The sequence below is a fragment of the Quercus robur genome, chromosome 6 (genome assembly GCF_932294415.1).
Source record: "Quercus robur chromosome 6, dhQueRobu3.1, whole genome shotgun sequence".
NCBI lineage: Eukaryota > Viridiplantae > Streptophyta > Magnoliopsida > Fagales > Fagaceae > Quercus > Quercus robur.
Genome location: NC_065539.1, coordinates 19938735 through 19996623, shown reverse-complemented (window position 1 = coordinate 19996623; position 57889 = coordinate 19938735). Strand labels below are relative to the sequence as shown.

General features: G+C 35.3%; 4 protein-coding genes across 8 annotated transcripts; all 4 read left to right on the top strand.

The window, feature by feature from the left end:
* The first annotated feature begins 11170 nt into the window (after positions 1-11170).
* On the top strand, positions 11171-21265 carry LOC126733163 (zinc finger CCCH domain-containing protein 44). Its single transcript, XM_050436356.1, has 10 exons — positions 11171-11870; positions 12164-12243; positions 13388-13572; positions 13823-14741; positions 14833-14960; positions 16785-16844; positions 16929-16979; positions 17203-17273; positions 18020-18174; positions 18285-21265. The coding sequence occupies exons 1-10, from the start codon at positions 11371-11373 to the stop codon at positions 20738-20740; spliced, it is 4605 nt and encodes a 1534-aa protein (XP_050292313.1). The 5' UTR covers positions 11171-11370; the 3' UTR covers positions 20741-21265.
* Positions 21266-23358: 2093 nt separating this feature from the next.
* LOC126733162 (uncharacterized) lies at positions 23359-31333 on the top strand. Of its 2 annotated transcripts, XM_050436353.1 has the most exons (15): positions 23359-23728; positions 24348-24429; positions 24682-25173; positions 25513-25684; positions 25788-25940; positions 26693-26790; positions 27017-27108; positions 27956-28026; positions 28129-28264; positions 28685-28744; positions 28854-28936; positions 29017-29093; positions 29195-29265; positions 30643-30700; positions 30788-31333. In XM_050436353.1, exons 1-15 carry the CDS (start codon positions 23496-23498, stop codon positions 30908-30910), a joined length of 2001 nt encoding a protein of 666 aa, XP_050292310.1. In that variant the 5' UTR covers positions 23359-23495; the 3' UTR covers positions 30911-31333. The 2 variants fall into 2 exon arrangements, with proteins under 2 accessions (XP_050292310.1, XP_050292311.1); XM_050436354.1 differs by lacking the exon at positions 24348-24429 and having other exon boundaries at positions 23575-23728.
* A 1054-nt stretch (positions 31334-32387) lies between these two features.
* LOC126733160 (uncharacterized) lies at positions 32388-36772 on the top strand. Of its 3 annotated transcripts, none has more exons than XM_050436352.1 (5): positions 32388-32617; positions 34270-34448; positions 34577-34652; positions 36066-36135; positions 36248-36772. In XM_050436352.1, exons 1-5 carry the CDS (start codon positions 32455-32457, stop codon positions 36366-36368), a joined length of 609 nt encoding a protein of 202 aa, XP_050292309.1. In that variant the 5' UTR covers positions 32388-32454; the 3' UTR covers positions 36369-36772. The 3 variants fall into 3 exon arrangements, with proteins under 3 accessions (XP_050292309.1, XP_050292307.1, XP_050292308.1); XM_050436350.1 differs by having other exon boundaries at positions 36063-36135; XM_050436351.1 differs by having other exon boundaries at positions 32400-32617; positions 34273-34448; positions 36063-36135.
* Positions 36773-37877: 1105 nt separating this feature from the next.
* Positions 37878-41270, top strand: LOC126733159 (protein FMP32, mitochondrial). 2 transcript variants are annotated; one of them, XM_050436349.1, is made up of 8 exons: positions 37878-38220; positions 38478-38789; positions 39004-39135; positions 39315-39374; positions 40488-40564; positions 40668-40724; positions 40844-40910; positions 41004-41270. In XM_050436349.1, the coding sequence occupies exons 2-8, from the start codon at positions 38553-38555 to the stop codon at positions 41121-41123; spliced, it is 750 nt and encodes a 249-aa protein (XP_050292306.1). In that variant the 5' UTR covers positions 37878-38220; positions 38478-38552; the 3' UTR covers positions 41124-41270. The 2 variants fall into 2 exon arrangements, with proteins under 2 accessions (XP_050292306.1, XP_050292305.1); XM_050436348.1 differs by having other exon boundaries at positions 37879-38220; positions 38473-38789.
* Positions 41271-57889: the final 16619 nt, after the last annotated feature.

Sequence of the window (57889 nt, the reverse complement as noted above, 5' to 3'; positions counted from 1 at the left end):
TAGAGTATAATTTTGCACCATATGTCCCATCTAATTTAAACTTTAAAATTTTTGTGCCAAGTGAGTTAATTCAATGCAAAAATTGGATTTCAATTAGAGTTTAATTTTGTGTCAGATGTCCTATCTAATTTAAGTTTTTAAATTTTTGTACCAAGTGAGTTAATTCAGTGTAGAAAACAATAAGTCCAATATAAATAAATCATAAAAAAACCTAATCATATATCTAACTCTATATACAATTTATTGGAAAATAGAGTTTGAATTATTTTATATTTATGAGCCTTTTTTTTGTGTAACTAAAAATAATTTAAATTTATGAGTTATTTATATAATATACTTTGACTATGTATGATCTATTACTAACTAGGCAATATATATATATATATATATATATATATATATATATTTAACCAAAAGCTTAAAAGGAAATCAATTAGAATCAAAATTAGATTTTGCTTTTGTTAACTTTCCATAAAAATTAAATTGTTTAGATTTTTGCTATTATTTTTTTCTCTAGACTAATGAGCATATATATATATATATATATATATTTTTTTTTTTTAAATTGTTTCTCTTCAGATATTTTGTATGCGAAAATCTTGAACCTAAAAAATTGTAATTGAGCTAAACAATCTCATGCACCCATCCCCATTCAATTTAGGAAATATTATTGGACTAATCTTTTTTTTTTTTTGTGTTATATTTAGTATAATTTCATGTACAATGATTGTAAATTGATATTGTATATGTAGTATGTAATAGTGATTTTCAAAATTATATACATAATAGTAATGTAATGAGAAACTTTCTTTGAGAATAATGTAATGAGAAACTTGGCATAACTAATATCATAAAAATTGCAAGGAAAAACCATTTTAATACCTCTAATTGTCCTGGTCGAATTAATGTCAGATATGTTTAATAACCCAAGCTAATATCAATAACACCACTTGAATTTATTATTCCCATGCGTAAGCATTGCACGGGTTACATACTAGTATTTAGATAATGATATATACATGAATACTCTCAAATGATATACAATGCATGAAGCATATACAAAAATCCTTATATGAATTTTTAAAAAAAAAATTAAAAAAAAAATTGTACAATTGTCTATTGCGATTTTATTAAAAATTTTGAATTATGATTTATCATTGTTGCAATATATATTGATGATTTATATGTTATGGGGATGCTATAGGAGCTAACAAAAATTTCCAATTATATTATTTAAATAATAGGTTTGATATGAAATATCTTGGTGAAATAAAACTTTGTCTTGGTTTGGAGATTGCAAATCTTCAAGTGGAATTTTTATCAGTGGTGGGTCCAGGAAGGTTTTTGAGAGTGGTCATTAAGAAATTTAAATTATACAAAATCTAATAAAAAGAGAATTTTATATATTGAAAAAATACACACACATACAAATACATAAAGTCTTACAATTTTCTTCTATGAATTTTCCTATTTTGAAATCATTACATGATAGCCTCATTATCAATGTTGCAAGCTACATCTTTTCAAAAGTTTAGTTAAATAAAATTTTTCTTGAACTTTGTGAGGGTCCTATTTTTGACAAAGTCCAGGCCCAAATTGAAGCAAGGACCCTAGGCCTAGTTGTTATGGTTTGAAGGGATTGGCCTTGGTTCATTGCAGCTAAATGGCTGTTTACAAACCAAGTGATGCATAGAGCAGTGGTCCTACAAGAAATATATGCTAGCAAGCAAGCAAGAATATACCGAAACAGCAAGCAAAAAAGCAAAAAAGAAGAAGAAGAGAAAGCAGCAAATGTAATAGCAAAAGGCACGAATAAATGTTAGAGATTCTCAAGTCAATATTAAATATTTCGTTGCTTTTTCTTAATTGCAAATTACAAAATGCTCACTAAGACATATTACAAGGCTCAAATAAGTTAAAAAATTACAGACTTAGATGACTATTCAAGTCTCTAAGACTTGCAAAGTTTGAATCCTTTTGAATCCAAGTATGTTCTATAGTAGCTGTCTAGGATACTGGGAAATGTCTCTCTCTCTTTTTTCACTTTTCTCAGTTCTGATCGAGTTTTATTCTCTGATTCTCTTATCTTTTTTCTCTGCCTTTCGCTGTTGGCTGCCTTCCCCTTTTTATAGTATCAAGGGTCCGAGGTCCTATTGATTCCTCTCCCTTGCTCCCCTGGGTACCAAAGCCTGTTATGTGCCTATCACCCAGAATACTGATTCTTTCCCTATTCCTCATAATTTCCTCCTTTTGGTGTTGTTTCTTTGAAAGCCTATGGTTGACTTTCCATTATAGGGCATACTTAGGGAGTAGTTCTTGTGTTTCTCGTCTTTCCAAGCTTTTCACCCTTTCAGACTCAGCTTTTGGTCGTTCTCTCTTTGTCATTTTTCCCAAACGGGTAGAATCCATTCCTGCTGGGTTAAAGGTTTTCCCTGCTGCCTCCCTTTATAGCTCTTCATTCTAGGTTCCCTGGGGTACCGTCCCTTTGGTCATGAATGGCTATCCTAAGCTTTCAGCTTTCTTACTGCATCACTGGTCGCTTGAGAAGAACATATTTGCCCTTCGTTTCTTGTGCTTTTTTTGGTACTCCCCTTGACCTGTCCTAATCCCGTCTCACGCGTCCGGGGGTTCCTGAACCTTTGACAGCCTCTGGGATCCTGCCTTAGTTCTTCCCACTAGGCTCTCTCCAATTCTCTGGTCTAGGCAGGCTAGGCCTACTCTCTTTCTTCCTTGAATTTTATGAGTGCTAAGGCTTGTCTAATTCCCTTGTGGTAAACTCAATCTTTTTTTCATGGCCCATTGTGTTATTTCTTTGGACCTTGGTGTTTGTGATTTTTTGGACTTAATAGACTTTTTTATTTTTAGTTGTAAGGACCTAATATATTGTTAAGGGACCAAAGTTTAAGGTCAAAGTTTGGTTAAAAACTTAATTAGGCCACAACTCTTACTAAACAAATTAACATTGCTATATATTTTGAAAATCTAACAACTGAATTGATTGTTCTCTATATTCTTAAAACACGTGTTAAATTTCATGTCAATCGAATGTTATTTATTATTCGGTTCCTAAACTTATTTTTTATGTATAATTTTAAACTACAAAAACTCGAAATTTAAACATTTGATTGACGACATAGCAATATCTTTTCTCTTCTTGAAAATTTGTAAGTATAGAAGATATAATAAGAAAATGTAATTAAATGGTGGATTTGTTAAAATTCAAATTCAATAAAAAAAAATATTAATTGAAGTTATAGTCTTAGTCTACAACCAAGCTTGTTGCCAAATTTTGTCTAAAGTTTAATCATGTTGAACCTAAACAAAACTTAGGGTGGTCACAAAGTTTTTTTAAGGATAAAAAAATCATAATTTGTTAAAATTTATACATATTAATTATTATTTTTTCCAAGTCAGGTGATCCTATGACCACTCTAGACTTTATGTATAGCCACCCCTGATTTTTATCAATCGCCATACACAAACAAACAAAAAGGGTCATGAAGCACATTCATATGGATAAAGCTTATCATTTGAGCACCATAATGGTAGTTTGGTCACCTGATGTATGAAATGATATTTTTCGCCCTAAAAAAATGATGAACTCTTGAGCCTGAAGTACTACACATTATAGTTTTAGTTTTGCATGCAACCAAACATAACTTTTTCAATCACTAACTACCACAATATAGTTTTGCACCAACTCAAAGCGTTAGAATAGGGTCAAGCATGTACTATGTTTAATGAGACGGCTGCCATGAGATTATTTTTATCAAAATTGATTAAATCCCCAATTGGTTGGATACGTAAACTCAAGTTATTTTCACAATCCCTACAAAGACTGGATCACAAATATGATATTTTCACGTGTGGCAACACAGCTATTCCATAGAGATCAAGCAAACAATACCCGTCACTTATTCAAACCAATTAGAGGTTATTGTAATTCATGAAGCATGTTGTAAATGCATTTGGTTTAGATTGTATATTATATATTTAAGGAAAATGTGGATAAGGATATCCCTCAATCATATACAACCCAGCCATATTATATAAAGACGATACTGTTTATCATTTAAATTAAAGGAGGATAAATCAAAGGTGATAGAACTAAACACATTTCACCAAAATTCTTTAATAAAAATGAGCCATAGAAGAGTGGTGATATTGATGTCTAGCATATATATACGATCAATTGACGTTGGTCGATCTATTCACTAAATCACTGCCAAGTGCAACATTTTAGAAGATGTGTGTTGCCTTATAAATGTTTTCATATACAACTGAAGTTCTGTGTACTCACAAGAAAAAGTAAAATTTTTGAAGGATGTATGACATTTGTAATTTTTGTAATGTTTTTCTTCGTAATATTTCCACCCCCCCACAAGTAAAATTTTAATGAGGCATGTATTTAGTGAGAGATCATCAAAGAAAGAATATTATGAATTTTGGAAGAGGAAATATTTTTCTCATTCTCCGCCTCTAATGGTCAATCATATATTGGCCTTAATCATTAATGGCAAATAGTTCGTGTTTTAATTTTTGTATTTTTCGAAACTTGTTTTTAAGTGTTTTTATATCCCAAAATGGGGCTGTTTGGTACTAGATTTTTAACAACAGTTTTTAACCCGCGCTTATTTTTACAACACTTAAATAACGATACTAAAAATCTCTAACCAAACGGGCTTGATCTTCTAAAAAACATTTTTGTAGTGTTTTTCTATCCCAAAACTTGTTTAGCAATATTTGTTGGGTTTTTGTTTTCCGCCACATACCCAACCCCCAAAATCATTAAAAACAAACATGCAACACTGGACTTTCCTAATAATGTAGATTGAAATTGCAAGAAACAATACAAATCGTACAAATTAATGGATATGAAACAACAACAACAATACACTACATGGAGGAACTCAAAAAAAAAAAAATACACTACATGGAGCCTATGTTAAAGTGTTTGGAGAGAGAGAAATTTTGACATTCACCACCGTGAGCCAGTTGCTACTAACCATATATTCATCATCGCAACCCACTTTTTTTTTTTTTTTTTCTTCTTTTTTTGATAAGAAGATCATAACTTTATTAAAAAGAAGATAAAAACATTATATCTTAAGCCAAAACGGTCTCAATGATACTAAAATTTTTCTCTATCTAAATTACATAAGAAATTTTAACGAGAATAAATTTTATCAGTTGACTTAATTGGAACTCATAATTTGATCTCAAAATATTACAAAAATGTCATACTTAAAAATAAAAAAAAGTAAAAACAATATTCAGAAAACAAATGCCCAAACAAACAGATTTTGGTGGTTCCCAGTCCTTTATTTCCAAAATCATAACATTTGTATTATTAAACATGTTCAAAGTTACTGCTTTCTACAGACTCTTAAACTGTATACATGTGCTCCTTTATAAAACTTGAACGATTTACTAGATGTGCTCACAAGACATATCGTATTTATTTATACATTATGTGTATAACTACTCAACTCTTTAAGGTCCATTTATATGATCTCCTCCTTAGAGTATCTTAGCCAAATTTTTCTATTGTTTGTACAATTAACAGTGACATTTAGTTTTTATCTACTTACTTTTTAAATACACTTTCCAACAGATTCTTTATCATTTTCTCCATCTCATTTAAATATTATTTCTTCATTCATTATTTATTTATATTTTAACAAGTACACATCTTCCAATATTTTTTTATTCAATACCTAATTATTATAATAGAAAAAAATTTGAAAAATGAATAGTAAAAGTTACAGTATTCTCTATTTGTAGAGAAACACTGTAACAAAACTAATCTAAAAAATAGATATAAAAAATCTGTTATAGTGTGAATAAAGTGTAATCAGTAATATTTTTACTTAAAAAAAAAATAGATATATAGCATCTATAGGAGATGCTTTAGACCTCTATCTTTGCTGCTTGATATTTTACATCAAAATGAAGAATAGTCTCTCGGGATCTCAACCCCCCACCACATGGAGTCATTTATTGTTAAGATTGTTTGGTAATCCTTTATTAAAGGCACCAGCTAAGTCACAGAGAGATGGTACTTCGTCCAAAAGTATGTATCGTACGCATGAATCGAATGTACTGGCGCAAAACTCCGCACAGTCCACACCACATAATATAGCCGATTGATGATATTTACGTGTAAAATCTGAAGTCCTTTTTTTTCTTTCTAAAGTAGGTACAATTACAAACCAGGTTTTTTTTATAAATTTTTTAAAATATATAAATTATATTTTAATCTAATTTAAGCATATATGTGTGTAAAGTTTCATTCTGAAAACTTAAATTTTACTCTTATCTCTCACACCCTACAAGTATTTATAATTGTAAAATAACCATCACACTAATTATGGGCTGTGGTACAATCCAGATTTGTTTTGCCTAAAGAAATAATAATAATAATGAAAAAAAAAGGTATAATCCTAGTAATTGGAGAATGAGAGATTATTTGAGGTCATTTTAGTATCATCCAAACGATATGAACGCATGCCAAGCTTGCTACACTATCTTCTTATGGTGTTTTGTTTTATTATGCTTTTGACAATAAATAACAGAATTTGTTATCACTGTAGGAAAGATCATTAAAAAAGTGTTGCCATAACATAACATAACCACATGCATGATTACCTGTCAAGAACTAAAACCTTTTAATATTATGAGAAGTTTAAGTCAGCCCAAAGGAAAAAAGAAAGAAAGAAAGACAGAAAATAAATACAGCTATGCTAATGACACTGAACTATAAATATAAAATTTCACACCACATTACACTAGAGTGAACTAGACTAGGAGACTTGGAGTCCACCACAATACAACAATGTAAGAAAATGTGAAATTTTTTTCATTGGTTCTAGTCTTCTAGAGTTTCTCAAAAATGAAAAAGAGAGAAGTTTAATTATTGAAAAAAATCTAGAGACGAATAATAAACCATCAAAAAAGGGAAAAAAGTTAATACAAAAAGGGAAAAAAGTTAATAGATGTGTGGGGCCCGCCCCAAAATAATGGGCTAGTCAAACTACGGGCCCGTCCGAGAAGCATCTTGTCCGAGGAGAAGTCACAGCCAAAACCTTATTCAAGCCCAATTGCGGTAAAAGAAACCTGTCCGAGGAGTAACTTCTCCTCGGACATTACGAAGTCTGGACGAAGAGCTCGCCCCAACCATTGCAGTTTATCCTCCAAGCATATAAAAAAGAATAAAACCCAAAATATCTCATGGAAAGCTGCCACCACCACATTAAATGTGTCACAACCACCCTCTTGGCCGCATTAATGAGGAAAAGACCCCTGAACAGTACTACCTTGGCCACTGCAACTCACAAGGGAGTGATAAGGGTGTCTGATAGGACAGGTGCTCAAGTGGAGGCTTAGATGATCAACAAGTGTAAGGTTCAAATAAGAATGAGAGAGCTATATAATGTAGTGGAGTCCCTCAAAGAGGGGGACGAAGAAATGTATTCGGCACTCAGGAAATAGAATCTTCTGTTAGATATCCATTCTTGTGTTTTTGTTCCTGCAATAATATTGTCCATGCATCAGACCGACTAAGCTCACTGAGGCTAAGTTCTTTGACCCATCATCTACAAATATTTATTGTGTGTTGCGCCTTGGGCCAAGGCCTGATTGATAGGGTTTGGACCAGGAAAATCGTGCAACTATAAGATGTATTAAGGACATTAATTTAAGAAATACTTTTAGAAAAATTTTATGAGAAAAAAAAAGTAATTGATTTTTTTAATAGCTTTTTATACTTTCCATAAAAATGGTGGCGAGTTATATGAAAAATTTATGTCTAGCATGACTCTTAATTATTTTGAGAAATAATGATTGACATGTTTATTAAAAGCTCTTAATTGTTTTGAGAAGTAATTATTGTCATATTTATTAAAAGCTCACTAAAAAATACAAAGAAAAAAAAAAAGCTTCTTCACCAAATTGATGAAAGATCAAAGAAAATTGATGAAAAGCTAAAACAAGTATTTGATTAAGATAGCTTATGAGTTTTGAAAAACATAATCACCCTTTAAAAATTATCCCACCAAACAAACCCAATGGCCTATCATAGATGAAACAATGTTATGAGTGTATACGTTGAAATGTTTTAGTGACATGAGATTTTGTGTGCGTTTGACATTTACTTATTTAATCTTTTTGTTGATTGCTTTTAGTTGAAAGTGTACTAAAAATACTCATACTTTAAAAATGTGTGGAAAAAAAGAGAGATTTTAAAAATATGTACAAAAAAAATATAAGCTCCTTCACCAAATTGACGAAAGATCAAACAAAATTGATGAAAAGCTAAAACAAGTTTTTGATTAAGATAGCTTATGAGTTTTAAAAAGATAACAATCTTTCAAAAAATATCCCACCAAACAAACCCAATGGCCTATCATAGATAAAACAGTCTTATGAGTATATAGATTAAAATGTTTTTAGTGACGACGGATTTTACCAGTTATATTAATTGAAGTTTGGAACCCGCATGTTTGTCGGAGGTAATTTCTATAGATAAAAAACTTGATGCCTATGTTAAAAAAGAGTAATGTGGCAAGTTGTTACCAATGAGTAAAGAAGTAATTTAAGTAGTGAGCTTAGATTGTAATCAATAAAAGCTTAGTAGTTAAAATTTGTTGTAAAAATATTATGTACTTAGTATTGTATTCTTTAAAAAATTATATGTTAAAACTCATTTTTTCTTTATATATATATATATTTTTTTTTGCTAGTCGTTTAGCAGTCAGCACAATTGTCAGTATTGTGTCACATAGCTAAATATTTTCAGCAATAGGTAATTCTTTTCCGGCTCTCTAATATAGTTTGGATAAACCAAAGATATATCTTATCTTGAAGCACAATATAATCTTATTACAGCAATTCTAGGGATATTCTAAGGAATACACTTAATTTCACATCTTGCTAACTAATGCTAAGATGTAAAAATTATGACAAAAAGTAAAAACCAACTTCACTGTCAAATTCATTCTCAAAAAAAAAAAAACTTCACTGTCAAATTTGGTATGTCAGTAAACGTATTGATTTTAGTAATTCTTAATCTTGTCTGGCCAAACCCGCCATCTATAAATATCCAACCATGTTCTGACACATATGCTTTTCGTTTTTTGGAAAGGTATTCTGACATATGCTAATGAATCAAGGCATTGATGGAATCTTAGACTTATTTGTTTTTTCAAAATTTTAAGTTAAACATTTATTATAGCGGTCTAGCGTGGAACTTTTTGGTCCCGTTTTCCCATGTTGCGTGTTGGGAGTAGAATATCAATCAATTAAAAAAAAAATAAACTTTGAAGGCCCTTAAAAACCCCGCCTCTCATATTATTTTTTACTATTTTTTATGATTCGGTTAACATGTATCTTAACGATATATGTTAACAATTCATTTTGAAAATTTTTTATATTGAGAATTGAAAAAATTGTCAAAACAATTAATTATTTTTTTCATAAAAAATTTTCTAAAATGGTTTACTAATATATACCTTAAGGACACACGTTAGTAAATTTCTTTATTTATTGTGAAAAAATATATTTTTTCATAACAATTTCATATATTTTGATTTATATACCATCTCGTTATTGGCACACTATAATCTATTATAATTAATATTTTTAATTACTTGCATGTGACTTAGTAGACAAATTAGGTATTGTGAAAATGTTATTAATTTTGTTATAAAACTAGTTTTATTTTATTTTTCACTACATTCCATTTAGGTTTGTTTTGTTGTAAATTCTTTTTTGATGTACAGTGTTTTTTTTTTCAGAAAAAATAAAAAAAGAGTTAATTAAGATTTTACTGTAAAACAAACATTGCTAAATATTCCAAAAAATTTATAATAAAATAAATAAAGAATATTTTCATAACAAAGTGAGATGCCGATTCATCAAGGTGGTGAATTAAAAAAAAAAAAAAAAATCCAAAATGCCAACTCATGATAAACTTCTTGTGCAAATGGAATGAAATTTACTGCGTGCTTGACTTTGTGAACTAGTCTCATTTCCTTGAAATCCTAACTAGGCAAAATGGAAAAGGGGGCTGAACCTAAAATTGTAGGAAAGAGATAAAAAAAAGGAAAGAGGGAGAAGAGGAGTTTTTTGTTGTTGTTTTGATCATGTTTTAGGCGTTGAACCAAAATATGTCTAAAGTGGACCCCAGTGGACAATCTCCTGCCTTTTCTAGGTGCCCACTGACCACGTGGTGCTCGAGATTGGAGAATGAGGTCTCAAAAGAGCCGCGTTTGACGCTTCTCGGCAGAAAGTTACGGAAGAAAAAAAAAAAGAATAAAGAAAAAAAAAACAACAAAAACAAAGAAGAAGCGGAAGACAAAGTACCATTAACCAGGGGAAAAAAAAAAAAAAAAAAACACAACTGAAAAACCACTAAAAAAATTAACTAATATTTTAAGAATATTGATTCAAGAAGTATTTTTAAAATTTTTTGATGACAAAAAATAAGCAATTGACTTTTTAAATAATTTTATTATATTCATCATAAAAGTAATATTAAAACTTTCTTAAAATAGTTTATTAATAAATATCTAAACCTCATTTACTCCACTATTAAGTAAAATAAATACTATTATATTATTGTACTATTAAGAAGTTATGATAGCATTAATTTGAAGTCGTATTTTTACTATTTTATAATTAAAATTAAAAATGATATTAAAAGTTTCTTAAAATAATTTATTAATAAATACTTATCTTAACTGCATTAACCGAAAACTGTTATATTATGCTATTAAGGAGTGAAGATAACACACACTTGAAATCGTGTTTTCACGATTCTACAATTATAGTTAAAACAATGCTTATAGATTTCAAAAGATAGTGTTTATAATCGTGAAATCGTGTTTTCACTCTTCTATAATTACAATTAAAACAATACTTACAGATTTCAAAACACAAATGTAAAAAGAAACAGTGGTTTTACGAAATTCAAAACATAATATATAATTCCAAATGGAGCCAAAGAAGACAAGTGTGTAACTCGTGTGGTATGCTACAATATTAAGCGACTATAGTGCCAGCACAAACAAGTCGAACCAATCCGAATTGACCGACCGTCTTTGGGTGTCGTTCTGCACTCAACTTCCTTCTATTTCCATTTCACTTTCTCTATAAATAAAAAAAAAAAGAAGAAGAAAAGAAGTAATAAAAAAAAAAAACAGTGCCCTGTCACATCCACACTGAGTCCATTTCCATGTGCCCACTACTCCCCAATCGACCCAAGGTCTAGGGTTTTCGAAGACCACCCCTAACCTCTAACCTTCAATCTCCGATTTTAGATTTAACAATTCAATCTCTCTCGCTTTCTCTCTCTCTTCCCCGAATTCGGGCATGGAAGAGCAACAACAGCAACAGCTAAATCAAAATCAAAATCAACAAGCTTTGGTTCCTTACAAACCGCGTATTCAAGATGGAGGAGGGCAATCACAGCCTTGCTTTGACAATTCGTCGGAGCAGAGCAGAGACGTGGACCTCATGAGCGTCGATCAATGTCATATCGATGATTCCAAACTCGTCGGAGCTACACCGGCGGCGACGGAGGACGCTTCCAAGGCGGCGGTGGAGTTGATGATGATGATGACGAAAACAACGACGCAGAACAAGGTGGAGCCTTCTCCCCTTCCGGTGGTGCCGGATACTACTACTCCAACGACTACTACGACGACGACGACGACGACGACGGTGGTGGTGGCGAAGAGAAAGCGAGGTCGACCGCCGAGAGGTCAGCCGAAGATGACCATAACGTCGCCACCGCCGAGGAAGAAGAAGGACGAAGAGGACGTGTGTTTCATTTGCTTCGATGGTGGTAGCCTCGTGCTCTGTGATCGCCGGTCAGTATAGTCTTTCTTCGCCAATTTTCCTCTTTTGCTTTGTTTTCGTCGTTGCTAATTTATTTAGGGCTTGAGAAATGAGAACAGTGAAACTGAGAGTTGCTCAATTAAGATTAAAAATGAGCTGATTTTGGCTTTTGAAGAAAGTTTATGGGCAACGAAAGCGTGGGTTAGGGTTTAAGTTTTTGTTTATTTATTCATTTCTTCATTTCCATTACCCAAAAGGAGAAGAAGAGAGAGAAAGAAATAAAGCTTATTAATTTACTTTATTTGTTTTGTTTATTACTTGTTAGGGGCTGCCCTAAAGCATACCATCCTTCATGCATTAAGCGGGACGAGGCGTTCTTTAAATCGCGGGCTAAATGGAATTGCGGTATGTTGTTGGTTGTAGCATCTAATTCTCTTTTAAATCTCTCTGTTTATAGAATGCAGTTACTGTGTTATCCTGTAGGCATATGAAAGGAAAGCAATCTGATAGTTTTTAACAGTTTCATTTACTGTTGTGTCCGAATTTCGCGGTACTAGAAGCATAAGATCACTCCCATTGAATTATCCAATTCCCTTCAATTTTTGTTTAGCTGTAAGGCATGTGGTATTTAAAAATTGAAAAAGTTCCACCTGTCACACATATAACTAAAAACAGGAGGATTCAATTGGAGGGGATCCTTTCAGCTGGGTCATGTTCGTTATATAAGCATTATATGGTAGTTTTAATGTGTACATTGTTATTATTATAGATTACCTTCTTGATGTAAATATTATTGATCAACAAAATGACATGATTGTTATCAAAATGCTTGATGCCATTGGTGTAATATCATTTGTATTCCAATACACGTCTAATCAATGTTATTGGAAAAAGCGTTACGAAATAAAAAAGTGTGTTTGGGTTAGCAGTTTTAGAAAATACCGCGGTGCGAAAACTTGATTTGGGTTTTAAAAGCGATGTGTTAATGAAAAAGCTACCTACTATATGTGAATTGCAAACATGATCTTTGGTGTTTTCAAAAAAAGGCAATTCCTTTATTAAAACGATGCCAAACAAATGAATTTTGCGGAGCCAAACGGACTCAAAAGTTTTTTTTGTGAAGTTATCAATGAGTTATGACTTAAATGAAAGTGACACTTTTCTCATCCTATGCGAATGGGCGGAGGATGAGGTCCCGGGTCAAAACCTACTATTGCATGTCCGTATAAATTACCTTAAAAAATGGAACTCAATCTCTGTTATTTGGATTTTTGAATATTTTTTTTTTGGAGTTTTCAGTAGTTGGTGCTATTTTAACCCTATGCTTAGATGAAGGAGAGGAGAGGAGAGGAGAGGATTGGGGAAGGTGGCTAGAATATACTAAAATTCTTGCTACTGTCCCCTCTTCTCCTATCCTCTCACACCTTTTCCCTCCATTTCAAACATACACTAAATGAAGTTATCATTTTTTTTAATCTCCGTTAGTAATTTGACTTATGATCTTTAGGTTGTATGACCTTTTGTTCTTTACTGTATTCATGCATTTCAGGTTGGCATATATGCAGTAGTTGTCAGAAGGCTGCACATTATATGTGCTATACTTGTACATATTCTTTGTGCAAGGGTTGTATCAAAGATGCTGATTATCTGTGCGTAAGAGGAAACAATGGATTTTGTGGCACATGCATGAGAACTGTGAAGCTGATCGAGAATTTGCAAGGAAATAAGGACACGGTACGCTTTTTAATTATTGTTGATCCAAAAAAACAAAGGAAAAAAAGAAAGATAAAGGAATTGATATGCTGAACACTCCTTCTGTCTTCTTTTTCATTCTTTCTTTTGGTCACTTTCTGCTGTGAGCAAAGCTCTCTTGGCTTGGACTTGTTAAAAAAAAAAAAAAGCTCTCTCAGCTTGGTTGAATTTGGATAGGGCAGGCAAAAAATTCCAGAGCTGATAATATGGAATAATTTATTATGTTGTGCAGGCTCAAGTGGATTTTGATGACAAAAGCAGCTGGGAGTATCTCTTCAAGATGTATTGGATATTTTTGAAGGGGAAACTGTCTTTGACTTTAGATGAGCTTACTCGAGCTAAAAATCCATGGAAAGAAGCTGATACTATAGTTTGTAAGACAGAATCTTCAGGTGAAGTTTATGATGGTAATAATGACAAAGGTTCTAGTTTCAACCATTCATGTACAGGCATAGAAACAAATAATTCCAGAAAGAGAAAGACTAGGAAGCAGCCTCTGCTTAATAAAGACTGTCTATCTATGGAGAAATCAGTTAGTAATAATGGGATGCATCTGCCTGAAGGCACAATATGGGCATCAAAGGAACTCTTAGAGTTTGTTGCGCATATGAAAAATGGTGATACATCCCCAATACCTCAGTTTGATGTCCAGGCTCTTTTGCTAGAGTATATAACGAAAAACAATCTCCGTGATCCTCAGCGAAAATGCCAAATTGTTTGTGATTCAAGGCTTATAAATCTATTTGGAAAAGCACGTGTTGGTCACTTTGAAATGCTCAAGCTTCTTGAATCTCACTTTCTTATAAAAGAAAACTCTCCAGCAGATGATATTTTAAGAGTGGGAGTTGTTGATGCTGTTGCACGTCAGTTGGAGACTGATGGGAATTATGATAACCAACTTCCGACAGGTAGTGATAAGAGGCGTAGAACACGTAAAAGACCTGATGAGAGAGGGTCACACATTAATTTAGATGCATTTGCAGCAATTGATGTTCACAACATTAACTTGATTTACTTGCGGCGTAATTTGATGGAGAGTCTTATGGATGATGCTGACAAATTTCATGACAAAGTTATTGGCTCATTTGTGCGAATAAGAATTCCCAATAATGACCAAAAGCAAGAAATGTATAGGCTTGTACAAGTTGTAGGTATTGGCTTTATAACACCTATCCTCTAAATGTACACAGTAAAACACATATTATGCAAAATTGTGACATTGTTGAGATTTTTGTGTATTAGGTACAAGCAAGGTGACTGAACCATATAAAATTGGAGAAAGAACTACAGATGTGATGCTTGAAATCCTAAATTTAGACAAGAAAGAGGTCATATCAATCGAGGGGATTTCAAACCAGGAGTTCTCTGAGGTGATATTTTTCTCAACTCCAACATTTTGTAGAAATGAATGTTGCTACCTTTTTATCTTTTAATAATAGGACAATATGGTTTCCATCACAAACAACTATGATGATTTTTTTCTCATTTGTGTTAACTACTTTGGCCAAGAGCCTTATAGCTCAATGGCATTGCCTGTTCACATTTAGAGGAGAATCAAAGTTCAAATTGCCCCTCCCCCACTTGTTGTAACAATTGAATTTAAAAAAAAAAAAAAATCCTACTCAGATTTAAGTATTTGTTAGTGCATAATACAGTTTTTATTGTCTACTTGAGTAATTTTTTAACTTAAAAACGTGATTTGTGTATTTTAGTCTACTGTTAGGCAGTGTTTGGAACCACTACAAAAACACATTCCCACGGATTTCTAGGTGTAAAATGCATTCTGTAAAAAATTAAGGTGTTTGGTTGGACATTTTAAGATTTGCAGAATGCATTTTGTGTAGAATGCATTTTTCAAATTTGCATTTCTAGAGCAGAAGTCAAAAGTTAAAAAAAGTGACCTTTTATTCTCATTCTACTTCTCATTTTCACTAAAGCAATTGGGCCCACTAATAATGCATTAAAACCCATGCCCAACGATTCTTTTCTCCTTCCTTTTCTTTTCTTTCAGTATCTTCCTCTTCTGTTCACATCTTTTTTCTCTCACAGAACCGTTTTTCTCATGATCAATCTATCTATCATCCCAACATCACAACAAAAACTTCTCAAAATCAAAACAATAATCAACAGATATCCCAATGTATTTTCCCAAAACAATAAAAAGAATCATAGATGGGGCCTTTTTGGTTGACCCATGGCTTAGAAGACTAAGAGGAAGCAGAGGAGGAGGAATCGCTGGTTGACCCATGGCTATGCAGCTGAAGGTGAGGGCATTGGTCCAGAGGCAATGGGTTTGGATTTGGTGGGCATTTTGGGTGTCGTTGTTGATGGGTTTGAGTTTTGATAGTTGGCAAAGGGAGGTGGAGGAAGCGGGGGAGGAGGTGGGGTTGAACTTTGAAGGTGAGAGAGATGGGGGGTTGTGGTTGTGGTAGTGGTAGTGGCAGTGGTGCGGAGGGGGAGGAGGTGGGTTTGGGTTTGAGTTTGATGGGTTTGAAGGGAGGCAGAGAGGATTGGATGATCCCATGTGTGAACCAAAGCTGTAGAGATCTATATATCGATACATACAAACATGTGTTTACTTTGCATGGTTGGTTCAGACTGCTTGTTCCTGAGATAAAAGGAACATATCAAATCAGATATATCAGGGTAAACAAGCCAATGAATAAATCCATCCACTGAAGCAGTAGTATATCCATCTACAACTTGCCTACTAACATCCGACATTCTTTTAGCCTTTTCCACCAAGTGTGTACTGTGTACACATCAGTTGCCTGAATTTCAAATGTAAACCACCTTGCAGAACTGTGAACCCAAACCGCAGAGATCTATAGTCCTTCTCAGGGGGATGATCACATACTCAACTGTGGTTGGATTTCATAAATATAAAGTCTGAATTGATATCCAAATTGCATAACAGGATCAAGCCATTGCAAGAAATGCTGGTAGAATCCTTACCTTTACCACCTTTAGCATGAATGAATGAACTGAAAGAGTATTTGCGTTATTTGTGCTATTTCAATTTCGTATTATTTTTGGATTGTATGAACATGCACAACTTAAACACGCTAGCATCATCATATATAATTTTATTCTGTGAGCAAGAGACTATCTGGGTGAGGTGTAGTATTTTGGAGCATCATGAATGGAGTTTACTAGTTGACTTCTGTAGTTGATATTTTATGTTATGTTTTCAGGATGAGTGCAAACGTTTACGCCAGAGTATAAAGTGTGGGCTCATCAAACAGTTGAATGTGGTAAGTCTTGACTCTTATGTTCCCCTATATCTCAACCTAGGAATTTACATCCCTTTTGTAAAGGAAATTTGTTCTTGGTTGTAGGGTGAGATTCAGACAAAGGCAATGACGCTTAAAGCAGTGAGAGTGAATGATGTGAGTTCCTTTCCTTTTGATCCTGGGGTAATGAGGCAGTATTGTATGCAGGATGCTTGTGTAGTAAATATTCTTTTAGTCTGTTACACTTGTGTTAAGTGAACGTTGTGGCCTATAAATGTTTTTTTACCCTGGAAAATCATTGCTGAACGTTGTGGTCTATAAATGTTTTTTTACCCTGGAAAATCATTGCTGAACGTTGTGGTCTTATTTCGCAATCTAGGTGCTGGAAGCAGAGATATTGAGACTTAATCATCTACGTGATCGAGCAAGTGAAAAGGGACATAAGAAGGAATATCCTTTGTTATTTCAGATTGTTTCATTCTATTTGATATTTGAATTTTCCCCTGCAAATTTAAACTCTTGGTGCTTGAAAACAAATGCCTTCTCTGTTTTTTTTTTCAACCTTAGTTTATATGGAAATTCATTTGAGTAAGAATATTCCCATACAAGTTACCTATCAAAAATAAAATAAAGAGTTTTCCCATTCAAGTTGCTTAGATTTTGTGTTCCTGGATGTTTATATGGATTGCTGGTTACATATTTGAGAACCCAAAGGAATGATATGTGGCATGATTGATGAACGATCACATTTTCAATATTTTAAAGGCTCATTTTTTATTATGAATTTTTTCTGCCTCATCCATCTCAAGAACCTCATGTTGGTTACACTATTTGTCAGCATTGATCTTTTGACTGCTTGTAGAAATAGAGCATAGCTAGCCTTATAGCCATCTCTTGATGTTTCACTTTATGTTATATCTGATAGTTGAGAGGTAATGGGGGAAGTAAAGAGAAGTTTTAATCTTTGAATTTATTACATTTTGTTTTTGAAGTTAACCTATTGGGTGCATGTGTGACTTACCAATTATTATTATTTTAATGGCAATTGAAAATAGAGCATGAGTTAAAATATTTACACCACACTGCTAAAGAATTACCTTGTAACCATTTATTGGTAGCATTTTCTATTCTTAATATTTGTGATGTTGCAAAGAAATTGGTACAAATTTATCAAGCATTCCTTAACTATGTTGCACGTTAAGAGAATGCGTGGAGAAATTACAACTTCTGAAGTCACCCGAGGAGCGTCAGCGTAGACTGTATGAGATTCCTGAAGTCCACACCGATCCAAAAATGGATCCAAGTTATGACTCTGAGGATAATGCTGGAGAATTAGATGAGAAGAGACAAGGTCCCTACTTTTGATTTATGGACATGGAACGCATACAATTGATATTATATTATCTTTAAGTTTTAATTTGAAATTTTAATTTGGTAGTAATGGTGCTGGTGTGTGTGCAGATGTTAGTTTGATATCAAAACTTTCTGGCTATGGTAGAAAGGGGAGGGAGCTTATCTCTGCACTAAGAGCAGGTGATATATCAGACGATATTGGAAGCAGAAAAAACTTTACCAAGTCTTGTGAGCAGAGTAGTAAAGTTGGTATGACTAGTAATTCTGATGAAGGTGGTGCTTCCCAGCTTCATGATACAGTGAACAAATCCTCTTGGAATCAGGAAAGAGAAGCACCTGGAATAAATAGTTGGAATCCACCAGCAAACCAGGTTAATACTTCTGGTTCATTGGACATTGCTTGGAATAGTCAAGCAGTGGTGGTTGCATCAGAAATTTCACCACTGGCTCTTTCTTCAGTGTCAGAGGAATCTGCTAATGATTCTGAGACTGACAAAATTTGGCACTACGAGGACCCAGCTGGCAAAACTCAAGGGCCATTCTCTATGCTGCAGCTGCGTAAATGGAGTGAGCACTTCCCTTCTGATCAGAGAATATGGAGGATAAATGAAAAGCAAGATAAATCTGTACTTTTGACTGATGCATTAAGTGGACAATACAATGAAGTGCCACCTTTTCTGGATAATGGTAATTTACTGTCTCAGGGAGTTGGAGTTGCCTCAGATGTCGGAGATAATATCCGTGATGGTGGGTGTAGTGAGAGTATGAATGCTGCTCAGACAGACAATAAAGAAGTTGAGGGGAGCTCAAAGCCAAAGCAGGAAGACTCAAGTGTTTATAGTAATAATAATGATGAAGTTTTTAGGGGCAATGAATGGGGCTCTAATTCTTCTAGTTGGACTACACCTGCAGATGTTGCTAATTCCGATGAGAGAAGGAATGAAGTTTCTCTACCAGGCTGGGACTCATCCCAGGGAAATAATTCCTGGCTTGACCAGCCTCAATTGTGTAATAGTTCATTAACCCCACCTGCATTTTCTGGGAAGTCTGATGAAACTCTGTCACATCAAGTGAGGAAAGATCATGGGGGTGAAAGTAATTCTGGTCAGGAAAATGGAAATTGCAATTCAAACAGTACTGCTGACGGTCAAACTAAAAATGAACAGGGTTATGAGAACCGATCTGATAGTGAGGGCCATTCAGGCCAATCTTCTGGACAGAGCCAGAGGGGTCCACCCATAAATGGTTCATTGAACAGCTGGGATTCCAATTCTGGTTTTACCTCTGTAGTTAAGTCACTTGAAACAACAGCGAAAAATCAGGAAATTGTTATTCCAGATCTGCCCAGTCCCGCTCCAAAGCAAAACAATGAAGACTCAAAATGTCAGGCTGGTGAAAACAAGCAAGCTGTTTCTTCAAGTGTTCCTGTACAAAATGCAGACCCTTCCTGGAGCACTGCTTCTAGTTTAGTGGGTGGTGGGACTCAAATTCATGACGTAGCTGCTAAATGGGGTGGGTACTCCCCTACTCCAGCCAAACCTTCTGTTGAGGAATGGGACTCCAGTCTTGTCTCTGCATCTTCTCTGAAACCCACTGAAATGATCAGTGATCATGCCGCTACCCCAACTTCAATAAATCACCAACTGACACATTCTTCCCCGTCCCATCCTCCATCAAATACATCTAATTGGCAGGCAATAGTTACTGAACCTGCTGACTTCTGCTCTTTAGCTGACGAATCAGTTTCAGATCTGTTGGCTGAAGTTGAAGCGATGGAGTCTCTTGATGGCTTGCCTTCCCCTACTTCAATTATGAAGTGTGGAGATGCATTGATAGATGATTCTAAAAATGATTGTATGAGTCCTTTAGATGGGTTTAGCCCAGCACTTGATCCAGGAAAAGGTGACGCCTTAAGCTCCACTGGTGATTTACAAGTACCTTCTCAATCTACGGTGACTGATGAACCACATGGTGTATCTGGGGCCGATGTTCTTGATCCTCAAAAGAGGTCCAGTGGGCATTCCTCCACAAGTTTTGAAGTGGAGGGAGATGCTAAGCCCAGTGATATTTCAGTTAACCAATGGGAATCTGGTTCTGACATCCAACCTACACCGCCATCTACAGCAAGTTGGGACATGGGTACCACAGATTGGAGAGTGGGATCAGAAAGTACGGCCACTAGTTATGGAGCAGTGCAGGGAGGTGCAAACTTGGGCTGGGGAGGATTAGATCAAAGAACTACAAATATGGGTTATGGAACTGGTCAAGTAGCAGCAGAGAACAGTGTAAGCATGAATATGAGTGCTTCTGCTGGGAATGCTGGCATTTGGGGAACCCATCCGAGATATGGTGGTGACAGATTTTCTGGTCCTAGAGATCGGGGTTTTCAGAGCAGGGATTTAGGATATGGTAGAGGTAGGGGTATGTGGAACAACAGACAGTCCATGTTTGGTGGAAACGGAGGAGGTTCCTTCAGGCCTCCTCCCAAAGGGCAGCGAGTTTGTAAGTTTTATGAAAGTGGCTACTGCAAGAAGGGGGCGGCATGTGGTTATTTGCACCCATGATTATGGGGTTCCATGCAATTAGGCACATTTAATTCTGTAATCATTATTCATGTTAGGGAAGTCTGGTTCTTGCCAATGTTGCAATTTAACCTGTAAAAGTATCAGTCAACAAGCAGCGTAAAACATTATTTTTTGAATATCTGGGTAGCTCTAGAGTTGCAAAGTTGTGGACAATTTAGGATGGGTGATTTAATTTGCCTGCCACAACGCTTTCCTCATGATTTTTGCTTTGACGCATCTGGAATCTTGGTTGGATACACATGCTACCCCAAATTGATGTCCGCTCAAACGCTATTATATATAAAATAGTTGTTTTTGCCTACATTGATTAGTCTCTCTTACGACCACCACCGGCAGGGTTGTGTTGAATGAGAATTGAAATTTCTCGTTTGGATATTCTTAGGTTACTTAGCGGGCCCAGGGCATGTGGACTGATTGAGAGGAGAGCTGGTGAATTTGAGTACTAGCAATTCAAATTTACTTTGTAACTTACCAATAAAAATATAATAAAATTATTATTATCTATATACTTCTATACTATTATTATTTAAAGGGTTTTTCCTGTTTGGATTTTTCATTTTTTAGTTTAAAAATGCCCCTACACTTCTTTGTTTAAGTAGAGACAAAACTAAAGGACAAATCGGTAAAAATGCAACTCTAACTCCCATTAAAACATTGCTTAAAAAATAGGAATATTTTTCTGTTAATTTTCAAATTTGCTTTATCCATTTAAAATTAGATTCTCAAAATAAAAATACAGAGTTTTTTTTTTTTGCGAAAAAAAACCTCATCGCACGTGCGTAGCGCATGTGATGAGGCTAGCTATTATTATTATTATTATTATTGTTATAAACTCTCAATTATGTCATCCAACTTTGTTTAAAATTCAGTTCATTCCTAAACCTCCTTTGATTTTGTTCATTTCACCACTCTTAGTCTTGGCTTTGATATGCATTCAATCAATGTAGTCATTCTATCCACAACCATTAGATGGTAGATATGTTGTTATAATATGAAAACGGAATGGATCCGAAACTTAAAAAAAGAAGTTAAAAAGAAGAGTATTTAAAGGGGCTGTATCAAGTAGGCTTTTTGTGACTACTTAGACTGAAGATGGGTAATGGGCGTCACTGCTTGTATCAGCCAATATATGTCCAACCTTATTTATGGCCGTACTATAGGCGGTGTATAAAGGGGACATCAGACATGTAATGTTACATAGTAACATTGCTCATGAACTTGATGCTGAAGACTGTTGTTGTTTATTTATTTGTTAATTACGAATTATATGCCTCTCCGTATTTTTGGTTCATCTCTCAGTGTTTTTGTTGATTGCAGGGATCTTCTATGATCTAGAAAAAGGATTGATTACATTAATTTTAGTCAGTCGTGTTCAAGGAAGCTAAGTCAATGTGTTGATCAGCTGGTGTCAAAGGTTGATGTGATGTGGACCGTTACTTGAAAGCAAGTTTATCTTTTGCTTTTTTGTACCATACATTTTTATGGAACGGGGATGTCTCACATCACATGCATGCCCTTTCGTTGTACTTAAGCGTTATGTTGAGTTATAAATGTGCTCTATTTAAGGAAAGAAAAAGGCTGTATATACTATATATAACACTAATCTATTTCTCAATCACCTTCAGGTCTAAATCAACCACTTGTGTTGAATACAGAAGAGTAAAAGGGTTCATTAAAAAAGAAGAAGAGTAAAAGGGTTTTTTTGTTTTGGGGTGTTTGGTAACGTTGTTCTAATAATATTATTTAAACGTTGTGAAAATACGTGTGGATGAAAAAGTATTGTGAAAATATATATTATATTGTTTAAATAATAAAAATTATTGTTTAAACAATACAACTAAACAGGCCAGTGTTTAAAACACGTCTATTGCATGTAATTTTTTTTTTTAGATAAAAACATCTATTTGTAATGGTTAGTCACATACCACGCTTAACACCAAAAGAAGAGACACACATATGAATTCTGTTGCAGAGCCGGCAATTCAATTCCTTTTGTTGTTGTTGTTGTTGTGTTTTTTTTTTTTTTTCCTAATAATAATAATATAGTCATGTAGTTTGATTTGTTGATACTTTTTTATGTTTCCAAATAAAATATTCAAAATTCAAATATTTTCTCTCTAAAAAAAAGTTCAGATCTTTCATTTTAAAATTATTGAATTATTTAAAAAGAGAAAAAAAAAAGTTGCAAATACAAGAATTCTGGCAACAAGTTTTTTTTCTTGTGATTTACTATTAACAATTTAACATTGCCTTAAAAAATTATTGTGTCTAATCATTAAAACTTACAAACAATTGATCCCACTCCTCAGGACTAATTTACATAGTAATCAAGAGGTATTTACCCTGACGAATTAAACATAAAAACTTAATTAAATATAAACTATTTATCACTTTTTTAACCTATAATTTTTATTATTGTTATTATTATTATTATTTTTCCCATCTCTAGGCTTATTGTTTTCTTTTTCACAATTCTTTTCTGCCTGCACAGCTTTATGGCTAATAATCTTTTCTAAAAAGAAAAAAGGCTAATAATTAATAATAATAATAATAATAATAAGGTTACGTGTGAGTCGTTTCAAGTTTTTTGACATTGACTGGGCAAAAACAAAACGGCATGGTTTTCAATCGCTTCCAAGAAAGAATTGTTCTCTTCTCAATTACAGCTTTCACAAAATGCTAGTATATACTTAACGTCAGCTTCGAATTTCCGACTTTCAAACTTCAGAGTAATATGGCAACGACGTCGTATTTGACGCCGACGCAAAGCTACGCAGCGGGAGCGTTGTTCGGACTCGCTCTTCACCAAGCCCAGATCCACCAGACCAACCCGCTGGGCTTGTTTGACCCAACCGATGATGACCGAACCAAAACCAGTGATAGCAGCAGTAGTAGTAACGACGCGGTCTCCGAGGACCCGGGGCTTTGGGTCCACCAAAACTCGGGCCTGCTCCGACCCGTTTTCAAGTGAGTTCAGTTTCTTCTTTCTTCAATCTAATGTCAACTTTGGAATATAATGTTATGACTCTCTGTTGAAACAACAATCGCAGTTTGGGGACATGTAATGTAAATCCTATATATGAGTCTATGACCATGTGGTAATTGGGTTGGGTTTTACTTTTGATTCTTACCATTAATTTATTTTGCAAGTAAATCAATGTCAATGGTATTAGTTTTTTTTTTGTTTTGTTTTTGGAAGTGATAGCTGATTTTGTAATAGAGAGTATGAATTAAGATAGAATAGAAATGAGGAAAATGATACATGTTGTGACTCTCTTTTTTGTTTATAACAATTGCATTTTGGGGACATGTAATGTAAATCCTGGAATTTTTACTCTTGATAGAACAAGATAATGCAACCTTTACTTTTATGTTAATTTGGGATTTTTTTTTTGGGAATGTTGATATTGTAACGGAGAGTATGACTTAAGATAGAATGGATAGGAGGAAAATGATACATGCGACCGACTTTAACTAATTTGTTGATGATCCATAGCCGACCCAGGAAATTTGGGACTGTGGCTTTGTTGTTGTTGTTGTAGAGGCATGAGCATTGATTTTTGAATGTTGACCTTGTTATGAATAGGTTTTTAGAGATCAGCTCTAATGCATGGTATGGACTTGAGGAAACTGCTGGGACTTCTTCAGCTAACCATCATGTTGGAGCAGTATGTGGTTTGATTTCTTGCATCATGCTCCCCTCTCATAGGCATGCACACATACATACATGAATGTAAAAAACTTGTTTGAGGTTTTTCTGTATGATGCTTGATGTTTAGAAAGCGGATTTTTTCTATTTCAATTAAGAATTCCTTTGTGGGGCTATTTGTTGTATTTGAATTAGGTTCGTATTTACATAGTTATGTTATTTGATTTGTTAGCTCTGTCTTCTTTGTACTTAAGATTTCATTTTGTCACAGTTCTTGAGGTTACTTGCAGAAGAAAGTGGTGAAAATTCTTCTCAAAGGGAAGAACAGGAACTTGCTTTGTCAACAGCTGTCGATGTCACTGCACGTAGCATGGAAGAAGATTCTGAATCTTCCAAGTCTAAGAGGGAAAAGCTTCGTGAATATGAACATGAATGTCGTGAGAAATTTTCCACTGCTGAAGTGCAATCAAACTTGGAAGCAGAAGATGTGCACTTGTTGCAGGAGACAGATAGTAATACGTTTGAAATTAAAGATGCAGATCATGCGTTAATGAGTAAAATGACTGAGAAACCAATTGAGGAGGTAACAATGCTCAGTTATCGGAGGAAAGTTACAGTTCTCTATGTGCTTCTTTCAGCTTGTCTGGCAGATACAAGTGATGACAACAAAAAGAGTAACCGACAAAGAAAGGGCTATGATGCTCGACATCGTGTGGCTTTACGCTTGCTGGCAACTTGGTTTGATATCAAATGGACAAAAATGGTTTGTGTACTCAAACTCTTGGTACTCTTTTGGTCATTGTAAATGTGGATGAGAATTTTGTTGGTATTAGGTCCTATGATGGATGAGGAAAAGATTTCTCAACTCCCCCTTATGTTCTAGTGATATAAGTCAAAATATCTTCTAACATTCAGTGGAAATCACCATTGAGATGCATTCCCTTCTTTTTTCCTCTGTCATTTTATCACTTCTAATTGTACTTGTAGGCGTGTGATTAAGTGTGTGTATATATATATTAAACCTAATTGTAATTTTTCTTCTTTTTAGTTAAAGATCATGTTTTATATTTTGACCTTGTTAAGGGAAGTTTTTGTGTTGCAGGAAGCAATTGAGATAATGGTTGCTTGCTCTGCAATGGCTTTAGCAAAAGAGGGAGAATCAAAGAGAGAAGAAGAAAAACAACCTTCAAAAAACAAATGGGCTAAATGGAAGCGAGGTGGTATCATTGGTGCGGCTGCAGTAACTGGAGGAGCCTTGATGGCAATTACTGGTGGTATGGAGCCTCAAATTTGTTTTTCATAAAAATTTCCACTTGAGAAACACTCTTCTTGTGGTTCTTGTGGTTGACTTCTCAGTTTCATTTTCAATATTAACAGGATTAGCTGCCCCAGCAATTGCTGCAGGACTTAGTGCCCTAGCTCCAACATTAGGGACTCTGATCCCTGTGATTGGGGCTGGTGGGTTTGCGGCAGCTGCAAGTGCTGCAGGAACTGTTGCTGGTTCAGTTGCTGTTGCTGCGTCATTTGGAGGTGAACACTTGATTACATTCCATAGTTTAATCTTCTCAAATGATCTTATAAATCTGTTTTCCCTTTTAAAGGACAAAATAGATGTTTTTGGTGTGTCCAATGTGTTTGATCTGTGATTGTTTTATGCAGCAGTATATGATTGGGCTGTTCTTTTTATGTCTCTATATGTCTTATGAGGGTCTTTTGTTTAACTTGGATGTGTCTCCTCAGAAATGACCTTGCTAGTCTAATTAACTAACATTTCTATAAGATGAATGCTATCTTTTGATTGAGTTATGAGGGTGATCCTGTTATACCTTTCTTACTGCATGATAATTAAAGTGTGTTCAACTGAATGATCACATAGAATAGTTTAAAAAGCAGATTTCATAGAGAAGTCCACAATTGTGCTGGCAGTTAGGGTTATATAGCAAGTCCTTATGTGGTCTTTTAGTTGTTAAAAGGGGTTTTGACTAAAAGTGTCTGTCAGATTTTCGAGTTTTCATTATAGTTAGCTTTCACTGACTTGAAAAAGAGTCATGCATACCCATTAACACCAACCAAATCCTCAAGATGATGGTGTAAAACTTTTTACACCAGGATGCTCTTTGCAATTTATGTTGCAAGTTAATGTCGAATTCCTTTATTCACTATCATGATACTTTAGTCAATAGTTCTATCAGTAAAACAGTTCTATTTTGTCCAGAAATATATACATAAGTGATATTTTGCTTATTTGACGGAGAACTCATCAATGTCTCCATTCAAAACAGCGGCTGGTGCTGGACTTACAGGGACCAAAATGGCTAGAAGAGTTGGAAGCGTTGATGAATTTGAATTCAAAGCTATAGGAGAAAACCATAATCAAGGCGTGAGTTTTTGTAGCTTCTATTTTATATTTCATGGAAGCATTTCATTTTTCCTTGAGGCATACTTTCAGTAATTTATTTTATTTTGTAAAAAAACCTTTCAGTCTGAGGACTATCTTTATGGTTTTTGTATTTTATGATTTTCTCTGTTTCTCTCACCCTCTTCCCATCTTGTTAACATTACATATGTCTAATTTATGGACTCAAAAAATTGAACTTTTATATCAGAGGCTAGCAGTTGAGATCTTGGTCTCGGGATTTGTTTTTGATGAGGAAGATTTTGTAAGGCCTTGGGAAGGACAAAATGATAACTTAGAAAGGTATTTATATCTTTGCTACTTTCCAATTCCTGATATTCATTGTGTTTACCTTATCACTGAAATGGTTAAAACTTAAAAGTAAAGTCTCAAATTCTCTGCCATTCTGCCATTTGCTTCTTTAACAAGACAGAGAGAGGCCCGCCGAAATTTCATTCTCAAATAGGTGATTGTCGAGAGACAGTTGGGCAACAATGGAAGATGAATAAAGAAAATGAGAAAAGAACAGCAAACATTTTTTTTTTTTTGTGCATAATGAAACACGGGGATATTATTTTACTTTACTTCTCTCTTTTATTTTCACTTCTGAGAAGAGGACCAAAGAGAAAGTAAATGCTCATTTGTATCCCAGTTAACCATTTATAGGGTGATTCTAAATTTCTAATGCATTTCAAGTGGTTGATGTATGTCTCTAATAGCTCTCTCTTGGCACTGTTTTCATTGTAGTTCAATGTTCCACCTATGTGAGATTTATCAGAAATTTGTTCTCTAATTTATTTGAGGGTTTTTCATGAGTATTGGATCGGCTAAACTAAAAAAGAAAGTAATAGAACGTTATTATTTTTTCTTCAGTTTTTCATTCTTCAGTTTTTATGAACTATGCTAGTATCATCTATGAACTCTTATCACTCATGGTGTGATAGAACGTTATTATTTTTTCTTTTTTGGGAGTGGAAGATATGATGACAATGTGATATGAATTTGATGGAACTGCTATACTTATTTTATCTACCTTCTGTATCTTATCTTTCTTCTGTTGATAATTTTCCATTAAAAAGTAATAATTTGGATGCTTGTCATAACAAAATTTACAAATTTGATATTTCTTATGACCTTGGCAAATGCTTAGCTATGTGTTGCAGTGGGAGTCTAAGAATCTAATTGCAGTGAGCACTGCAATTCAGGATTGGCTTACTTCAGGTACTTGCTTTTGAACTCTTGGCTACTGTTAAATTAAGTTATAATTGCAATCATAAGAAGCATGTACGATGTTGATGTTGATGTTGCTGCTGCATACTGTAGGCCTTGCATTGCAGATGATGAAGCAAGGTGCAATGCTGACTGTGTTAAGCACGCTCGTAACAGCATTGGCTTGGCCAGCAGCGCTACTTGCCGCAACTGACTTTATAGATAGCAAGTGGACAATTGCTGTTGACAGGTATACTTTTCCACTCTTAACTATAAGTGGAACGGAACTCTTAGATGGGAAGAGGGGAAAAACTTCTTCTGGTTCCATTTTCATTTGAATTGCAAGCATGTGGTTTTTGGAGTGAGGGTTTCCATATTTCTGCATCCTGAATAAGGTAGCGTAGGTAGAAGTTTGTAAAGGAGGATGCTTGCAGCTGTAGTGATAAATTTGGTTTTTGGACTTAATTTTGTAGGAATATATTGGAATTGATAGAGCTAGTAAGAAGACTGGGGGAATACTATAGGGAAACCTAGTGCTGAGTGAGAGCATACAAAACAATGCATCTTAACAGCAAAAGATAAAACAATGTTTTTCAGAATTTTCACATATTGAACATGTTATTTCTTATGCGATTTTCTACATGCGGCTATATATTTTGTCATTTTCTAGATCTGACAAAGCAGGGAAGCTGCTTGCCGAAGTGTTATTAAGTGGATTGCAAGGCAACAGGTATGTCAAGTCATAACTTGGCAATACTATTCTTAAACCAATGTCTTCAAAAATTTCAGAGAGATCAATCTTCTTAATTCTATTGTTGGTTTTTCTATAAATCTTTCAGGCCTGTGACACTAGTAGGTTACTCACTTGGAGCACGAGTAATTTTCAAGTGTCTCCAGTTTTTGGCTGAGACTGAACGTGATGGTAAAAAGTACAAATTACTCTTCACATATTTTGTGGATTTGCTAGAGTGATCTTAATGCTCCTCTTCTGAATATTGGCAGCTGAACTTGTAGAGAGAGTTGTTCTTCTAGGAGCACCCATCTCCATTAATGATGAGAACTGGGAAGCTGCTAGAAAGGTGATTGGAATTCACTTGACTTTTTTTTTTTTCAAGCGGATCTTTATTTAGTACACACTCTTATTTGAGGAAGTCCTCTATCACCTCATGCTGTGTTGCAGATGGTGGCTGGAAGATTTGTGAATGCTTATTCCAAAAATGATTGGATGCTTGGAGTTGCTTTCCGTGCTAGGTATGTATGCATCATGGACAATGCACTATGGTATAGTCATATCTGGTCTGCAAAATGCACTATGGTATAATTATACCAGATTTACAAAATGCAGGTATTTGCTATAGATGTACATGAGGTCATCTATGGGCCACAACTATTATAGTCCATATATCTCTCTGTTTGGTGATCCTATCTGCCAAGTTAGTGAACTTGGAACAACTTTATCTTAGCAAGCAAGTGCTCCAGTGGCTTTAATGAACCAACCCAATCCAAGCTTGTTCTATGCTTGCTTTTGAAGTTATACATGTATTTTATATGAAATGCCTGGAGTCATGTGCCCACCAAAGGAGATAATAGAATTCTAATTTTGAAAAATAACATCATTTCTTCCCAATTGTTCAGGGGAGTCTCAGTGATTGTGACCTTTCTGTGTTTACTTCTTGTAATTTCAACCCCCTCCAAAAAAAAAAAAAAAAAATGCACATGCACATGTGCGTGTGTTTGTGTATGTCTCCCAGCCTGTGGTAGCATAGGGGCAAATACTTATGTTGTGTGTCTCATTGTTACTCTCTATGTCATGCCTCAGTCTTTTCTTCAAAATGGTCCAGCACTCTACTGCATGTTCCCCAATTTTGGAAAGTTGGTTTTGCTTTCTGTTCATTGCAGATTGACATACTCTAAATTTTGGACAGTTCTCCCTGAGTAGTTTTAGTTTTGGAAAGTAAAGGTGAAATTATACACTATTGCTTTGGAAATATAGACAATGAGAAGATACCCCCTTAAAATGTTTTATGTCTCCAAAATGAGCCAACCTATGTGAAGCAAACTACCAAACCTGAGTCAGCACCTCAAGCTGAAACTAAATCTGTTTCAGCCTCTGCTTGAACTTCAATGTAACTGCTTGACAATGATTAGGATTATGATCCTAAGAGGATGTTGATTTTCCTAGAGCCTTGTGGCTCAGTGGTATTTCCCAGTCTCCTTTATGAAATAACTAGGTTTGAAATCCCCTTCCCCTCTTGTTTTAAGGGGAAATAAGGATGTTGATTTGACCTATGATTTTTGTGACCGTTTAGGACTGTTGTGTTTCATTCTCAGGAGATGGGTGATCATTGAATATTTTAAATAGGTGCTTCATTGGATGTATACTACATATGCCACATGTTTTGGAAAACTTGAATTTGATTTAACTCCCTGTATGTTTTGATTGTAGTGCCCCATATTTTACTATACGTTGTAATTTTTTTATATATTCTAGTTAGCACAATAAAGCATTACTAGAATTAGCCCTTAAAATAGAGCTGTTGTTAGCTGCAGGCTGCAGCTTGATTATTATGTGGAGAGGTTACTATTGAGATCTTCCTTCCACATAAACTAACAATTATTTTTGGACAGTTTACTTACTCAAGGATTAGCAGGAATTCAACCAATCAATATTCCGGGGATTGAGAATGTAAGTTGTTTCATTTCTTGTGTTGGCCATCACACTTTGTCATCCGGGGTTCAGTTTTTCACAATGTCACCTTGTTTGGCTTTGCAGGTTGACGTAACTGATCTCATTGAAGGTCACTCTTCCTATTTATGGGCTACACAGCTAGTCCTGGACCAGCTTGAGCTGGATACATATTATCCTGTTTTCAGGAGTACTACTTGCAAACAATAGAGATTTTTTTGAATTTGCATTTCGGATTCTACTTTTGTCCACTCCTGCAGCTGGTATTGTGATATCCCTATCATTTCCTTTCTAGCTGATGGAAGTGTAGCACTTGTACGGAGTACCTCAGGTGGATCAAAGCATATTAAATCGCTCAACTTAGAGCTTCTTGGCTAGTTGATATTTCACCCTTTTTCCTTGCATTTGTATATACACCCAAGTGTAATTAATGTTTGATAGGAGGCTGAAAATGTATTGCAGTCTGGTTCATATTTATTTATATTACCATCTTGATCTGGGTGAATAACTCCTCTTCGATTTGGAAAAATATATTGCTTCCTATACAAGTCTAAACCAATTGATATAGACTTCCAATCCACTATACTTGGGGATGAAGAGACTTTTTTTATTTATTATATTATATTATATTATATTATTTAAATATAATGTTCTCTATCAGTGATAGACTCCCTAATTCTCTGATTATAGCAACACATGATTAATTCTTCTAAAATTTTGTTCTCACTTCTCAATGCAATTTTCGCTTGTAGTCTTGGAAAGACATAGGGCTTGCTTGGTAAGAGATTTCTAGTAACGTTGTTTAAGTTTTGTAGAAATATGTGTGGATGAAAAAGTGTGTGAAAATACGTGTTATGGTGTTTAAATAACAATTTTTGTTGTTTAAACACCATCACCAAACGGGACCATAATTTTTCATAGGGGCAAGGCAAATGGATACTTACAGTGAAAATTGAATGAAAGTTATTCATTAATAATGAACCAGACGGAGGCAAAGAAAAATCATTATATGGAAAACACTTCACCTAATAAAAATTGATCAATGTAATTGTAGCTGTTATCTATTTTAAGCTTTCATGAATGAAATCTAAATTGGTATGGAAGAAAATTCTTCCGAACCGTTATGTGATTATTAATAAAACTATCCAAGTGTCACATAACCTATTTAATAGGACCCTTCAAACTCCTCCTATATATTTTCATTGGATTTGAATTTTGAAAATGCAACCGTTAAATTTTATGTTTTATATATTTTTTACACGCATGTCAAATTTCGTTTAATTCGGATTATATTTAGGATTCGATTAATTAAATTATTTTTTATGCATAATTTTAAACCACAAAAAACTTGAAATTTAAATATTTGATTGATGACATAGTAGTCGATCTTTGATTTTCTTAAAATTTTACAAGCATGGAGCATATAATAAAAACATACAATCTAATGATTAGATTTTCAAAATTCACATCCAATACAATGATAGCGTATAAACTTGAAAAGGGAGCATTTCCTATTTAACGAGTTTTAACACTACACAAATGGGAGGAGAATATTCAACTGATTTGTAGGATACCTTGTCGGTTAATGAATTGTGATTTCAGCCATGCAATGTGGGTACGTTTGGTGAAAAAGACAAATGGCTCCCTGACAATACGACATCGCTTTAGACATCGATTCCGCTGAGACTGCGAGAGAAACAAAAAATGACCGATACAATCCCAAATTAGAGTAAAGAGACAGGAAAGAAAGAGGAATGGATAGGAGTGAAACAGAGAGAGAAGAAGAGGCCGAAAGCCAAAGGCAAGTGAAAGTAGCAAAAGGAAAGTCATGCAAGGGATATTTGTATTTCTCTTCCTCTCTCAAATCCAAAGCTCGCAACCCTCGCTGCATCGGCATCTCTCGCGCCCTCCAACAAGGTCTTTTTTCCTTTATTACTCTTTTCTTTTCTTCATATTTCAAAATCCAATCTAATTTCATAACCAAACAGGTTTTTTTTTATTCAGTTTCAATAAAATTTGTCAATTATAGCTGAATTGTGTTTTTGTTAAGCTTTTAAAATTGATAGCGAATCAAATAAAAGCGCATTTTCACAATATAATTCTTGATCAACAGTTGCATCACTATAATTTTTTATTACATAATTTTGTAAGTTGATGTTGATAAACAGGGGCGTAGCCAGGAATTCGTATTTGGGGGGCCAAGTTGCAATATCGATAGAAATATCATAATTCATAAATTTATAAATAAAAAATTATCAACTTTAATATATTGTCATATTCTTAAATATTAATGGAAGTACAAAAAGCAGTCTATTTTACCATACACATATGCAAAAATTTGCATACTATTATTTTAAGCATCATCAACCCATCATTATCCATAATACTGAAAATTTTCTTATTTTTTAATGAATTATTCAGCTCCTAATTTCAATTTTTTTTAAAAAAATGATGATATGGAAAGAGATAATATATTATCATATAGCAATACAACAAATTGAACAACTTAATAAACAAAGCATATTCGTAAAACTAAATGACCATTATCAGATATATAAAAAGCATAAATCTAAATGCCAATATGATGTTGAAGAAACAAACAAACCTGAAATACTGAGACACAAGAAGAAGCTGGAACTGAAAGCAAATATGGATAGTTTTTTTTAGATGAAAGGAGTTTATTTGATTTCTACCCTTATTGAGAAGAGAGGTAATGTGTTTAGAGCAATCAACAATGAGAGTAAAGAAACATGAGGCAGTGTAGGCTTGTATCAGCAGGAGAAAAAGTAGTAGTGATTACTTCTATTTTCTTTGAGAATCCCGTAGGTGGCTTCTTGAGATTGAGAATGATGAAAAAAAAAAAAAAGAGTAAATTTTTGTTTGAAAATGAGTGGTAAAAGATGATACTTTGAGGGTGTGGATTATTGTCTATTGGATATTTGGATTGTCAACAAATCATTTGGACAATTGGGAGAGCTAACTAGTATTTTATTTGAGGACTTTGGGTTATCTATTGGACTAAGTAGAGATCCTAGAAAGAATTGGGGGGCCGGTCATTATTTTCTAGGGGGCCATAGCCTTTTACTTATTTTTTGCTATCAGACTCATAGCCTAACAGTAGAAGAAATCAAAATTTGGGGGGGGGGGGGGGGGGCAAGGGACAACATAGCTCTGCCCTTGATGTTGATGCTGTACTGTATACAACGTAGTCGGGACAAGGACACAGTAAATACAACATCAGTTGAATTTGTAAGTTTCACTTTGTTTTTTAAGTTATCGTAAACTTGATAGTTACAACGGGCGAGGGGGGATATGAACTTTGGAGGTCTCTGTTGGAAACGCCAAACCTAACAAAATCGTTGTTAGGTCTTAAATTCTTTGCGATCCCTAAGTACTAACCAGAGTCTGAAACTTTGAGCTATATGTAGCATATTGATCTTGATCCGATTTGTACTGTTAGAACCATGTCAATTTTTGTAAATAGTGTTATTTTTTTATTATTTATTTTGAGGATTGAAATTATGGTATGATAATAATTCATGATACATACTGATATTAACTTTGATTAGCAGTACCTGGCTACATTGTCGGACAAACGGAGACAGAAGCTTCCAAAGAAGGAAGAGATCTTACCGATTTTAATTACGGTTGTGTTGGTTACTCTGTCTATTTGGATAGGATTGGAAAAGACCGTGTAGCTGATAACCAAGGGCCAAAAGCAGAAATGCCAGTCTGTGTTGGCCTTGAGGTTGAATTCTGTGTGTGTGTGTGTGTGTGCTTGTGTGTTCGTCCATTTCAGTATGCGAAAATTTGAAATGTTTGTGGTTATTTATAACCTAGAATATAGAATTTTATCTGACAGATGAGTTACTGCAGATTTTGGTGGACAGAAGACTGTCTGCTGATGAACCTGCTCCAGCTTCTGCTCCTGCTCATATTCATAATAGAGAAGGTAAGGAAAGATTTTGGGTTTACACTTTTTTGATTTGATTGAAATATCTTGGCTGCAGTTTGGTCAAGGTCTCCAAGTAATTTCTGGGTGTTTGGATGCATCTGAGCAATGGTCTAGATGATGGTTGTGTAAAAGAATTACCATATCTTATTTCACTTGTTTGATCGTACTGGTCAAATGAGATGAGATTTCCTTAGTTTTTAAATGTGGGTTTCTTGAACTTTAGTAAGTTTATCACTTAAATAATGCTTTTAAAACCCAAAAAAAATAAAAAATTACTGTTTATCAAGTGTGGAGATAGTAAAGGCCTGGTTTTTTTTTTTTTTTTGGGGGGGGGGGGGGTGGGAGGGAGGGAGGGGGGATTTCATATTCTCAAAATTTCAGTCTCTTTTTATAAATTGATTTTTTTGAAATCAGTGGTGGGGCAGGATTTGTTTTTAAAATTAAATCTCCCCTGTCAAAAGTGAAAATAAACTCCATTCACTTGTATGATCTTCTTAGTTTTTACAATATCAGAAGTTCAGTAGTAGTGTGCTGAAAATGCCAGGAGGTTTGTAGCTCAATTAGCACTTCCTGGTGTTTCCAACAATGATGTCTAAGGTTTAAAAAGATTATAGTGTGATGAAAATGTAAAACAACCAACAAAATATTTAGTTGACCATTTGCATATGGCTTTGTTGCCCATGCAACCTGCATAAGTCACCCTTTTTTTTTTGTATTTTTTTCGTATTTAATTAATTATCATTTTATTCTTCTGTGTTACGAAATTCTTTCTGGTCAAGGTTGTCACCTCAGCAAATGGTAGGCAATGGCAGTCAATTCCTGGCTACCATTGCCTGCCAAGGGCCAAGAACACTGTTTTCCTTTTTCAAATTGGATTTCTGAAATTTGCATTTTCATTCACACTTTTTAAGGACTAAATGTGGAACTAAAATATAACATGCATTGTTTAGTCCAACCGTGGCATCGATCACAATTATTGGTTTTTATTTTTTGGGCTTATTCTCTTTGTTTCTTTAATGATTCATAAGTTAACTAGCAAGAAACATGGTTCATGATAGGTTTCCAGACTTAATAGTCAGTATGGGGTTATAGATAATGCCATATAGGACAGAGAGGATGCTGGGAAGTCTCTTGTTAAGGCATAATTGATAAATATTTCTTGTTTTACTAGTTTCTCTTTGTTATTTTTTGTCTGGTAGTTGCTGGGTATGATAAATAAGCTTTATCATCATCAAGGCTACAACTCTAATATTGTTGCAGAGTGTCTATAAACTAGAGCCTTCTGTTCTCTTTCTTTGCTTTAGAAAATTTCATTTATAGACATTTGCATCTATTTGAGATATTTATGTGTTATATAATTCAACATGTTTACATTTTTGTTTATTATCATTGGGATTTGTTTTCTAGAAGATGGCCGTGAGTTACCTCAGCCTCGAAGACACAGACCAGCTCATTCTGTGGGGGACGATTTCCTTAGCAGGCAAGCATATAATTTAATTTGAGAAGTAATCAATATAAACTGGGACTCAATAATTTCCCAAAGATATATAGATGGTTTAATGGACATATTTGGTTTTTATGCAAAAATGCAGGTTTACAAGGAATGCAAATCTGGTTGCATCGGGGGTGGCTAGGAACGTGCGTAGAGTTGGGAACTCCATAAAGGAGACTCTTGATGATGTTCTATACCCCTACCGAAAGCGGCCAAAGTAAGATGGCTAGTCCTGGAGATATGATGAAAAAAGTAAATCTAGCAGGAATTATCTTTAAAAAAGAATTTGTTCTATGCACTTTCTAGTGCTAGAATTCGATTCCTTTTTAAAATGCCTTCGTCCCCTTTTCGTAACACAAATAGTTTTGAGTGCTAGAGGGGTTTGTATTACTGTTCCTGCACAACAGTTCCATAATCATGGATATTATTGCCTGTTACATTGATAATATTGAGCCCGGGTGGGGAGGAGGGGTGTCAATGTTCTCTCTTGTCTGTTACAATTAGTACTTGTTATCCATGTTGTGCCATACTGAAAATGTTACTGTTCATTGTGTACTATTTTCTGATGAATAAGTCAGTGGAATGCTATTGCTTTAAAATAAAAAAAGAAGAAGCATTTATGTTATCCTTAATTGTCTGATAATTACACTACCTATTCAAAACGAGATCCATTAATCCATTGTTTACTTGATGGATAATTTCTGACAGGATATAGATAAGATAATTTATTCTCCAGGGGAGTGGTTTGTAGGTGAGGTGAGGTCTTGGCTTGTAATCTGCACTCTGCAGCAACAGAACGTCAGTTATTCTTGATGAATGTTTTTATATGCTAGCTACAAACTTCGTCTTCTTGTAAGGAAATTGAACCTCGGGACTCACAACATTTTGCCACAAGGGCCAAGAGGTTGGTATTGGTCGGTGGGTTGAAAGATGCTCGGCTCCGCTGGACCTGAAATCTCAGTCCACAATGTCAGCTAGGGTACCACTATGTTCTTCCTATGATATTATTATTATAATTCAATAATTATTATGCAGACTTAAACTCTGGACGTCTTGAACTAGAATGCGCTAATCTCAGTTAGAAATATTTACTAAAAAGTGTTAGTTGAGTTATAAAACTCTAAACTCCTATGTCATCATCTTAGGGATCGGTTTAATCTCTTCCTCCTTGAACCTACTTCCAATTTCCTCGTATTTAACAATGTCAATTGCTCAATGATTGTGGCAAACGACATGAACCATAAACTGTTTGAAAGTAAAACTAAAACAACCAATATCATCAAATCATGGTTTGGTAGGCACATTAACTTAATCATGATATTAATGAATAAAATCTTATTTTCAAATTTAGTATATCCATCCTGGCTAGCTTGCCAAACTCGTTGGAATGTGCTTTCGGTACAAGCACATGGAAACTTAGGCCCGCATTTCTTCTATAATCCTCATAACAGAAAACAATTAGTTTAATCATAGAGAAGCATAGGATTTCCCAAATATAACTCCAACCAACTCCATTTCAACTATTTTCGTCTATACTTTGTTTTAGTTTTATAGTTGAACTGGCATTTCAAAGACGTTAAAATTCAATTTTTTTATTTTTATTTTTATTTTTTTATTGTTGTAACAATGAAATTAAAAAAAAAAAAAAAAACTGCTTTTTAAAATTAAAAATTAGACCGCACATTTTATTATATAGCTTGGGCGGCTGAGAGAGAAATGCTGGATGCACGCTGTTTGGAAGTTGGGACATTATAAAATGAAGGAAACGTGAAGATTGAGATCTTTTATTATCTTTTTATTTCATTTCTCTTTTTCGGTTGAGCGTCAAACATTTTCGTTGGAAAAAGAAATTCCCTTCGTAGAAGCAACCGCGAAATCTCTTACCAATTCCCGAGAGAGAGAGAGAAAAAAAAAGACGAGCAAGCAATATTATATTAGCTGTTATGAAAATTACAACGAAAAAACGCTCATCAAAGTTCAAAACAAACAAGGACAAACCTTTTCCTGGAAAGTGAAATTTGAAATCTCTCTCTCTCTCTCGCAGTCTTGCTTGATCTTGAATTGGAAATACAGGTACCACACTATTACCTATCACATTTAACATTTCACTTTATACGCTACTTTTTCTGTTTGGTTGCTAAGAAAAATTGATAAAACAAGAGGAATAAAGTGAAAATTTTAGAATCTTACTTTTTTTTTTTTTTTTAACAATTGTTTCCATAATCTAAATTGAGATTGCGATTTCGATTTCGATGCCTTCGAGATTTGATTTTTCCTACAAAATCTCATTATTGTATTGTATGTTATGTGTGATTTGTTTGGTAGTGAAGAAGATTACCGGGACCGAATTTGGGAATTTGGTGGATTTTTCTAGGGCTTGAGAACTTGAATTGTACTGGAATCGAATGGCCGCTGCTGCGGCTTATAGGCGTTGGGGACAATTGGGAACCAATTCGGGGATAAGAGGGTTTGGAGCATCGGATTTGGTGTCTTCTTTGGATAAACCGATATACGATCCCTCAAATATTTGCTTATCGGCTTCAGTTTCGGTTTCGCCAAATAGGCAATTGCATTGTAGACACATTTCTCAGCTTGTGAAATCCAACGGAAAGCGGTTGTTCCTCGTTGACACATTAGCCCTAGTAATTACATTTCACTTGTTCTATTATTTATTTTATTAATCATTGTTTGGATGCTGAGAAAACGCATTGAAGTGAATGAAAATTAATCATTGTTGAATATGAGCACCGTTGTGTACAGTTACGGTTTAGAAACTAATAGGAGATGGGATTGGATGGCAGCTTAGTGCTGCATAATGTTTAATTGTTAGAAAATGACAGGCAGCATTGTGTTTAGGTTAGGAGATTAGAAGGGCAAGGCGTGCCATCAAAGCAAGCCGAGGCTATAACGGCTGCTATAACTGAAGTTCTGAATGACAGCGTGGAAAATGTATCTCAGTCATTTGTTTCAAAGGCAGAAATGCAGAAGGTATTTCTTTTTTATTTTCCTATGTGGGTTGATTCCAAAGCTTGTCTGCATTCATCAATTTAATTAACATCAGATGTTTTTAAATGAAGTATGTAAGAACTACTTTTACATGGTCGTGATTGCAATCTTTCGTTCTCTTGAATTATAACTTTCTAATTGGTGTTTGTTTTTGTTTGTAGATTGAAATGATTCAAGAATCCAATCTGTCCAAGTTTAAATCCGAAGTTCAAAGCTCCCAGGTATTCACTAGTTTTAAATATTAGATGTGGGCTTTATGCACTTTTAGGTTTCAGTATGATAGTTACAGCTTTTTCTTTTTCTTTTTCTTCTCACTTATTTGGACAAAGCTAAATGTGAATTTGGTACTCAGTACTTAGTAGGGTTTGGTGAAGTACTTCTAAGATGAATATGAAATGTATTGATTGTGGACAGCTAGAGATTTTGGATGTTGCTACTTTATGCTAAATTATGTTTAGGATGACCATAAGTTCTTTGCATATAAACACTAATTGCTGTCTGCATTTTGTTCTTGAGATTGTGTGCTTATAAATGCATACCCGTTGAATCCCCAATAGTACTGTCCATCTACATTGTATTTGGGCTTTTGAGGAATGATGATTTCAAGTAAGAATCTGTTCTGTCTCTTGGCTCCTGTCAAGAATGGAACAGTATGATTCCAGAGGTTCTTCTGTCTGATTTCTATGTAGGAGTAGGATAAACATACTACATTTATGTTCAAGATTCATGTAACATTTAATTGCCTCAACAGTGAGGCTTGAGGATTAGAGTTAGGGTGCAGATTAGGTTGAATTCAGTGCCCTTGAAATAGGAATACTTCGATAAAATAATATGAAAAGGCTGTGTACAAGACTCTCACTTCTGTAGGGGTTCTAGGAGAGGAAGTTTTTAGGATTCCTTACCCCCAAATTTTGGAGGTGTTGATTCCTAGACATGAACCTGCAGCACTCATCTGGGCAAAGGACACTTGCCATTGCACCAATGATTTTACTAACCCCCAATTATGGTTCTATAATCTGTGGTGATTTACTTCATTTCATAGGTTTCAGCATGTAAGAAATGCATAAAAGCTCCACTTTTTTTCTATCCAAGATGAATATGATAATAGTCAGAAGCTAAGAGATGTATATGTATGTAAAGTGTCCTCATTGCCCCTCTAAATTCCTTGAGGATAAGCAAAAAATTTTGGATATTCAGTTTCCACTGACTTGAATTTTTTTTTTTTTTGGATACCTAAAAGGATTGCATTTAATACAAGAAGAAAGATTTACTGTTATTGAAGTTCCCTGCATGATTCTGTGGGTAGTTACTTATCAAAAAAACATACAATGCAGGGACACCACTTTTCTTTGTTGCAACATGAGACCGAGAAACTTCGTAATGATATAGAGAAGATGCGCAGTGAATTGAGGTGTGGTTATGTAGTTATTAAACAATTGATTTTGGTCTGCTGCCATGTGAGTATTTTGTTTGTTCTTGATCTTTATCGTGCAAAGACATTAATTGTGGTGCAGGTATGAGATCGACAAAGTCACTGCTGGGCAGCGGTTGGATTTGAATCTTGAAAGGGGGTAAATAAGGAGACATACTTAAATTTATTTTGTTCTGAGCATAAAGAACATTTATTCTCACTTAAATCTATGTTGCTGTCAGTGATAATTTTTTTAATTTTTAATCTATACTGGTGCAGGAGGATACGGGATGAGCTTGCAAACCAGAATGCTGAAACAAATAACCTCACTAATAAACTTGACAGGGTAAGTGATACAAGTATTGAAAAATGGATTGGTCTCGGTTGATTTTCACCATGAGTTTTTTTTTGTTAATACATACATTTCATATAATATCAGGAAATTCATGCTTTAAGGGCCCAGTTGGAAGCAGCAAAATATGATGTGATAAAATACTGCATTGGTACTCTTGTTTCCATCTCTGCCGTTGGCCTTGCTGTACTCCGTATTTTGATGTAAACATGATGTATTGTATTGTGTTGTATTGTATTGCAAATCAATGGTGACATACTCAAAACAAGAAAATAATAGTTCATTCTTTTAAAGCTGCTGTTTGTTTGGAAAGTGGGAAAAGAAATAAAGAATCAAAAAAATTGGGAACTAGAAGTGGGGCTAAAACATGTCCCGATATAAGCTCAGCTGACGCCTTATCGTTAGTTCCATTCTTTTTGTGTTCTTCCATGGAAGTTTTTGCTTGACTAGTTTGTGCCAGAAACAAGAACTTGACTCAGACGAATTCTGATCAATGGAATACTTTTGCGTATTCAAGAAATGCACTAGGCCTAATACGTTTGCTAAAATGGAAATGAGAGTTTCAGAGAATCCTAAATCTGTCAAGGCCCAACTTTGTTTTTATTTCTTTTGCTGAATAACTTTGTTTTTATTTCATGTGATGTAAAGTCGTACAGAGAAATTTTTTTTTGGGGGGGGGGGGGGGTGGTGTTTGATCTTGCATGTTTATTCGCCAATTAACTGCAGTAAGTAGCAGAGTTGTCAGCCTTTAATTTTTTATCTGTATATAATTGTTATAAACTTCTTGTAAGTTTGATTTATCATCTGCTAATTCTATCATTACTATTTTTAGCCTGGCGTGATTGTTACCCGCTAAAGTGAAAAAAGTGTGTGCTTCTTTTTTTAATACCAAAACCGGTATGAAGGAACCTAGGTTCCGTACTGGGTAGAACACCGGATATGTCGTCGAATTTTGGCTCAACGTAGGCTCTGTTGTTGGCTCGACATCTTCACTATCACTAACCTTGAAGCTCATGACCAATACAACTATGCAAGCCCCATCATTGTCCACACCGCTTGGCTCTCCGCTTGCTGCACTGCGTTTGCCATTGACAAGAATCCCTCTCCTTACTGGTTGAGCTGAGCAACATAATCATTGGTACCCTCGAAATACATTCTAATGGATGATAACATTGGGCTTAGTTGGTGGGTTATTCATGTTACATTCTAATGGATGGTAACATTGGGCTTAATTGGTGGGTTATTTACGTATAGTTTGACTTATTAATGGACATGTATGTGGCTAACGTATTCCTTAGGTTAGGATCTTTATGATATAATATATTTTGATTCCTACAAATTTGTGTCCTAGATCAGGTATCTTCTCCCATCCTGGAGGATTCCTTTTGCCCTTAATTTTTAAAAAATTTAGCAATATGCCGCTATTTCGAAACTATATAGGGATATGTTCTTGTTTCGATACTTGATTACATTAAAATCGAGTTTCAATGAAATACTCGATTCGTAGAAAATCGAGTTATGCCTAATAAAACTAAAACTAAAAAAAAAAAAAAAAAAAAAAAAATGAATGGAACTCGATTTTAGGGAAGTCGAGTTCCAAAACGCTGCTATACGGCTTAAAAACGTCACTATAGGGCTTAAAAAAACGCCACTATAGGCCCCTCCTGAAATTGGTATGGGACGATCATACTTATTAAAAAAAAATTGCAGAAAAACACCGCTATAGGGCTTTAAAACGTCACTATAGGGCTTAAAAATGCCACTATAGGGCTCCCTGAATATGGGGCAATCACACTTAAAAAAAATTTGCCGGAAAACGCCGCTATAGGGATTTAAAACGCCATTATCGGGCTTAAAAATGCCACTATAGGGCTCCCTAAATATGGGGTGATCACACTTATAAATTTTTTTTTTGCATGGAACTCGATTTCAGTAAGCTCGAGTTCTATGCAATTTTTTTTTTTTTTTTAAACTTTAATCGGGCATAACTCGATTTTCTACAAATCGAGTATTTAATTGAACTCGATTTTAGGGTAATCGAGTATCGAAACAGGGGCATGCCTCTATATAGTTTGCAAATAGGGGCATATTGCCAATTTAAAAAAAAATTAAGGGTAAAATGCTAGAATCTCCTCCATTACTGTTTTTAGTTGAAGGACATACAAGAAATATTATGATTTATTTACAAAATACTAATTATGAATCAATGTCACTTGTATAATCAATTTATCATTTCTACAAGCACGCCAAAGAAAATTTCTCACTTTGTTCGGAATCTTTGCTGACTAGATTTGCTTTCAAAAAAACACCATGAGGACTTGGATTACTAATGTTCTGATTAGGAGAAAATTTTTCTTTTGCAAGAAAATTATAACCAGACTTAACAGAGTAAACACCCGAAGATACAAAGGGTCAGATCAGCGTATCTTCAATAGAGGTTTAGCTAAGGGGTAAGCTCAACACCAACTCAACTTCTTAGGTAGAAAAGGGGCCATAAACTAGATCACAGTCCTGAAACAAAAGTTGAGTAAATGGTATTGGCTTAATTACCAATCCTTAAGATGCATTAGGAAATATATATATATATATATATATGTGTGTGTGTGTGCGCGCATGCGCGTGCGCGCACAACACAGGCAGTGTTTGGTTACAACAGAAATTCCTAGATAGAGGCAGAGGAGCTAAGGATAAAATACAACAAAACAGATTATGTGATAACTATAGGAACATTTGAATTTTGAGTAGCATCGTGATCTTTATTTGAATTTTGAGCAGCAACATGATCTTTAGAAAGTGGTTTGGCATTATCTTTAGCCATATCTGAATTCATGTCAGCATTTGAATTTTGAGCAGAAACGTGATCTTTAGAAAGTGGCTTGGCATTATCTTTAGCCATATCTGAATCCATATCAGTTATCCTAACAGCCCCCTGTAAGCTAATGGGAGGAGGAATCACCATGAGCTTGGAAGTGAGAAGTGCAAAACGAGTAAAGGATAGTGCCTTTGTGAAAATGTCTGCAACCTTATCAATAGTGGAAATAAACTTGACTGAAATATCACGATTAAGCACTTTTTCTAGAACAAAATGATAATCAACCTCAATGTGTTTTGTTCGAGCATGGAATACAGGGTTAGATGCCAAAGCAAGTGCGCTAACATTATCACACCATAAGATAGGAATTGAAGGAAGTGGGACTTGAAGTTCCTTGAACAACATGCGCAGCCAAAATAACGTTGCAGTAGTAAGAGCAAGAGACCGATACTCAGACTCAGCGCTTGAGCGGGAAATAACTGCTTGCTTCTTTGCACTCCAAGAGACCAAACTCTTGCCAAGAAAAATTGCAAATCCAGAAGTAGAGTGTCTATCATCGGGATCGCCTGCCCAGTCAAAATCATAAAAGGCAGACAATTGTAGATCACCCTTACTGTAGAGTAAACCATAGTCAGCAATGCCTTTTAAATACTGAAGAACTCATTTGGCATAGGTCCAATGTATGGATGTAGGTGAATGCAAGTGTTGACAAAGTTGATTGATTGTAAAGGAAATCTTAGGCCTTGTAACTGTACAACACTGTAAAGAGCCAACCAAATGACGATATTCTGTAGGATCAAGTAGACTTTCACCATCATATCGTGAGAGTTTGGAACTAGAGGGACAAGGAGATTTAGCTGCTTTGGCCCCAATAATATGAACTCGAGTGAGCAAATCAGCAATATATTTAGCTTGACAAAGATGTAAATCATGCTCAGTTCTTGTGGCTTGAATACCAAGAAAAAAACTGAGAGGACCAAGATCCTTAAGGGGAAATTCAAGCTGCAACCTAGAAATTAGAGAGTTGATGAATTCAAGATGAGTCATTGTAACAATTATGTCATCAACATAAATAAGCATAAAAATTTGATGTCACCATAGTGATATATAAACAGGGAAGTGTCCATAAGAGAAGTAATGAAGCCAAGATCCAAATGACAGGATGAGAACCGATTGTACCAAGCTCTAGCAGCTTGTTTTTATCTATAAATAGCTTTATGTAATCGACATACATAGTCAAGATGTCTTGTATCAACAAAGCCTTGAGGTTGTTCCATAAACACTTGTTCAATTAATGAACCATGGAGAAAAGCATTGGAAACATCCAACTGTTTGATAGGCCTATTAGGACATATGTGTTTCACTTGTTTGGAACATATGTCAATATTTTATGTAATTGACTAATTCTTTGATAAAACGCACTTTACTTGTAATTGGGTAGATTTAGGATGTGCTTAAATACTTCAAGAAACCATGTTTTAAGATCAAGTGTTGAAGCCTTCAAGTCTGTCCAAGAAAACAAGCTGAAAGTGCAGAGTTACTAAAGCTCGACAGCTAGCATGTGTCGAGGTTTAAGGAAGCTGTTCAGCCCGTGTGCTTGACACCTGCTCGACACCTCCTATTTGTCAAGGTTTAAGAATTTTAGAATTCTGATATGATTTTCTTGAGATCCGTGAATGTGTCTTTGGGCCTTCTTTTCTTCTAACCCTAGACATATAAAAGGATTGTTTTAAGGGCCATCAAACAGTTCGCAAGTTGCACAAGCATTGAGCAAACTCTGTTTAAGCAAATTGTGACCGGAGACGAAGTTCTTGCCCTAGTTCATCTCTTTCTCTTGAAGAAGTTGCTGTGTATGTGCACCGTAGGGTTTTGTGACCAAACATCTTCTTGATCTTCATCGTGTGGATGAACTGAAGAATTTTGTAGCCAACAACCTTCTTAGTTGGTGATTGAAGTCGCGTACTGGGATCTGCGCAATTGGTTAGTCACGTACTTGGGAGTCGTGCATCAAAAGGGGGAACTGTCACTATAGAACAAGTCCAATTAGGTATTGGGGTAAAGGTTCAACTGTAGGTTGGTAAGTTACCTGAGATTCCTTTACTTGTAACCGCTTGTTGTGATAACAGTGGAGTTTCGGGAGTGGTGACCTGAAAATCATCTGGTGGGGTTTTTGCTGTTAGGTTTTCCCCATTCGTAAACAAATCATCGTGTTATTTATTTTCCACTGCATAATTAGTTTATTGGTGATTTGTTTGTGCTACCACACGTTTGCATGTTAATTAACTTAATTAATTCACTTGGCTAAATTAATTGGTTAATTCATCACAGGGGGTCTATTCGTTTTTGGCCTATCAAGTGGTATCAGAGCAGGCACACTCTGATTAAGGTTAATCTTTGCTGTGTTTGATTCGTTGACCCCTGTTTGTCATGGATAAAGGACAGTCATTAATTATACCTCCTTTATTTGATGGCACTAACTATGCATATTGGAAAGTACGCATGAGAGCTTTCTTGCAATCTTTAGATGAGAAGGTGTGGCTAGCTGTCAAGATTGGTTGGACTAAGCTAAAGGAAGCGCCGGCCGATTGGGATGAAGCCAAGATCAAGGTGACAAACTTCAACAGCAGGGCATTGAATGCTTTATTTAATGCGGTCACCAATGAGGAGTTCAAGAAGATATCCTCTATTGAAACTGCTAAGGAAGCATGGACCATCCTCCAAACAACCTATGAGGGTACAAAGGCTGTCAAGGATTCAAAATTTCAGAGGCTCACTACAAGCTTTGAAGAGATAAAGATGGAGGAGGATGAGTCATTTGATGAGTTCTATGCCAAGCTAAAGGACATAGTAAACTCAGCCTTCAATCTTGGGGAAACCATTCTTGAACCCAAGATTGTAAGGAAGGTGCTCAAATCTCTACCCGAGAGATTCCATGCCAAGATCATGGCAATAGAGGAATCAAAGGATATTGACAAGATTCCTTTGACTGAGCTGGTTGGAAACTTGCAAACCTACGAGCTAGGGTTAACAAGAATAGGCAAGTCAAGTAAAGGCAAGAGCATGACTTTAAAGGCCAAGAGTAGTGACACAGATGAGTCTTCTGACGATGAATATTCCAAGATGAAGTCCTATATCACCAGGTAGTTCAAGAAGTTTATGAAGAATGCCAATGGAAAGGGCTTCAACAAGGACCGTAAGCAATCTAGTTCTTCTCAGTTTAAGAGTCAAGACAAAGGGAAGAAGGATGCTAGGGATGACGGTCAGTACACTGTTCCCGCAGGACCTAAGTGCTTTGGGTGTCAAGGCTTCAGTCACATGAAACATGAGTGTTCTACATATCTCAAGAGCATTGGGAAGAGCAAGGCACTTGCTGCTACTTTGAGCGACACTAAGCTTGAGGATGATTCCGACAATGAGGATGACGGAATCTTGAATGCCTTCACTACCACTATTAATCCTACTGATGGGATTGTTGAAGATGTGGTTAAAGAAGAGGAATTGGTGGAATCCAAGTTTGAGAAGATGGATGATTAAGATGACATCCATACAGCCTATGAGAAACTGTACAAGCTTTCTGAGAAGCATGAGAAACTGTATAGGTTAACCACTAAGAAGCTCAGTGATGTGGAACTTGACCGTGCGGAGCTTTCCACAAAGTTTGATGAGGCTAATCAGACTATTGGAGCACTGAGGTTCGAGAACAATTTCTTGGCTAAGAAGACCAAGAAGCTTGAAGCGGAGTTGTTTCAAGTCAGAGTTCAATTGGAGAGGACTTCAAGTGCAAAGCTTGATGAGATGCTCAGTCTTCAGAAATCTGCTTTTGACCGAACAGGTTTAGAGTATGGTTTCTCTTCCTCTAATACTGCTTCTACTAGTACTACTGTTTTTGTTCCTCCTAGCAATAATATTGAAATTGAGAACAATGATGTTAAAATTGATTTAGCTAGTGAGAACTTAGACAAAGGTAAATCTATCTTAGGAGTACCCCTTAAGCAAGATAAGAAGGAAGCTAAGAACTCTAGGGCTAAGAAGGCTAACTCTCAATAGCTTAAACAAAAGAAGCAGTATCTTTGTCGTCATTGTGGAGTTGCCGGTCATACTCGACCAAATTGCTATAAGTGGCTAGCCACTCAATAGAGCAACGACATGATAGCATCTGGGAACCAGAATCAGTTTCAATCCTCTCTTGCCCCTCTTGGAGATATTCTCAAAGCCCTAATGTTCCTTTCAAACTTGAACAATTTTAATTCTTTCCCCTCACCGCCGGTTCAAGGGTTTGCTAGAGGGAAAGGTTCTTCCAAGGTGTGGAAGGAAAAGGGCTCCAAGTGATTCTATCACTTTTCTCTCTCTCCCTTCTTGTTTTTGTGTGTGCATTACTTATGTGTTTTGCTTTCAAGTTTTGAGTTAGTCTAATTTTTTTGCTTTGCTTTGTTTAATATGTTTTTGTTTGGTTATTTTTTCAGTTTTGCTTTGTTTTGTTTTTCATATAAAAAAAAATTGAAAAATCAGAAAAATACAAAAACAGTGTGTGTTATGTGTACATTGGTACTTATGTACCTTGGATGGCCATTGAAACAAAGTTTTTTAAATTTTGTATCTTTTGTAATTTAGATGAGCATCTCTATGCACAACTAACCAAGTAAGTTTTGTGGCTCTTGTTTGTGATGAGTAAGATTAAGTTTTCTCTTGTACTTAACACTCATATCACTCTTTTTGACGGGTAGGACTAAAAAATCTTAAGAGAAAGGTATAAATAACCATCTCACCACTGTTGCCCGCCAATCATAATATGACACCTATATGCTTCGGCATAGTAAAAGTGCAGTGTCAATGACATTTGTGTGCTTTGGCATAACAAAATTAGAATGTTAAGTGCTTACAATCATTGGGTATTTCTTTTCTTTCTCTTATATGCCTATGCATGATTTGCTTCAAAGAAAAATATGTAAAGAAAAATAAAAAGCAAAAAGATAAAAAATGCTTTAAATAGGATTGCAAGCATGTATTCTAAGAGATGTGGGAGTTATAGGATGTACCTCGAAGGTGATAGTCCCCATCAAACAGTTATAATTGTGTGTGAGTTAAATTGATTTTCTCATATCTCAAATTGTCATAACATGTATACACTTATGCAATCTTGCGATGTTTTTCACATACAACATGCAATATTCTTTGTTACTTTTGATACATGTATAGGTACAATGTGATTTGGCCATCACAAGGTTTTACATGTGTTAATGTATGCTCATTAAACTGTCTTGACTTGTTTTTGAAATATAAAATTGGTTAGACTTGTTTAGTGTGTGTGTGTGTGTTTTTTGAATCCATGTGCTTAAAATTGTTGTTGAGAGATGATTTTGAGAGGTTTATATGGTGTTTGGATTATTGGTTGAGTTGTATGTTGGATTGCATTCATGTTTGTGTTTTTCACTTTTCGAAAAACTGCTTTTAAAAGCTAGCTCGACACCTCCTCGATACCTTGCTATCTGTCAAGCTTCTTAAGCTTTTTCCTATCGCAATCTCGTCAGCTTCTCGACACCTGGTGGATCGATCGAGAAAGTTACTGCCTCCTCGATGGCTTCTTAACAACTGGTGGATCGATCGAGCTTCTGTTCTTGTATTTGATGGTTGTTCCTCGACACCTCCTCGATACCTGTATTTGTCGAAGACCAATTTCTCGACACCTTCCTCGATAGATGGCTCGACGCCTCTCGACACCTCATTTGTCAAGATTTACTGAGGGTCTATTTATACTTCTTCGTGCGATTCGACCTTCATTTCGTTTGATCTCTCTCTTGATAGCTCTCTCTTTTCTCTTCCAAACAACCTCATCTCACTCCAATCTTGATCCTCAAGGTTTCTTCAAGCTTTTTCAAGATTTTCTTCACTTGGTAAGCTTCTTATCTCTCATTCTTCATGCATTTCATGTTTTGAAACCTAGGTTTTGGAGTCTTTGAAAAATTTTGGGGTTTTTCAAAATTGATGAGTTATTATTGAAATTTTGGGATGGATTTTCACTTAAATGAGTTTAAAATCTCATGCATTGCATCACATTAGCATTATAATAGTATTGTCATGCATTTAGATGTGTGCAAACTATTTGTGTGCTAATAGGCTTGGATTGGACTGAGCCCATGATGCAATTTCTTTTGCATGTCACATGTTCATGCATTTCCCATACATACATACTCTCTTTTTAATATACTTATTATATTTGAATTGCTTGAGACTTTTCTGATTGTCTTTCTTTCTCTCCCTCTCTTTCTGTTTACGTTAGTTGTGTCTATGGCACCTAAGCATAAATCTACTCCGGCTCGGAACCCTCTTCGTTCCGGAGCTTCTTCATCTTCTGATTCTGCTCCTCTCTCTCTTCGGTTCCGTGATGATGATGCCCACAAGGCATTCTTGGAGAAATTTTCTAGACGAGGTGTTCATTTGGAACGCCAAGTTATTCTGGCAGACTTCATCGACACAGACCTTCCCATTGTCATTTTGTTGACACCCTATTTTGCAACCTGTATTTAACCTCACATGGAGGGTAAAAGGGTAATTTCACATTGGAAATATGCATCTTGATTCTGGTCATTAGATCCTTAATCTCATTTCACCAAAGTGATCTTGATGTTGTAACAATTAAATCGATTGGTCATGAGCCCTAATCGGACCATTAGATTGAAAGTTATCATCACAAATTGAGTCCGACTATATGTGATTATGAACAATTAATTTCAATTGGTTATAAGTGTAATTAATTTGAGATCGATGATGTGTCATAATTTGATTGGTTAGGACTACATTTTATGGTAGGGTTGCATACACCTAATTAACTAGATAGTTAAACATTAATTATTCAATATGTAATTTGTGTAATTATTTTTTAATTAGAGTAAATTTGGAACCAATTAAGTCTGAAATGGGAGTTATTGGAGCCATTTAATGTTAATTGGGAGCTAATTTGGGACCTATTGGTGTTAATTGTGCTGAAACCATTTTCTAACAAATGACCTCTGCTCACCATTTCATCGATATCTCTCAGAATATTTTGAATCTGTGAATGAGGTTAATTTTCCCAGAAACTAGACATCCGGGGCTTCAATTTGAGCACAAGAATGAGACAATTTCGATCAGAATTAAGACAGATATAATTTTTCAAAGTTGGCTCTATAGGCTGTTACAGTAGCTACGGGAAAACCGAATTTTGGCTTGCTCCTCACTCCCACCAATCTTTCCATTTAATGCACCAGATTTCCCCCAAGGCTAAAATGAGGTCTAAGTTCATGATTATTTGTCAACCCTTATTAAATGACATTCCATTCATATTTCCTCCACCACTACTATATAAACCCCCCATCTCCTTCATTCCAAGACATAAAAAAAAAAAATCCCCCTCTCTTCTCTTTTCTTGAGTTCTAGTGAAGTTGAGTAGTTTTGTCATATCTTGGTCTTCCTGAAACTCAAGGTATTGAGTGAGACTCACTCTCCCTCTCCCTCTCCTAGCTCTTCATTTCCTCCACCCCTAGGACCTCCATCAAGAATCCTCTCCTCCATTATATGGATCTTGCATGAAGATATAATCCCCTTCCCTAACTGTTTGTTTATATTGCCATGATGAGAATTTAAGATTAAAGCATGATAATTCCCTTAAATATGTTTGAATGTTCTTAATTGTTCTTATGTGTTCTTCACATGTTCTTAGTTGTTCATCACATGTTCATGCATATCACTAGATTTAATCTTAAATCCACATCAAAAATATGAAAAACATGTTTGTTTAGTAATTCTTTCAAATTCTTGAATCTAGGTTATCACTATCCATACACATTCATTAGAGTTTATTTTTCAATCCAAATGCCATGCTTAATAAATTGAATTAGGGTTTATCACATGCACACACATTAAATTCAACATACAAATTGATTGACATATTGGATGATGTGATATGAATGTTGGCCACCATAGTCTAGAAGACTAGTTTCACCGGGTAAGGCGGGTGCCTAACACCTTCCTACCTTGTAACATAGCCTCCGAGCTTAGATCAAGGGTTAGTAGATCAAATGCTTATCCATGTAATTTTTTATTTTTAGATTGTAACTAGGAAACAAAGTCATGTACTTTATCTTAAATTGTATCTAGGACCAAAGCCATGTAATTTTCCTATGATCAATGTAAATTCAATTTCAAATTAATAAAATGAGGAATTTTTCATTCATGGTTTTCTTATTTTTCCAATAATTAAATAAGTGGAGACTCCATTGTAAAACCCTTAATCTAAAGGGAAAATATAACTAGTCGAATCTCCATTTTGAGAGGCAATAACACGACTCTACCCATTCACGTGGGTTTGGCCCAACATCCTATAAAAACGGGCCGGGGGCACAGTCTCTCACACATTTATAGTCGGGAATGAGAGTCACTGTGTGACGTCCCGGTCACTTGTCCTCTCGTGCTTATCTAGGAGTTTTACTCCAACATGCACGGGATTGATTGTTCAGTACCTCTTTTCTTCACTCGCGTTCGAGGTACGCGCATTCCTGTTACACCACAACTTGTTGCGGATGTGCTTCGGGTTCCTAGAATAGAGTTTCCTGACTATCCTAGTTGTGAGCGTCTGCGGACTGTGTCCAAAGATGAGCTCATGGCTGCTTTTTGCTAGCGCCCTTCTGATTGGGGTGATCGTCAGTTTACACCATGCAGGCCTTTTGCTAAAGGTTCTAGATTCATAAACATGGTGATGGCTTTTGTACTCCATCCACTCTCTCACTACAACTCCATCACAAAGCCTCATGCTTGGTTTTTGTTGTCTCTTCTTGAGCATCTTACTATAGACTTCCCTTCTCATTTCATTTTTTCTATTATAGATGTTTATTTAGATTCGGCGTCCCGTGATAAACTCATCATTCTTTCTGCTATCATGAGGATCTTACGCCATTTTTTTGTTCCTTTTCCCTCTTCCGATTATTTTTCTGTCATGTGTGCCATAGACTACGCTACCGTTAAACGTAGCGAGGCGCATTTTCGGTCGAGGCAGTTGGATTCAGCAGCTCCTCCCTACCGTTCAGCTCCATCCCATTTTGCTCCATCCACATCCGCTCCCTCCTCTTCTTCAGGCGATGTGACTCTAGGAGACATCATGGCGCAGTTTCAACACATGGATGCTCGTCTAGATACACTATCTACAGAGATGTATCAGATAAACGTTTGTGTTGGCCGTATTGCTCAACGGTAGGCGACCATGGGTAGATTTGCTCTCGAGGCTACTCTTTCACCACCTTCTGTTGATTCTAATTCTGATGATAATGATGGTGATGACGATGATGCTTCTGAGGATGATGATGATGGAGATGCTAGCTCTACCGATGAGATGTCTACTTGACACTCTTACCTTTTGTCACTCGTGACAAAAAGGGGGAGTAGTTTTGGATATGAGAGTAGTCATTCTTAAGGGGAGAGTTAGTAAAGGACCATTTTGTTAGGGGGAGTGTTGATATGTTTTGAGGGATGTAGTGAGGCTATTATGTATCTTCTCTTTTCTTTCTTTTATAGATACATTATTCTTGTACTTTAGGTCTTGTGACCATTTTTACACATACATTGTACTTATTCTCTTTATATGTGGATGTATGTTTCTTTCACCTACCCTTACATGTGTTGTTTTTTTTCTCTCTTTATACACATGTTTCTTATACTTGTATGCAATCTATTATTTCTGTTTCACACAAAGATACCTTGATGAGTTTGTTTGAAGTGTTTCAGAAATATAGGTTGTCAAAGTCTACTTGCCATAAACTCTCTTCTTGCAAAGTTTTCAAGAGTTTGTGTTAGGATAGATTTTATTGTATTCAACAAGTGAATATGAGTTGAGTGATTTATGACTTCTCTCATATGCTCATTTGTTTGTTGTAGTTTTGTCACGGATTGCCAAAGGGGGAGATTGTTAGGACATATATGTTTCACTTGTTAGGAATATATGTCAATATTTTATGTAATTGGCTAATCTTTTGACAAAACGCACTTTACTTGTAATTGAGTAGATTTAGGATGTGTTTAAATACTTCAAGAAACCATGTTTCAAGATCAAGTGTTGAAGCCTTCAAGTCTGTCCAAGAAAACAAGCTGAAAGTGCAGAGTTACTAAAGCTCGATAGTTAGCATGTGTCGAGGTTTAAGGAATTTGTTCAGCCCGTGTGCTCGACACCTGCTCGACAGCTGCTCGAGACCTCCTATCTGTTAAGGTTTAAGAATTTCAGAATTCTGATATGATTTTCTTGAGATTCGTGAATGTGTCTTTGGACCTTCTTTTCTCCTAACCCTAGACATATAAATGGATTGTTTTAAGAGCCGTCAAACGGTTCGCAAACTGCACAAGCATTGAGCAAACTCTGTTCAAGCAAATTGTGACCGGCGACGAAATTCTTGCCCTAGTTCATCTCTTTCTCTTGAAGAAGTTGCTATGTATGTGCACCATAGGGTTTTGTGATCAAGCATCTTCTTGATCTTCATCGTGTGGATGAACTAAAGAACTTTACAGTCAACAACCTTCTTAGTTGGTGATTGAAGTCACGTACTGGGATCCGTGCAATTGGTTAGTCACGTACTTGGGAGCCATGCATCAAAAGGGGGAACTATCACTACAGAATAAGTCCAATTGGGTATTGGGATAAGGATTCAACTGTAGGTTAGTAAGGTACTTGAAATTCCTTTACTTGTAACCGCTTGTTGTGATAATAGTGGAGTTTCGGGAGTGGTGACCTGAAAATCACCCGGTGGGGTTTTTGCCGTTAGGTTTTCCCCATTCGTAAACAAATCACCATGTTATTTATTTTCTACTGCATAATTAGTTTATTGATGATTTGTTTGTGCTATCACGCGTTTGCATGTTAATTAACTTAATTAATTCAATTGGCTAAATTAATTGGTTAATTCATCACAAGGGGTCAATTCGTTTTTGGCCTATGAAGGCCAATTATAATTCACTGCCAATATCAAAATAATATGAATAATAGATGGCTTAATGACAGGACTAAAAGTCAGAGGCGGCCCTGCTATAGCAACTGGGTTAAGTCTCATGAAGAATTGTATGAAAAAGATGGAAAGGATGTTTGGTAGAGGTGAATAATTTATAATCTGGGAAGGTCTTAGGTTTAAGAGAGTCAGTTTGGGATCTAGTGGTCATATGGTGGGATGGATTTGAAGAAGGATTGTTAACAGGAAGAGCACTTGGCAAGGAAGGTGCAGGTATGGCCAAATCAACTAAATTGGAATGAGATGGTAAAATATTAGGTAGAGATGCAGATGAGGTTGGGCATTGAGAAGAAGTAGGGGATGGATTTGTAGGTAAGGATAAGGAAGGTGGTGCAAGTGGGGACATAGTAATATCATGTGAGACTAAAGAAGAAGATGGAGAAGAAAGAGTTACAGTAATAACAAAAGGAGCATCAGACTGGGCAGTAACTTTAGAAGGCATGTTGACAACAGCTTTCTCCATGGCTAGAAAAGAATTCTCATCAAATACAACATAGCAGGACAAGTAAACTTTATTGGAGTCAAGATCAAGACACTTGTAACTTGCATGACTATAACCTAAGAAAATACATGGTTTAGAACGATACTCCAACTTATTTAAACCATAAGGTCGAAGAAGAGGATACATTTAGAACCAAAAACTCTAAGAACATGGTAATCTGGTTCTCTGTTGTAAAGTTTGGCAAAGGGAGACTTGTAAGTAAGAACTGGAGTAGGTAATCTATTAATAATATACACAGCTGTAAGAAAAGCATCCACCCAATATTTGTTAGAAATTTTAGAATGTGCAAGACAAGTGAGACCAATTTCTAAGATGTGGCGCAATTTGCACTTTGCCAGGCCATTTTGTTGGGATGTATATGGACAAGATTTTCTGTGAATGATCCCATTCGTTTGAAGAAATAATTGGAATTACTGGGAATTATATTCACCCCCTCCATCTAATTGAAGTTGTTTAATAGTGGAAGAAAATTGATTTTCGACTAACAACTTAAATTTTACAAATGATTGAAAAACATTAGATTTATTATAAAGAGGCCAAAATGGGAAATTGACATTAATTTTTAAACAATATAATTAGTAGTAACAGTTTTCAAACTATATTTTTTACTAGCATTTCGAGTCTAAGAGACTCGATTTAGGGCCTATAAATCGAGTCTTTGAGACTCGATTTTCATGGGTTACCCACATCTGATGTGGCATTTTTTTCCACGTGGTGTGTACCTAGAAATCGAGTCTCTAAGACTCGATTTCTAACCCAAAAAAATTTAAAAAAATTTTAAGTCTCATGTACAAGCCGAAATACCCAAAAACAAATTTAAGAAATCCTAGAGGGAGAGAAAGAGCTCAGAGGGAGAGAACCTCACTAGCGCGTCCTGGTCGCGCACGGTGTTCTGAAGCTGATTTGAAGCCACCCACTCCGATCTTGATCTTCTCTCTCTTTCTGTTTCTGGTTTTTTTTTTCTCTGATGTTCTGGTGTTTCCACTGATTTGTTCTTATTTATAAGGGTTATAAATCGAGTCTTAGAGACTCGATTTCCATGTGGTCGCCACGTGGAAAAATATGCCACATCGGATGTAATTAGAGCATGGAAATCGAGTCTATGATGCTCGATTTATAGGTCAAAATCGAGTCTTTTAGACTCGAGATGCTAGTAAATAATATAGTTTGGAAACCGGAACTACTAACTAAATGGTTGGAAAATTATGGTTAATTACCCATTTCATCCTTATAAAGAGGATAAATCCAAGTGTAGCAAGAGTAATCATTTACAAAAACTACGTAATATTTGCATCCACTTATTGATAAAATTGGAGAAGTCCAAACATCTGTATGAATTAATTCTAAGGGTTGAGTAGACACACGATTTGAAGAAGAAAATGGTTGCCTCTTAGCTTTTCCCAATTGACAAGAAACACAAACTACTTCTTTATTAAAATTACTACATGAGACTAGTAATTGAAATTGATTGAGAACATGAGAAATAACATCAACAGATGAGTGCCCTAATCTAAAATGCCATCCTAAAGATGAAGTTTTGATGCCAAGAAATGTTGTGAAAGAAGCTTGGTTGCATTTGAGAGAACTCCTTGGAAGCCGAATAGGATAAAGTCCGTTTTCACTTTTGCCCTCCAAAAGTATTGCCTTGATCTTGTTGTCCTTAACAAAAAAAATGAGTAGAGGTTAGTTTAAAGTAACAATCATTATCATTGCAAAATTTTTGAATTGACAATAAATTGGAAGAAGCATTAGGACAATGAAACACATTTTTCAAATGAAATTTAGAAAGAGATGTCGTTAAGACTGTTGAACTAGTATTTTCTATAACAAGACTAGCTCCATTCCCGACTGCAACAGTGTCATCATTCTAAAAGGGTTGCTTGAAACTTAAATTTTCCAACTCATTTGTAATATGAGCTTTGGCACCACTATCTGCATACCACTGCTGATCATCATAAGCAATGTTGGTGTGAGCAACCATGGCAGCAAGTTGAGGAGGATGACGTCCCTGATATGAATAATCCATGCAGTGGAAGTAATCAAGTGCTTGGTGGTTTGTTTTACCATAAATTTGACAAGGCACCCTCTAATTTGATGGAGAAGATGCATATTGTTGTTTAGAGAAAGGAGCAATAGGTTTGGAATTATGGTTGAATGGTCCTAGACGAGGTAAATTTTGGGAATTAAATGGAGGTTTGTGTTTTGGGTTAAATGGACAAGAATTAGGACGTTGTGCCATGAGAGCAATGTCACTAGCATTAGGCAAAATTACTTGTCGATTTAATAACATTTCATGATTTAGCAATTCATCACGAAACACATTAAAAGACAACGATCTTTAACGAGTGGCAAGAGAGAAGGAGGTGATAAATGAGTTAAATGAGAGACTGAAACCACTGATGATGTATGAAATTAACTAATCATCTTACTAGCAATAGCCAATTGATCAACATATAGTTTGGCAATTTGAAGAAACTCAGAGCATGTCTTAGAGCCTTGCTTTAGAGTTTGCAGTTGCCTCTTCAAATGTGCAACATGCGAACGGGAGTGACTAGAAAATTGATTTGCTAGTGCAGACTAGACATCCTTTGACGAATTTAAACCATACACAGTCGAGAGAACACTCTCAGAGAGAGAA

Bases quoted from the DNA above. Each gene is read 5' to 3' on its own strand.
- LOC126733163 (XM_050436356.1), top strand. From the start codon at position 11,371: ATGGAAGAGCAACAACAGCAACAGCTAAATCAAAATCAAAATCAACAA. The intron at 13,573-13,822 runs GTACGCTTTTTA...TATGTTGTGCAG, and splicing joins TGCAAGGAAATAAGGACACG to GCTCAAGTGGATTTTGATGA. The intron at 16,845-16,928 runs GTAAGTCTTGAC...TCTTGGTTGTAG, and splicing joins TCATCAAACAGTTGAATGTG to GGTGAGATTCAGACAAAGGC.
- LOC126733162 (XM_050436353.1), top strand. From the start codon at position 23,496: ATGGCAACGACGTCGTATTTGACGCCGACGCAAAGCTACGCAGCGGGA. The intron at 26,791-27,016 runs GTGAGTTTTTGT...CTTTTATATCAG, and splicing joins GAGAAAACCATAATCAAGGC to AGGCTAGCAGTTGAGATCTT. The intron at 28,937-29,016 runs GTAAAAAGTACA...GAATATTGGCAG, and splicing joins GGCTGAGACTGAACGTGATG to CTGAACTTGTAGAGAGAGTT.
- LOC126733160 (XM_050436350.1), top strand. From the start codon at position 32,455: ATGGATAGGAGTGAAACAGAGAGAGAAGAAGAGGCCGAAAGCCAAAGG. The intron at 32,618-34,269 runs GTCTTTTTTCCT...AACTTTGATTAG, and splicing joins CTCTCGCGCCCTCCAACAAG to CAGTACCTGGCTACATTGTC. The intron at 34,449-34,576 runs GTTGAATTCTGT...GAGTTACTGCAG, and splicing joins CAGTCTGTGTTGGCCTTGAG to ATTTTGGTGGACAGAAGACT.
- LOC126733159 (XM_050436349.1), top strand. From the start codon at position 38,553: ATGGCCGCTGCTGCGGCTTATAGGCGTTGGGGACAATTGGGAACCAAT. The intron at 38,790-39,003 runs GTAATTACATTT...CATTGTGTTTAG, and splicing joins TCGTTGACACATTAGCCCTA to GTTAGGAGATTAGAAGGGCA. The intron at 40,911-41,003 runs GTAAGTGATACA...ATATAATATCAG, and splicing joins TCACTAATAAACTTGACAGG to GAAATTCATGCTTTAAGGGC.